The sequence below is a fragment of the Hevea brasiliensis genome, chromosome 2 (assembly GCF_030052815.1).
Source record: "Hevea brasiliensis isolate MT/VB/25A 57/8 chromosome 2, ASM3005281v1, whole genome shotgun sequence".
NCBI lineage: Eukaryota > Viridiplantae > Streptophyta > Magnoliopsida > Malpighiales > Euphorbiaceae > Hevea > Hevea brasiliensis.
Window position 1 is genome coordinate 116,295,224 of NC_079494.1, and position 71,753 is coordinate 116,366,976.

Genomic DNA, 71,753 nt, shown 5'->3' on the forward strand with positions numbered 1-71,753 from the left:
GAAAGTTAAAGGGCTTAAAGATGGGCAATCAGAACCATGGATTTGTTTGGGGGATCTAAATGCTATTCTATCACAAGAGGAAGAGTGGGGAGGCAGTCAAGTTAGATGGTCTCAGGTGCGGGACTTTCACAACTTTATAGCTGAATGCGATTTGATCGATTTGGATTTCAAAGGACCAAAGTTCACCTGGTTTAATAAACGATTTGGGAATACTGCCATACAAGAACGGTTAGATAGAGTCCTGGTGAATGTTGAATGGAGGGAATTATTCCCAAAAGCTTGGGTTTACCATGAAGCACTTCTCACTTTTGATCACAGACCAATTCTACTAAATGTAGAGCCTGAATCTCCTAAGAAATGCTTCCTCTTCCGGTTCGAGTCCAAATGGCTCAGTCATCAGGATTACCATTCAGTGATTTCTGAAGCATGGCAGTCAAATCAACGAGGTTCTCCTATGTTTAAACTAATGGAGAAGTTAAAGGGATGCCGAGCCAAGCTAAATCACTGGAATAGGGACCATTTCCAAGGGAATAAAGCAAAAATCACTAGACTTCAACAACACCTAGAGTCCATCTATACTGATCCCATAAATGTTGAGAGAGGAGACGAGGAAAGGGAAACTTTATCTCGGCTTAAACAGTTATGGAAATGGGATCAGGATCATTGGAGACAAAGGTCTCGAATCTCTTGGCTTCAATCTGGAGATCGAAATACTAGGTTTTTTCATATGACAACAATTCAAATAAGGGGTAGAAACAACATTTTGAGGTTGAAAAATCAGCAGGGGAAGTGGCTGGAAATAGACAATGAGATCAGAACTGAAATTATTTCTTTCTTCAAGCATGTATATCAAAGCTCGCCTGCTACAAATTATGATTCAGTTATTCAATTTCTTCCAAGGCTTGTCTCTCAGCACATAAATGACCAACTTACAGCTTCTGTTAGTAATCATGAAATTTATTCTGCTATTTCTGAGTTAGGGGGAATGAAAGCCCTGGGTCCCGATGGTTTCTCTGGATTGTTTTATTAGGCCAGTTGGGATATTATAGGGGAAGATGTATTGTAACACCCTCCCGGTAGCCACTCCGTACATTCTACTGTTTCGGTGACCGGTGTCGGTCCGGACAGCTAAAACGTCCGGAAAAATATTTAAATCAAAGTGAGGGACCATAATTAACTCAAATATTAATAAGAAAAATTTAGCAAAAATTTTAAAAATAAAATACAACCAAGTTAAACGAGCTGGTGCCCTAGCGAGGGGTAACTCAGAGGGGAAGTTTTGCCTCGCAACGAGCCCTAGACCGGAAAAATTCATAAAATAATTTTGGACTTCAGAGAAGGGTCATTGAGGTTCCTATAGCATTAGAATGCCAAGAAAATATTTAGAAAAATTTTCAATCTCAGACAGATAATTTTGACCCGTTAAGCCAAACGGAGGGCATTTTGGTCATTTCTTCAGAGGTGATTTTTGGCCGACTTGTCAAGTTAAGTAAATAATTAATATGACATAAAATATGAATAAACATTACTAAAAATGAAATTGGAAATGAGTAGTGGATAAAAGAAAAGGAAAATGAAATAAAAAGCAATTTATGACATCTTGATGATGTCATTTAAAAGCCATAACCAATCACAATTAAGTAACCATTTGACTAATTAATAAAAGAGATAAATAAAGACCAAGGAAGACCAAAAACAAGCAGCCATCTTCTTCTTCAAAACGTGATCCTCTCCTCCATAACCCTCCATGGAAGTTTTCTTTAATTACTTCCATTTTCCCATGAATTTGCACTATAAAACCCTAAGTCCCTTCACTAAAAACTTGTCTCTACCTCTTGGGAAGTGTTTGGCAGCCTAGAAAGTGAAGGAAAGTGAAGTTTTAGCTTGGAGAAATCTGCCCTACAAGAGGTTAAAGTGAGGTTAGTGCCTACTTATATATATACTTCTTTGTGTCCATGTTAGAAAGCTTGAAATAAGCGAAATTGTAAATTAAATGAATAAAAGTTAAGTGTATGCATCCCTTGAATTTTCAGCAGCCCTAGGAAGGAATGAGTTTGATTGTATTAATGGACTTAGAGTGAATTGGAGATTATGTTTAAAGTGTATACATATATATATATACAAAGAATGAAAGAGTTAACTAAAGAAATTGTGAAAACCATGACTTTGAGCTAGGGTTTAGGAGTGAAAATTTGACTTTGCTTATGAAATTGTTAAAGAACATTATAATGGTCAATTAGTGACCATTTGAGGTAAGTTGACCATAATTAGGAGTGAATTATTGCATGGCAAAGTGGAATGGGCAGGCTGCCCAATGAGTGCAGTAGGGTGGCTGAGATTTCAGTCCACTTGGACTGCCATATCTTTGGCTGTGTAGGTTCAATTGGTGTTTGTCTAATTGGACATGAAACTAGGCTTATAATGGCACATTTTTTCTGAAGAAACCATGCCCAAAAGACCAAAGCAAGTGGACCAAAAGTTGGCCCCAATTCGGATACCTTGCAAACAGCTCCTGCAGAATGACCAAATGAACAGTGGCCATAACTCACTGGAGAGTGGTCAAATTGACCTGAAATTTTTACAGCAACAAGATAGGATATAGGCAAATAACTTTCATGAAGAAAACTACCCCAAATTATGCCATTAACCCATTCAAATTATTGAACAAATTTGAGTTATCAAACCTGCAACTCTGCAGATTTACATTTGAACAGTAATGTTTGGATGGCTATAACTCTCTCTAGAAAACTCGGATTTAGGCGATTATTGAACCAATGGAAACCTAAGGCATGGTAGAACATTTCATATGAAGAAAGTTAGATTAAATTATGAACTTAACTTGGTCAAATTACTGACCAAGTTGGACCAAAATCTGTCAAAACCCAAAATTTCAGCATGAACAGTACACGTGAACAGTAAACTTATTTTGGCCATAACTTGAGCTACAAAACTCCAAATGGAGTGATTCAAAAAAAGAAATTCAACTAGACAAAATAAGGAACAACTTTCATGTTTACCATTTCCTCAAATTCCCACTGTAACAGTGCTTAATGGAATAGTAAAGTTAAACTTCAAAAACCGAAAATTTTGTTTCCCTTGGTTTAAGCCTAGAAATGGTAATGGTAATCACTTCCAACAAGTTTTAAATGAAAAATGTGGTATGTTTGAAGTGCCAAAGTCAATGTACCTACTTTCTATGCAAAAGTCAACTTTCTTGTTGACCAATGAAATGAATAGTGACACCAAAAGTTAAAATTCAAAGATTGAAGAAAGAATTTTAAAGCATCAAATGCCCTAGTATACCTAACAAGATTGGTTTGGATGGTCGGCATGCCATTGTATTGTTTTAGCAAGATCAAGGAAGGTTTATGCTCAGATTCATGGCTTTATGCCCAGATTCATGGCTTTTATGCTCATTCATGGCTTTATGCCCGTATTCATGGCTTTTATGCATCAGATTTATGCCCGCTTCTCATAGCCCTATTTATGCTCTTTATATGCACTGGCTTTTCTTTTGATCCGATTAGATATATGGTTGACGCTTTAGCCATAATGACATACATGGTTGCGAGTCATATGGGTTCAGCATAATCTAAGCTCACCACATTCCAATTAAATAAAGATAGGTTACTTATGGAAGAAAATTCAAAATAAAAATTGCAAAAGACAAAAAAAAAATGAAAGACATAATCGATTATTAAAGAAAAAAATATATCAGCTTATGATTCATAAAAAAAATAAAATAATAAATGAGAATGAGAAAAAATATTATGAAACATGCAATGAAGAAAACAATAATTTATTTGCATATTATATTTTCACAGAACATACAGCAATGTATTATTTTTATTTTAGATTTTTCTTATTTTATTGTACCATTTTTTTCACTTGCTTTATGTTTTGAGCTTTTATAGTAACCGTGCTGCCTCAAAGCTTGGTATTGGCTGCACAGCACCCACTTAGGGCGCGCTGGCCAAGATAATTTTTATACCCCAGTAGACCAAATATATCTGGTAAGGTACTGGTATTTATCAGTATGTATTTATATTTAAATTAGGTAATAAAATTTGTAATTATATACTTATTTTATTTTATTATAAATAACTTTGTAATTTATATATTTTGTATTATTTTATGATATATATTTCTTAAATTAAATGTAATGATTTTGTATTTATGTTTTGATTTGATGTAATTGAGGAATATAAAAAATATGTGAAGATGATGAAATGAGAAAAAATGAAAATTATGATTGATAAATGAATGAATGAGGTATGAATGAGAAATTTTGATTAATATGATTGATATGATAAAATGATTGATATATGAAGAATTTGAGATGAATATTTTTTTATTTGTATGAAATTGAGTTTTTGAAGATCCTTTCAATTACATTATTTTGCTTTTTTTTTTTATCAAATTTTCAAGTCAATTTTTCAATAAATTTGAACCATAAATAAATTATAATTTCATTCAATTTGATTATATTTCAATGAATTAATTCAAAATAATGTATAAAATTCATAATTGATAAAAATGAATTATATTTCACAAGCATTTTATAAACTATGATTGCCATAATCATATTGTTTTTTCAGACAATTATTTTTATTCGGTGGCATGATTTGCCTAAATTTGGCCTGGTGGTCCGTGGGTAATGTGAAATAATGCTACGCTTTTTATCTAAAACAATATGTTTCTAAATCGAATAATGAAATCAACAAATATTAAATTTCAAAAAATTTCATCAAACCTACCAAATAATTATCAACGTTATTTTCCTACTCTTGCAAGTCTCCAATCCATTATCGCAGTCAAAATTTCAAATAGAAATCTCCTAGACAAATAACAAACTTCTTATGAAGTTTTTTTATAAGATGATTGGAGAATAAGATGAATAAGATACATTATAATATTTGCATAGATCATTTTTAAGTATCGATCACAAATGGATTAACTTAGAACTCCATATGGTTTTTAAACTAGGATTCCAGCTCAAATGTGCAATGGCAATCCATGGCTTTCCTCACAATGGTACCTTATAAATTTTAATAATCTCAGGCCATCCAGGTATCTTTATCATCTAGAGGCACAATCCACTCCTATTATATTTCTCTCTTTATTTTCTCTCCCAAACAAGTTCTACCTATAGAGGAATTATTAACTATCCGCATAAGTCGTATAAGTATTTCTCATTGTGAAGACTATACCATATTTTTATTTTATTCAATGAGGGGAATTGCAAAGAATTTTCACCCATCAAGAAGTATCTCCTCAAGAAATTTAATAATATTCAAAAAGATATCTAATTCTTTGGCATAATGAAATTAAATCGTGCAAACAGAGAAGATCTCTCTAAACCGGTGTAAAATGTCAAAAAAGATATCTTACACAAACTGAATCACAAATTCAGATTTATATCCAAAAGAAGAACCCGCTTTTAAATAAGAGCAATTAAAGACGACATGAAAATTCAAAAAATATAATACTTAAAAAAGACTGCTTCTTGTAAATATAGGTGTCAGTGGTACAAGCAGTTGCTCATCAAATGACAAAAGCAAGAAAAAGTAATGTCAATATTTAAATATCCTAAAATCTAAAAATTGAGAGAACAAGGCAATTGCAAGCTTATTTGTAAGGTAAAGGATAGGTCAATATTTTAAAGGCCTAAAAGTTTTAAGTGCGATAAACAAGCAGCAATTAAATCCTTGGGTTTTGAAAAATTTATGAGAAGAAAATCTTTAGGTCTCTCTTGAGGCCTCTTGGAATCTGTAAGTCCTTTTGGGAATGGGGAGGCTCAGAAGTTTTCTCGAATTTAATATCTTAAAGCAGCTAAAGTCTCCAAATTTCATAGGAAAACCAGCATTTGGAAGGATTCCTAAACTATTCCTATTTTCCCATCTTTCATCTTATATAGGATAAAAGTTCTGGTGGACTGGAACTTTTTAAAGTGGAATCGAGGGTTCCTCCAGAAGGTTTTCACATATGGAAGACCACCATGATCAACTCATTATTCACGGGAAGGATGCAAGAAAGCTTCCTAACTTCAATGACCACATCAACCGATTAAGAATCCCGGCTGTATGATTCGACGGGAGGTATATCTTGTCATCTCAGGTAGAGGGTGCTTGTAAAAGCAGAAGTGGTTGACACAAAACATCCTTTCTATTAAAGGGACAACCTGGAGGGGTGGAAGATTAAGCAGTATAAGCATTTGAGCATCTAGTCTACTCACGACGAGTGGAGGGAAGTGTATGTAGAAACTCAGGATAATAATCAAATGGATGGGCAGAGGGAGAAGTACTCCAACTATATGATACCATTTCACCATAACAGGATTTTCAACCTAAGTTCACTTTTTTATAATCAAGTCCATGTGCCAAATCAGCTCAGAGTCAACCTAAAAGGAGCATAGATAAGCACCCTACTGGTCCATGTGATCAATCAGTTTATGATTTCTCTCCTAAGTCCTTCAGGCCTTAAATCAATTTGGGCAAAGCAAATCTAGCTGGCGAGAGGTGTTATGCTTGTAACTATACCTTATTGGAATTCTATTTGCTCTAAGAGAGAGTATCTAATGTTGCAGAATTATATATGGTATCAATCAAGGTTCGATTCCTTAGTGCAGAGTGGTCAATCATACCAATCCTCACTTGGCATTATACTAAGGAGAGAAACACCAAAGATCAATTATGATATCCTCTAAATCCTCATCTGCCCTCTAGACTCCAGTATTTCATTGTAGAAGTGAATTGAGGAAAAGTATTTGAGAGGATTGTTTCCTGAAGATTCCCAAGTCCTTCTTCAAGATTTGAGCTAGTCCAACAGTCGCAATGTATTATTCTTAAAAAGAAAGAATTGTTGCGCATTTTTGATTCCGAAAGTTTCAAGCTCTAAAGCTTATTAGCAAGCTATTGCAATGGATTGTTTGAAGCTATTTAAATATAAGAAAAGAGCAATTTTTCTGGTGAAGTTTTTAGCGTCAGTATATACAAAACTTCAAACTCGAATGTCAAAGGTTTAATTTCTTTTAATCGCTGTAGCTTGGCTTAAAAAGGGCGAAAGCTTATCGTATTATTATTTAAATATTCAGTTCTCCTATTATTAAAAATAAATAAAAATGCAAACTGTTAAAAGATAGGCAAATGAAATTGTTATCTAAGCTTTAGTCAACCCATATAATCTGCTGCAGCAGAAAATTCAAGGATAAATTTCCTATAATATTAATTCAAAATCTAGCAACATGCCCCACAAAATACAACAAACAGACTGCTTTATCTTGATCTAACAAAAAAAAATGCAGTAAGGACCACAAAAGATGCTACCATAAAAGCGAAAAAGTAACCCAAAATGCATCTGCTATTAAATATAAGAAAAATCAAAAGATAAATAAATTTAATATATATGATAAAAATCGATTATACCATTGATATTTCATCTTATATTGATGATATATTCTTGATTATACTGATAATCTTATGATGATGATGATGATGATGATGATGATGATGATGATAGCCACCATATGCTCTAATCTAATTGACAATCATTTTCATTAGATATGTGTGATTAAATTTAATTGGTAATTTATTTAATTTATTGATTATTGTATCCTGAGCTCAGAGGGGAAAAAAGATTTATAAAAAAAAAAAAAATTTAAAAGATTTCAGAACGACGTGATTTTATTTTAGAATCACCGAAAAGGTTTCCAAAAAATAAAATTGTAAATCATATCAGAGGGTAACAACCAATGAAACCGTCTTCCAGAAAATGATTCATTTCTTTTAATGCCAAATTTTCATCTTCTTTCTCAAAACAAAAAAATTTTCCTGAAATCTACAAATACTTCCTCGAAGAGGTGCATTTTTTCCACTTTTTCCTTTTCTTTCACTGCAAAATTTTTTGAATAAGCAATCAAAATCTTTTTCTTAAAGGTCAAAACTTTTTACTAAGAAAATCTAAAGCAAAACAAAGACAAAGAAGAAAAGAGAAAAAAAAGAAATTTGAAGCAAAGTGTAAGCGAACTTCCTATCGATCCCAAAGACACTGACTCCGATTGGTGGGATGTTTCGAGAAAAAAAAAATTTTCCCGTTCATCTCTTCTTGAATCTTCCTAAATCTCTCTCACCTGGATTCTTTCTCTTCTGTTCTTCATTTTACTATTTTGGTTCAATAGAAAATCCTTCTTTAAAAGCATGACAATAAAAATTTAATTTTCATTTCTCATTTCTCTCTAAGATTTTGGGACAGTTTCTGGCGGTTCTTGAATTTTAAGATCTTCATTTCTTCTGTCTTTTCTTCTGTGTTCGCAATTGTCCATATAGATGTTGAATTTGATGACTGTTTATTTGTGATGACTATTAATAGTCTTCTTGTTCTAATTTTCTATGCAATTATGATTTTTTGATTATTATGAAGGATTTTTTTACTGTTGTTTTTTTTTTGCATTAGAAATAATCATATGTTATTAAAATTTTATTGAATTTTTTTGGGTTTAAATTGGTTTTTTGTTATGCTTTTATTTTTCGTTTGTTTTTGATTCATTGATTGGCTAAATGGAGAAAGAATTTAATTAGATTATTTTCATTTAAAGAAGAATGTTTTTATGAGATTATTGTTTCTTTTTTATATGAATTTAATATTCTCCATAATATAAAAGAAGACCTTATTGAATTCTTCAGTAGAAGAGAGAAAATTTTCTTAATTTTGTGTCCTAGGGTGGAAGGTCTTTCTCAAGGCCACCAGTTGGGCTATTTGAGTTTCTCTCTGTCTATTTGGTTAAATCATTTTGACCATCTGGGGCAGTCTCAAGTGAGCTGGGAAGCACCAAAGATTCACAGTTACATTTTGAGCCTAGTAACTGTAGATCTTGATTGAAGGCCACCATCTGGGGGCCAAAACAAGCCTTCAAGACTCTTTTAAGACTTTGATTTGGCTGTTGCTTTAGGACATTAGAATTCATGGCCAAGACAAGTCTTAGTTAGATTGATGTGGTGAGAATTGCTGCTGAACATGTCAGATGCAGGATTCCTATGAAGCAAAGGTTGATTTCTTAATATCGTTTAGATTAGTGGCATGATATGTTCTTTATGGAGTATTAATAATTAATTTGAAGGATTTTTTGATTAATTGGGGCATTGGCTTAAGTGAGATTGGACAATTAGAGGAATTTTCTTAAGGAAACCTGATGATTGGATACTCTTTGAAGATGGATTATTGCATGGAACAATCAGATGATGTTACCATAGAATATAATTTCTTAATATCGTTAAAGGTGTCCCTGGCTTGCAGTATGGTGTCAGCTAATGGGAGGTTGGCAGTGATTTAAACTCTGTGATGGAGAGAACGTTAGGATGAGATAATACATCATCCTGGTATGCTGCTCTGTGAGATATGGAGAACAATATAATCCTGCTGCTGATCAATGTTGCTTGTAATGAACCCTGATGGAAAAGGAATGGGAGAAGAATCAGTGTGGCAAGTTGATCCAAGAAAGAACCTTGAGAGAGAATCTAGCAAAATACTTGCAGCATTGATAAAGCAGCAATCTATTATACTTGACATTGTAAATCAGATCTTTATGATCTCACAACTGTAAAATTTCATGAGGCAGCAGAGAGAGAATTTCAATAAAATAATTTGCCCAAGTCCAATTGTTTGAGTTGATCTTCCAATTAATATAATATGACTTCTTTAATGTGTCATACTGTAAAATGAAGTGCTGCATGAATGACAATTGAGATTCATTTGAAGGAGCACTTAATGCATTGGCTTTTATATTCCTTGTTCTGTGGATTATTTTGTTGTTGAATATTATAAGATGTAGAATACAAAGACTCATCAGAGACACATGAAGGACCATTTCCATCACAAATTGGATCCGGTTATTTTTATTAAGAAAATTACATGGCTTGAGATTCGGAGATTTATTCATGGCATTGAATCAAGAGAAAATGTATATTGCACTCTCAAGATCATACCATGAAGGACTATTTCCTCCTGTAGAACTTTATTCATGGCTCGTGCTCAGGAGGATTCTCATTTTTGAAGCAAAGAAAACAAGATGCTTGAAGCGAATCATTCTATTGGTCTTTGTCTGCTGTGGGGTTGATCTCATGTTTGTACCATTTATCTCTAGACCTATACTTTTCTCAGATTATTAGCCATTAAACAAAGCTCTGGAAACTGAAAAGAAATATTTCATCATGTTTTCTTTTTCTTGTAGGGAATTTTTCATTTTTCTAAAAAATTTAGGGCTCTTTTAATAATAACAAAAAAATCAATTTGTTGAGATTTTATTTCAAAACAACCAATAAAATTTGAGCTGAAGCGAAAAAGCTAATAATCATTTACTTCTTTTGCTGATCTAACCTTTAAGGATCTAACAACAAAAAAAAGAAAAAAAAATAAATCCTCTAAGCAAACAAGAAAGTAACATTTAAGTCTACGGAAGATTTCTAAAATTTATGCACAAAGCAACTAAATGTCTTAACTACACCAATTTTATGCCGATAGAATGTAATTTCTGTCAATCCCCCTTGGTTGGAGGTTGCATACATGCACAGAAATGCCCTTTCTTTCTCTTCTGGCTAGTTCTTGTCCCACCATACAGATAATCACGCAGAAGAACTCTTGTTTTTCGTTCTATGATTTTGGTTTTTCCTCTGCTTTTATTTGCATCATCAAGTTTCAGCAAAAGAAATTGCAGTTTTTGCACCTCCAACTGCAACCGTCCAATTTTTTCAGACCCTCTTCTGGCCTGTTCTGAAATTCTTCTCTTTCTGACACTTCCATTCTCATCCAATGCTAACACAGATTTCTCATCAACCGAAAATGATTCATCTTCAATGCTCTTCATTAATTTGCGATTCACATCAAACAATTTAATAATGGCCTCCTCAGACTCTTCCAACTGCTCCTTCACGTTATCATATTCAATACCTTTTCCCTTGTTCTTCTCTGTGATCTCCACCTTCCTCTTCAAGTCTTGCACAGTTATTTGAAGATTAGTTAACTTTTGTGCATCAGAATCAAGTCTTTCTAGAATTTTCCTCTCATTCACTTCTTGGCGAGACCCTGATAATCTCTTTGAGATCTCTAACTTGTCCACACTAACATCCTTCTCAACCATTGATTCCACAGAAGGATGATCCTTGTTGCGCTTCTTCTCAGTCAGAGTAGCAGTAGCCTTCCGGGCCTTTCCAACAGTCAGGTCAATGCTGGCATCCTGGTCGGTAGTAGTTTCCCATATTTCAAGCATCTGATCATCAGCCTCTACAGTCTCCCTTCTGCTGATCCCATATGATGAACACTCAGATATCTGATCAAGCATTATGTCTTTCGTCATCACTCCATTCCCCTCTTCAGCGTTTTCATGTGTTCGCTTCTGAAGCCTGAGATTATTATCAGGATCAGATCCCAGTTCCTTGTCATCTGGATTTTGATTCCCATGCTTGCCTGCTTCAACAGCTTCTCCATGTAAGCTGCTTTCGGATTTCATCTCTTCAATCTGTCTAATTGCATCAGCAAGTTTGGAATTAGCATTAGAGTTTTCCAGAATAACAAGTCTCTCCCTTTCCTTTACTGCTTCTTCTATAGCTATAATCCTCATTTGCAAATCCTGCAAGTCCAAAAGTCCACCTGGACCCATGGCAGTTTGGTCATCACTAATCTGTTGACAGCTTTCAGTATGCACCACAAATGTGGCATCCTGCAATAAGTGAAATATAAGCCATGAATTTTAGATGATACCAAAACCAGATGCAACAAGCAGTCATGGAAGAAATGGCAATTGAAAACTTGACTATAGCTGCTGAAAAAATACAGTTGAAAAGTATAGCAAAATTGGACATGTACACTGTAGGTTAGGAAAACGCACAGCAATACAGGTTAGTAAAACTTGCAGAATATTTGATACTGCAAATTCCACAAAACTTTAATAGTACAATAAGGAAGTTTGGAGGTTGCATCAGTTAAGGATTCAGACCTACTAAATTTTCTATAGTGAATTCAGAATCTGATAAAAGTAAATTACCTTTGCTTCCTTATTGTGAATTCCATGGAGCGTTGCGTGTGAGAGAGTATGATTCTCCAGAGACGCTACACAATCCCTCAAAGAAGTGAAAGCTGGTACATGTGAAGTCATCTGAGACTTTAGTTCTTCATTTTCAAGTTCCAAGGTGCTAACTCTTTCTTTCATCTGGTCAATCTCCCTATCATTCAAACGATTTCTTCCTTCAAGGCTCTCAGATGCTTCAATGAGCTCATGAACCTTTCCTTCAAACAGTGCTTGTTGGACAGCAGATATCTGCAGTTCGCCAAAAAGTGCCGAACCCTGAGATTCCCACCATTCAATCTCTATTCTTCCTTTTTGCAGTTCACAATTCAAACTTTCCTCCCTGATCTTAGTTTCTAAAAGTTCTGTATTCAACTTCCCCAGTTCAGTCTCCAATTCTTGATTTGCTTCCTGAATGCATTCTACCGCCTTACATTGTTGATCAGAATCTCCAGAAAGTTTGATGATCTGCTTTTCTTGATCTGCTCGTATCAACTCAACCTCATCATACTTGCACTTCAGGTCCTCCACCATTTTATGCAGCTCTCTTTTCTCATCCTGTATTACACTAAGCTCCAACAACTTCCCCTCCATCATCTTCACCTTCTCATTAAGGCCATTATTGACATCATGAAGTGTATCCAGATTTTCACTAAGCTCCTTTATATCCAAAAATTTTTCAACAATAATATCCCTGAAAATCAGAGAAATTGTACTTAGAGACACTGTCTCAGCAAAAATGGCACAGTTCTCTTCTTCTAAATTACATTTCTCTTCTCCCAAGTCTGAGATTGATTTCATTAGCAATCTTTGCTCATCAACCACCTTGCATTTCTCTTTCCGTAAATTCTGGTAATCCCCTTGCAAATCTAAGAGCTGTCCATGCAGAGTCTTTAGCTCAACCGTCAAATTTTCCTCCTTGCAGTCTCTCTCCATTATCTTCGATCTCAATTCTTCATTTACCTCTGCAAAATTTTGGTTCTCACCATGTAATAGCAAGAACTGCTCCGACCTGCTTGCCAACTCCTGATCAAGAGTGTTTTTAGCTGTCACAAGATTTGCCACCTCTTGTCGCAGTTGCCCAAGCAGAGTAACAAGAACAGTATTCTCAATGACCAATTGTTGATTTTGATCTTGCATCTCAAAGAGAAAATTTTGTGTTTCTTGTAGCTTGTCAAGTGCATGGTTCAGAAGCATTTGATCTTGCTCAGCCTTGTCTTCACACCCCTGTTTTGCTTCAAGTTCAAGAGCTTTCAGCACCCTATAAAGCCCCACTCTTAGCACTTCAATTTGATCATATAAAGATTTCACTTCCACTTGTTGTTCAAGATTTTCATGCTCCAGTTCAGAAATCAGTTTCTCTGACAGTTTAGATGCCTCCAGGAGTTTTTGACACTCAAGGAAAAGGGACAAATTATTTTCTTCCAGATCCTGCGCACATTTCTGCAAAATGAAAATCTCTGTCTGAGCGTAAAAGGCTTTGTCCAGTTCTTCTTTGTGTTCTTTCTTTATGCAATGGCCTTCTTCTTGTAGCAAATGAATCTGTGTTGCCATACCAGCTAATCGAGACTCACTCAACTGGGCATGACTAGCATATTCTTGCTTTTGAGCATTTAACTGAACATGCAATTCTTCTACTTCATGAAGTGCGGATTCTCTCTCTTTCGCCGAAGTCAAGTATTTCTGTTGTAACTCTCTATAATTTTTCTCCAAATCTTCCAGTCTTTCCTGAGTGATTCCCAACTGAGAAATTAAATTTTCTTTCACAGTGGCTAAATCAGACTTCTCATTGTCAAGCAACATGCATAATTCTTCCAAGCTCTTTGATTTTACCCTCAACCCTTCAACTTCAGCATTCGCATCAAAAAGGGAATTCTCCAGAATGTTGTTCTTCTCTGTGAGTTTCTCCAAATTATCAGTTGCAATCTGTAACCGAGAGACTAATGCGGCCTTCTCAGAAACAAGAGTGGATTTCTCTTCTAAGAGAGTTTGACAGGATTCTTCTAATGCCCATACCCTCTCTCTCACCCCTTCTAGCTCAACGTTCAAATCTGATAATGAATTCTCCAAAAGAGCATTTTTCTCTATAAGTTTCTCCATGATCTCCAACTTTTCTAAAAGAGCTACATTTTGGCTTCTCTCTTTCTCACAAACTTCTTTGATCTTTATGTTTTCATCCTGCAAACCCTTCACAGATGACCCGAGGCACTCTGGACTGAAGCCAACTGATTCCACCTGGTCCATGATACCCTGGTGTTTCTTGTTAACATCATTTAGTTCCTCCTTCAGACAGTAAATTTCTTGCTGAAGAGCATTTCTTTGGTCCAGTCGAAGTTCTACGTCAGCTTCAAGTTTCCCTATTGTGTCCCTTAAGCTCGAAATCTCACCTTGCAAATTTTGTATTGTCAAAGCTGAAGATAAGTTGACTTCAGTCAGGCCTTTGTTCTCTACCTTGGCCTGTTCAACTTCATTTTGTAAACTATGATTATGAGCTTCTAGGTCCTGCAAAATCTGAGCCCTAGTCTGAAGCTCTGCAGCCATAGATCTCAGTTCTTCCTGAGATTGAGAGTGCAAATGCTGCAAAGTTTGAAAAGCAGTTTCAGCCTCCATGAATCGCAAGCGCTCTTCTTGTATGCAAGTCCAAAGTCTTCCCAACTCCTTCTGCTTCTCTGTAAGTTCTTCACTTTGAGAAGCCATTATCTGTGCCTGAGACTCCAACTCAGTGTGCATAGTCTGATTTGATCTTTCCAACAGAAGACACTTTTCTTCAGCACCCTTCAACTTCACAATCCCATCATCTATGTCAGAGTTGAGCCTTTTGGCCTCCTCCTGGGCAAAAGTAAGTTTCTGCTCCAAACTTGAAATTGTATCCAAACACTGCTGGTACTGAACAGCAGCAGCTTCCTTCTCTTCAGTTAGCTTGGCTAGCACTTCCTTCAAGGTTTCAACTTCCCTTTCAGCTTTATCAGCATGTTCATTATACCTCCTGGAATCTTCCTCAGCATGCAATAATTTTCCCTCCAGATCAGATATCTTCTCTAGACACTGTTTGAACTGAAGAAAAGTGTCTTCTTTTTCAGCTTTTAATTTAGCCAGTTCCCGCATAAGTGATTGAACCTCAATTTCAGCTTTAGTAGCACGCTCATTGAGTTCTCCAGCATCCTTTTGGGCATGGGAGATATTGTTCTCCAAATTAGTTATTTTGTCCAAGCACTGCTGGTATTGAAGAAAACTAGCTTCCCTTTCAGCGTCTAGTTTAGTGAGGGCTTCCTTCAAAGTCTGCACTTCGGCTTCAGCTTTGCTGGCTCGTTCATTAAGCCCCTTGGAATCCTCTTTTGCACAAGAGACTTCTGACTCCAGCTTAGACAATCTATCCAAACTCTGTTGGTACTGAAGTAGGCCAGCTTCCTTTTCTGCTTCTAGTTTAGCAATTGCGTTCTTCAAGGTTACAATTTCCAGCTCAGCTTTACCCACTCGCTCAGACTCCGATGGAACTAGAGCCTTGATATCACTTTTGCCAATGTTTTGCATGACTTGATCTTTCTCTTCAGCATCATGAAAATTGAGGCCTTTTCTTGCCCTTCCTTCTCCAGTCCCAAACAAATCATTGAGCTGTTTCAAACCCTTTCTCCCAGGAACAGAATCAGATTCTTCGGTAAAAGCTATATGCCTCTTGATAGCATGGGAATGTGATGGAGAGATTCCCAAAGCATCCTTTTGCAACTCATCGGGATCAAAAAGTGCACGTATTGGCGGCATGTCAGGTGTACGGGGCTCACCATCAGCAGAAACTACAGATGAATCATCAGTCAACACGACAGGGACTTGGTTGGGAAATGCTTCTGCCATTGTTCGATGTGCCTGGCGAAGCACTCCGGTAGCATTATCATATCTTTCAGCCAAGGCACGATATGCTCTGTAAAACTCTTCAACCAATTTCATAAGCTCTGGACGTTTCTTATAATACATCTCTGCCCTCCTTGCAAAAGAATCCGCATCTTCTTCAATAAGTTTAATCATTTGTTTGACTTTGACATCCATATCTGTTCAAACAGAAAATAATTGTATTACAGGGAGAGAATGAGAAAGCATCAATGCTACAATTAAATGAAGCAGAGAAAGAACTAGAATAATAATAATAATAATAATAATAATAATAATAATAATAATAATAATAATAATAATAATAATAAATGAAGAAAACTGTTAAATATTGTCAATTTAGCATCTTGGAGAAATCCAAAGTCACCAAGTGCTAGCCTGTGAATTTGAAAAATTATTAGTTACCAACATGTCTCTTGGTTTGATCTCCTCTTAAAAAGTAAACACAACATTTATTAACAGCAAACTATTCATAAATTAGAAGGCCAACTGAACAGTTAAGGATGTAGTTTAGAAAATGAATAAGGGTTATCAGGCTGAGTTAGGTTATAAACTGCAGAAATCCCTAACTCATAACTGTTACCAAATAGTAATGCAGAGTTGATGCAGAATGGAACACAAACCCTCCCTGTAGACTAGGACAGGAAATAAAGAACTTATTAACTGAACTTCCCTCTTAGGATTCATTAATAAAAGTGAGAAGAAAAAATGGTGCACCATCTCATGGATTATTCTTCTCTAAAAGTTAGGTTTTGTTACCAAAATAGGGACACTTGCCCAAATACAAGAAGAATAAAGGAAAAAAGGACAGGCATCCCAAGCCACATAGGAATAAACTTCAACATTGTATGCACGCTAAATGAAAAATTAATAGATGAGACAGAGGGCATAACCTATAAACTAAAAAGGAGAAAGGAAAACAGAAACAGAAGCTGACAAAGAAAAAAAAATTGGATACCATGAAAATCACATCAGCAATAAGTTTATCTTTCAATTCCTAATATTTTAGTACCAAATGTGTGGTCAAACTCGTCCATATATCAGAGCAAGTAAACATGAAGCCAAGAGAGAGAGAGAATTAATTACACATTTAAGCTCATGGAATGCAATATATTTCAAAAAAGGTAGCTTCTAGTAAAATCTTGAAAACTGATAACATATTTCCACTTTTAAAGTTTTAAAGCTACAGTTTCACACTATTTTTAACTGTTTTAGCCAGTTTCATCCAACCTTTTAGATTTCTTTAATTTTGTTTCTTTTCATGGCCAGTTGCAAAGCAGGTGTTAGTAGATGCTTTAAATCTCACTTCCAAACGCAACAAATAGCATGAAGCAACAATCTTCATCAATTTACGCATTCTAAACTATCACTCTCTATCTCCAAACAGTAAGAGAACTTTTTTTTTTCTTTTTTTTGGATGAAGATAATTTATTCGCATAAATAACAGAGGCAAAATGTTCGTGCTGTTGATTATGAAGCTTTCCGAAATAGCTAGAACACTCTCTTAATCCAGTAAATGTCACTAACCACAACCCTTTTCTGCACCAAATAAAGAATGAATCAATAAAGAAATTGCAGAATATCAATGTCCAAACCAATTAGGATGTGAGATAGTTATTCCTTTCCTTTAGGAAGATTGAGCATGAAAGGTGGATACTCATATACTACATTTCTTCCTTCTACAGATAACCTAACCATTCTCATGCTGCAACACACATAAGGACGTAGACATCACACACGTAACCCATTAATTTGATTAAGCAAATGACCAATTTCTATCATTACCATCATAATTCAACTCATTGTTTCAGCATCATTAAAATAAAATAATAGTGAGACAGAAATTGCCAGTTCATAACCACAGCAGAGATTTCACATTGCCTTCAAACTGCCTCAAGTTAAGAGGACTCAAAAGTCTTATAGCTATGGAATATTTATAGTCAACAGCTATAATGCAACACTATAGCCTCACAAATTATGACTCCATATTCATCCAGTCAACATGTGGGAAGTCATAAAGAGGATAGAAATACAAAATTGGTACCTGAAAGATTCTCTTGAAGCCATCTTGAATTTTTGGGGCTTATGTGGCTGTTCCACCACCAGGAATACATACGTTTAGAATCTGCGAGCGACACAGTTGCCATGACTCAATCCAAGAACACTACCACTTCCTAATTCTGATCACAGGAAACTAATATCCTCGAAATAATCAAGGATGATCCAACTATGAACCGGATGTATTCGATCAAAAGCCAATCAATTAAAAAACAGATGGCTAGTATAAAGCTTTTTATGCCTCGATCCCCGTACCTGGTCAACAACATCAAGAAACAAAACATGAGATAAATCAGTTTCCCGATGAACCAGAACTAGTAATTGGAGGAGATTATATTAGATTAAATCAAACTGTATACAGAATTTGACAATAAGTAATTTAAAAAAAAATTACCTGATGAATAGAATTCAAGTATAAAAGAGAAACCACTATCTTCAAAATTTGTAAAAGAAACCTAATCAAAGGAACACCACCACAAAATCACAACGGCCAGAAGAAAGAGTTAGCAAGTGAGAAATTTGACAAAATCCCAAAAAAAAAAAGCTTCAATATTCAGTACTTGATCAGTGAATTATAAACAACTGTACGATCCTACACTCCAGATGGCAAAGAACAGCCACTAGTCAAAGTAGCAAAAGCAGTAAAAGAAAAGGAAGAAAAAAAGAAAAGAACTGATCAAACGCCAAAGAGTTAGAAAAAAACACAAACACACAGGGAAAGAGAGAGAGAGCGACACGATCATTGACGGAATAGCAAGTTAGCAACTGACCGTAGGTTCTTTCTACTCTGATTAGATGCATGTTTTGGTGATCCTCAGAAGTCTAGCCCATGTTTGAGCTGTGTACGTCAACGTCTCTCTGAAACACGTCTGTTCTCTCTCTCTTTGCTGTTGGCTTGCGTTTTATGCTTGTGTTTGGTACTATCAGAGAGGGATCGAGCGGGACAAAACACAAAGTAAATTGTGATTTGCAAGTGTAATGATAGCATACAGTAGTCTTTGTCCAGTGGCTTTGCATTAATGGTACGGATAAAAACGAAATGACAAAAATAGCCTTACCTTGTAGGTTAAGAATTCAAAAATGTTTTTCTTTGGATTTCTAGATAGAGTGGGGTTTGAGGAAGATTGTGTCGCCGTGTTTATCCTTTTCCGATCAACTCTCCAACTGCGACGGCCCGAGATAACCCTTTGTGATCTGTTTATTTCTGATATTAGGCTTTTTTTTTTTAAAAAAAAAAAATCCGAGTTGGCGTTGTACTGTACACTGCGCGCATAATCACATCATTTTCGGCTCAATTTAAAATTGTAATCGATTATTTTTTAATTTTATCAATTTTTAGTATGAAAAATTATTATTTAATATTTTATTTCAATAAAATTAATTGTTTAATTTTTATATTTTAAAAAATATATTATTTAATTATTATATTTTATTTTTATTGAATTATTTAAAAAGTATTTATTTTAATTTATAAATTAGTTAAATTAATTTATAAATTTGTTTATATTTTTTTATTAATTAAATTTATAAGAAAAAAATTTATGAGAGATCAGTTGTGAGAAATTAGATTATTATTTTAATATTTATAAGTTATTTTAATTAAATATTTTATTATATTATTTTCTTTAAATTTTTAAAACTTTATTATGCATCTTATTTAATAATAATAATAATAATAATAATAATAATAATAATATGTTTATAAGTCATTTTTTATCAAACATATTAATTATATATCAATTATTTATAAATATTTTAATTAAATACATAATTATTTAAAATTTTAAATATTTATAACTTTATATTAACTTATAAACACATATTTATAAGTTAAATGTCATAAATTAAGTCAAACAATTCCTTAATTTTTTCATTCAAATTTTCTTTTAGTCAATAATTTTAATATTAGTTAAATTTTTATTTAATTTATTTATTTTAATTAAATTAATTAATTTATATTTATATTTTAAAAAATACATTAATTAATTCTCTAATAATTTTCATTAAAATTTATATTTTTTGGGAGAACTCTTCATTATAATTTCATTATTTTGTCTATTTATATAAAAATTATATTGTGATTTTTTTAAAAAATAAAACACACATATATATAATTTAATGATAAAAATAAATTATTATTAAAATTATAATAATTTTAATAAAATTTTTATTTTAATATAACTCATGCATACATATAAATGTGAGATCTCAAAGGCTTAATTTACTGACAGATGAGCTTAAATTCTAATAAATAGTAGTAAATTTATCGTTTGCTTGTATCAACTCACATTAAATTTAAATATGTTACCTAACGTACATGTGGCGAAAATAAATAAGTAGGCTCCCGAAGGGAAATCAGATTTTTCCAGCTCTTTAATAAATAGCAACGGTAGAGAAGAGAAGGTGGGGTATTTTAGTAATTGAAAAAGAGAGAATATTGAATGGCTTGCTGCGTGGCTGGAGAGTGGTGGTGAGCCACGGTCTCGGGTTCAAAAAGTTGGCCGTCTCATGGATGGTGGGCAAGGATGGTTGTCATTAATCCCCTGTCTACAATTATGACCACGTGTATGTCTACATTCTTCACTCTCTAGGGTCAAGTAGTGCCTAATAAGAAAAATAAATATTTACTATAAAAAATTAACTACAGTACTTGTAATATATCACCTGATTGGTCATTTAATTACAAAAATAAATAAATAAATAAATAATCATAAAAAAAATAATGGCAAATCGAAAATTGGAAGACATGAAAAATGAAAAAGGTAGTTGGCGTTGAAAGGGCAAGAGGGTTTAATGATCACATTTGTTGGGTCTCTGAAAAAGAGGCGTCCCGCCGGATTAAGTGTTATAATTCATCCATATGCTTTAGTCATTGTTCGTTAGAGCAATTGTAATCTAATCTACTTTGATAAGGGTGAGCATTATTAATTTAATTTAAATTTTATAAATTAATTTAATTATTTTTAATTTAAAATTATTAGTATATTTAATTTATTTATTTTTTAATAAATAATTTAATAAAACTAAGTCGAATTGAATAATTTGTTTTTCGCAATCCAATTTATTTTATTCTACTGAAGGAGCAGCTTCATGATTGTTGAAGTAAATTATTTAAACATAATATAACGTACGCGAACATGTTTAAAATATTTAAAATTCTCTTAATTAATTTCCTTATACATTGAAAATTAAGAAAGAATCTCTTAATTGATGATGTGAATGATTTGTTTCCAAATGAATTCCTGATGGTGGAGCATATGTGTATATACAGGCAAAGACTATTGCTTTCAAAAGTCTAATTATGTGGACGCATAATCCTTTGGACTCTTCTATTGACAAGAAAACACTAATTGAAACTGACTTATTAGAAGGAAAAGAAAGCAAGAGAGGATAAGAATTAAGAAGCCTTGGAATTTTTTGCTTGTTTGGTGGAACCCTAATAAATAATAATAATAATAATATCTAGAGCCAATTTGATTAAGGTTGGTATTAGCTGTAGCCGTCTGAATAAGGCCACATGTTCTTGAGACTCTGTTAGATAACAAGAATGTAAAGGATTAGAGAGAGGGAGAGGCTAGCTGGTGGCGGGTAAGGTTACTTCTAGCTTCTAAAGCCTTTACATGGTCCATTATTTTTTGCCTTCTCTTTCCATCTCGGACGCTTCTAATTGGTCTCTGGTACGGACATTAGGTGAAGCAAAATCATGAATGTGACTTTATAAAAGGCTAACTGCTGAAGTAATAGCAAATTCAAGCAGAGGATAAATAAAAGTGGGGTTAGAGTGTTAAATGTGTGTTGCTCTTGAGATAAATAAACCTAAGTTCACAACTGATAAATGTGGAAGCAAATGATTGGTTAAGTTACTATAAATTATAATTCTATTATAATCTATTTTAAAAAATGGGAATTAATTAATCTCAATTATCATTACAGGGAGAACCACTGAACCAATAAAGTGAAAAGAGAAATCACTAATCAATGTGTGTCGTTGTGGTTGAGTCATGAGTGGAGTGAATTCAAGGAGTTTTTACCATTTCAGCAAAAGGACTTCCAATATCTCACCAAGTCATCACCATTTCGAATTTAAATTTTAGTAGGAGCTAAAAAGTTACAAGAACTGCAAAACAGTTAAAAAGGTCCCACCTTGAACCTCAGCCATTTGCCAACTATCTTTACTCCTCCCTGGAAAAATTGAAAAACAAGAAATCATGATGGGTCTGTGAATAAAACGTGGATGAGTTGATGGAGAAAAGGCAACGAGGCAGTGTTTTGTTCCTTGGAGCTTATTGATGACTCAAATCTAAATTTAACCAACTCCCATTATTTGGGATCTCTTCCAATATTTTCATAGACAAAGAGATAAAACACCCATTGGTGTTAATGGGCCCTCGAATCAGGTTAAATACAAAATTTTAATTTCAATTGAAATACTGCACATGCTATCTTATTTCACAGTTTCTAAAAAGCAGACAGACCCTATAATTGCCATGATTTTGTTACGCAAAAGTGCAAGCAGGTGTGGTGTGAAAGGCTCCCTTCCATCAGAGCTTCAGATGCCCATTACCATGTGCTGCTCTTAAAACACACCCTCTTAAATGCTGTGCCTTTTAGTAACCGTTTTGGCATTGTATTTTAGATGTGAAAAATATTTTTTAAATTTATTTTAAATATTTCTACCGCAAGTCAATTTTCAAGAGAGACTTAATTTAGGTGACGTATCTTCATAGTATTCAATTAAATAAATATTAATTTATATAATGATAAATGATTTGGGCCCAAAATATGTGATTGGGCTTCATAGGTCTTTTGCTTTGCCCAGTCTTGGTTATTTTCCAGAAAATCAAAAACTTGAAAAATGAAAATCAGTTACTTGGGTTGTAAGCCCATTGTAGCTGATCAACGTTATTCAAGAGGACACGTGTTGTGTGGCCCACTGCCAACAGATGAGATAACCCAAACGCAACGTCTTCCCAGGTAAGCATCACATCAACGATCTTATCCTTATACACTCATGATCCAGTTAAACAATTCTCTAACCAATCGTCTCTATCCACACTATACTGCCATTCTTTCTTTCTTCCAAAACTACCCCTCACTCATGATTCGAGATGACCAAAAAACCACCGCGTCCTCCTTTTTTTAAATTTGATTAATCCTCTTCGCTCAACTTCGAATCATTTGGCTCAGACCTGCATTAAACCGAAACCATGGCGTCGATGGCGTCAGTACTCCGTCGAAGGCTCAACGTCAATCCCTTCCTCGTCCAAGTAAGACTCCTCTCCGTTGAATCTCCTTCTCGTATAAATGAAACGACACAGCGCATAGAGAAAATATTGGTTGCGAACCGAGGTGAAATTGCTTGTAGGATCATGAGGACTGCGAAGCGGCTAGGTATTCGAACCGTAGCCGTTTACAGTGACGCTGACAGAAACTCTCTTCATGTTAAATCAGCTGACGAGGCTGTTCATATAGGTCCACCTCCGGCAAGGTTGAGTTATTTGAATGGTTCGTCAATTGTTGAGGCTGCCATTCGTACTGGTGCTCAGGTGAGTATTGATACGCTAAGGAGAATATCTATTACGTGAGAGTGAGGAATTGTTTTAAGTCAAAAGCAAGTACTCTTATGATCTTTTATTTTCTATTTCCCCTCTAAAGCAATGATTTTCTTATTGATTGAATCAGTTACATAACGTGATCGAATTAGCCAGTTACGTGATAATTGCAGTTGGAATCCCAGTGCACCAAAGACGTTATTTTTTATTATTGTTATTTTTATTTTTAATTTCTAGTGTCGATGATAATATATTTGAGCATTTTTTTTGGCTGTTATTTGCGTTTAAATATGACATATTAGGATAATTAACAGATGCTTTTCCTCCAGATTTATTTTCGTAGTTGTTCAAATGTTTCTCCTCCTTCCCATCACAGCTAGTGAAGTGGACTCGTCCTTAGTTGTTCGCTCTATAGTTTGGCGGTAACCCTTTGTTTGGATCCTTAACCTGATAGGGGAATGGAGAGAAATTAAAGAGGGGGAAATGAAGAAAACGAAAAGAAAGAAATTTATTTTTCTCTATGTTGTTTGAATAGATAAATTATTAGAATAGAGAGAAATGCACCCCTTAAAAGAATAGAGAGGAAATAATTATTATATCCTCATTTTCTTTCTTATATTTATATTGGAGAAAGATATTTAAGTATTTTAGCAATCATTTCTCTCCAATTCTCTCCATTTTCCACTAATTTGAAGAGAAATATTTTGTATTAAAATTACTCTTCCTTTCTTTTCAATTCTCTCCAATTCTCTCTTCTATTTGTTGTCCAAACAAGGAAATTTGAAAAAATCAAATTTCTTTTCTTTTCTCTTCTCTCCATTTCCCTCAATCAAATTTCTTTTCTTTAATTGCTGACGGTGAACTCAACTGAGTAAGAATTGCTACTTGTGCTTTTTTTCTTGGCTCTGCTCTTCTATTTGTTAATAGCATCACAACACTTTAAGTTCTTTTGTGGTACTTGTTATACATCTAATGCTTGATTGACATTTGGGTGTAAGTTTTTAGAGGTAATGAATGGGTTTTTAAAGTAATGGGTATATAGTTGATTTATTTGGGAGTTTTTTTTTTTTTTTTTTTCATTTCAAGGAAGGGTAAGTTATTTTAGGTTTTTGGAGGTTACCTTCACCTCTCAACCCACCAAATTAGTGAGTTGGGGAGGTTTTGGAAAGCTTCAAAATTTTCACTATCCATATTGTCCTCGATGCATTTTAAAAATCCTAGATTTGTCCTTATTTAAATATTAAAATATATCTCTCTAAAAAATAAAGGTATTTATATAATCTTAAAATTTCACTTCACCTTCTCATACTTAAGGTCAATTGGTCAGATTGATTTTGAATTGAACAAAAAAAACCAAAGAACTGAATCACTTATTTTATAGACCAAATCGAATTGAAATAATAAGTAAACCAAATTGAACCAAACTGAAATATTTTGGTTCGCTTAGTCGATTGGGCCAATTTTGGGTCTGAGTTTATTCCAGTGGCAACAAAAGCCCCAAAGGTAGCCAATATTTGACTGTGAGTTACTACTTGGGGACCCAATTACAGTTAGAAGCAAAAGAGAATAATCTTGTTCTCGTGAGCCCTAAAAACCAGAAATATCATTGGTCTTGCAATTTGCCTTTGGTAGAGAAAACAACATACGTATTTCAATTTCTCAACATTCATTCTTTCAATTATATAAAAAAGGGGGGAAAAAAAAGAACTCTCATATTGCACAAAGGTAATATTATTAAGCAATAACAGATTAAGGGTAGTGTCACAAAGGAAGTTAAGCAACTAAAGAAGGATATCAAGTTCTCAACATGCTAGACAACTAATTTACCTTTGAATTGTCTAAAGTCACAACCTCAAAGTGATTTCATTGAGAAGGCATTGTCACAATGTGATCATTGAGAAGGCATTGTCACAATGTGATCATTGAGAAGGCATTGTTAGGTGAGCAAAAATCAGTTTTAATCAAATCGAACTGAACCAAACAATTTTTAATTGGTTTTTTGGTTAGTTTTGTTTGGTTAGTTTTTTTAAAAGTTTGGTTTCCTTAACAAAGTGAAAAGTAAGTTCTATAGGAATAGGTTAAACCAGTTATGTTGTATGGAAGTGAATATTAGGCATTTAAAGTACAATATACCCACAAAATGAATGTGGTAGAAATGTGAATGTTAAGATGGATGTCTAGTAACAAGATAATAAATAAGATTAGGGATGACAACATTTGTCAGAAAATGCATGTAGCACATATTGGAGATAAAATAAGAGAGTTTCAATTAAGATGGTGTGATCATTGTCTAATGTAGAGAATCAAATGCCATAATACGGAAGTGTGATAAGTTAGTATGGAAAGAAGGGAAAACGGAAAGGGGAGACCTAAGATGAGATGGAGGGAAGCAGTATCAAATGATTTATAAGTTTTAGATATTAATGTGGATTTAGTGTCCAATAGAGGTAAATGGTGAAAAAGGATCCATATGGCTGGCTTCTATTAGTTTGGGATAAAGGTTTAATTATTGTTGTATGACTTTTTGATTTGGTTGGGTTATTTTCATCAAAAAACCAAAAAACCCAACTGATCAATTTTCTAATTTATGGCCTTTTATGTAATGTAATGTAATGTTTAATTTATGGAATTTATAGTAGGTACAAAGAAAAAAAAAATTAGGCCCAACAAAATAGGCTTAAGCTGATAAACTGAAAAGGTTTGGTTCAACACACACTCGGATTTGGTTATTATTATTTATCACTTTGCTTTTTCATTATTTCGGTTTAATTTGGAACTAAACCGATTGATTACATGACCCTAGTCAGTGTCATATCCAATTGAAGAACTGAATAACATCAAATTGAGGAGAGACACTGAGATAGAGAGTAGTGGAGATCATCAATGCCACTGGGTACGTAATTGTGAGTGTGAGGTTGAAGAGAGGCTGGGTTTGGGTTGGGAGTCAGGGTTGTGAGGTGTTGAGTCTTTGGAAAACAAAGAGGTAGAGAGAAGGGAACAATTGAACAATAGCACAGAAGAGTGAAAGACAAGTTGGGTCTATGGCTCAGACATAGTGGAGACTAGAAGGAGAGGGTAGGCGGCGATGTAGAAGAAAGGAGGAAAGGGAATGAAATAGGATGTGTGAATTAGGTTTAGGTTTAAAAGAAGGCTAAAATGATTATAGGCATGAGCAGAAATGGTTAGGGCCTTATTTATCTCTTGGCTAGACAAAGTAGCCTTTTAATCATGATAAAAATAAGTTTGGGATCCTTAAAATTTCCCATTATTAGCTACTTAATCCATAGATTTTTTACATTAAAAATTCCTTAATTTTTCATTTTGTATACTAAGTAGTCCCTCCATTCAAATTTTCATTTTTTCACCATTATTCCATTAAGAAAAGACCAGATTACCTCCTCCCCTCTCTCATCCTTGCCTTTGTTCTTCGACTAAGTCCTCTAACTCTTTGTGCTTTCCCCTTTTTTCTCTGTTTTGCCTATATCTGCCTTTAAGCATCAAGCCTTTAAGGCTACTAACATTGACTTAACCTCAAGATGTCTCACCGGCAAATATCCATGGCAACTGCATAGCTCCTTCGATAGTGACTAAATTCAATGCACTCAAGCATTCTTACTCTCTCAACCTTGTTACCCTTCACACCCAACCTTGTTACCCTTCACACCCAACCTTAGCCATGCTTGACACATGAAATTCCTTGGCCCAGCAGCAAGCTTGTAAATTGGACCATACTCTTTCATTCATTTAAACAAAGGAAGAAACAAAGCACCACAATCTCAAACACATTCTGAAGCTTAGCAATGGCTATGGGAATGCCTGAATTGTTGTTTTGACCTAACGTGAGGGTCAGAGTGAGGGAAGTGAGCCTGTTTGGGTTGACCCAAGAACTGTATTTAGCAGTATTTGAATTGGGATGCGGTGTTTTATTGTCTAGAGAGTTGATTCCAATTGATTATGGCCTTTTCTTGTTAAAAACATGGGAGGATACTTTAAGTTTATCCATTGGCCTCAAGCTTCAATTGCATTCTTAGATGATGAGCTTGATTATTTAGAACAACTTAATTTTAGAAGATATTGTGATATGCTATGAAAGCTCCCTATGATTAGAAGGGTCTGTGGGTCTTGGTTCTCTATCCAATTTTTCTCCAGGAAATAGTTGTTGTTGGTCTCTGTCTTGCTGAACTTGGTGAGATGATGAGCAAGGAATTTCATGCTGGGGAGGAGTAGGGAGCTTGAGGGAAAAGTAATGGTAATAGATTGTGTATTTTGGGGGATGAGGAAGGAATTTCATGTATTTTTGAGGCAAGGAGGTTGATTACAGAGAGCGAGGTGTTGTCTCCTCGAGGTAATTTGGGAGATGAGGATTTGATATAAACTGTGAAGAAACAAATTGACTTCACTTCTAAGACAACGACAAAAGATTATATGGCTAGAACACCTTTCTAATTTGGAGCTACTGCAGGAATGGCAGCGAATGGTTGTTTCCCTCTTTCAAAACAAGAGGATGAGGGTTAGTATTATAAACTTCTCTCCTCTATGATCAATTTAAAAATGATTGACTAACAGTGAATAGCTTCGAATTTGGATAGGAGGACTATTTAATAGACAAAATTAAGTTAGTGACTCTTTAATGTCATTGTCAAAATTTGGAGACTTAAGTGGCGAATAATGGCAAACCCTAGAGACCTCAGGTTAATTGACCCCAAATATGTTATCTTACTTTTTATTTCCTTATCTTACTTTAAGAAACTATCTTACTTTAAAACATGTTACCTTCTATTATCTTATTGCTTGTAACACTTTCCTGCTTGTAAGTACAAATAGATGATGCATGGTTGATTGCTTATTATTTTTGTCGCATTCAAGGGTATGCTTTTCAGCATGGATATCTTATTTTGAATATTAGGCTATCCACCCAGGATATGGTTTCTTATCAGAGAGTGCAGACTTTGCCAAACTTTGTGAAGATATGGGTCTTACATTTATTGGCCCTCCAGCCTCAGCGATTCGGGACATGGGAGATAAAAGGTACAATCTACTTTATTAACTGACTTCATCCTTTTCCCCCTTTTGATAGGTTTGTATGTTTTGGCTTTTAGTAAATTGATTTCATCCTAGAGTTGTTTTTTTTTTTTTTTTTTTTCCCGTGTGTGTGTGTGCACGTGCATCTTTGTGCAAGTCAGATTTTTCTATAGTTGTTTAGAAAAATGTTTTTTTGTTGATGTTTGTTATGCATCTCTGGCAGTGCATCCAAGAGGATAATGGGTGCCGCAGGGGTGCCACTTGTCCCGGGATATCATGGTAGTGAGCAAGATATTGAACTCATGAAGTCAGAAGCAGATAAAATTGGATACCCTATCTTGATAAAGCCAACCCATGGAGGTGGGGGAAAGGTACGCTATTTTCTTACAACGTTTTAAATTTTTGTTATACTATTTTCTTACAACGTTTTAAATTTTTGTTATACAATCAGGAAAAGGTATTGATGATACATGTATCCTGAGACATCAATATGTTAGGGTATATGGCAATAAATACATTTTATGATTGGATTATGCATCTATAGTGAAACACATTGTGATGAAATATTACTAAAATCAATACTTTTGAGACCTTTATACATATATATATATATATATATATATATATATATATATATATATATATTCATTCCGAATAAAATTCTCACCCTGTGCAGATTTTTTAGGGTATGAGGATTGTGCAAAGTCCAAATCAATTCATTGAATCTTTCTTGGGAGCACAACGTGAGGCTGCTGCTTCTTTTGGTGTAAATACAATTTTGCTAGAGAAATACATCACACAGCCAAGACATATAGAAGTCCAGGTAGGCTTATTTCACTCTCTAGATCTGTTACCATTGCTTTTCCAATCAATTGATATGGTATTGCTTTATTGGATGGTATTATATATTTACAAAATTGACTTATGGTCTTCCTCATTAAGATTCCTGAACATTCACAGTTCAACTTCAAATATTTATGTGTTGAATGTCCATTTGAAGAAGTTGATTGTCTGTTTGGTTTATGTATTAATATTTAGATTCTATTTTGGACTTCATAGATATTTGGAGACAAATATGGAAATGTACTACATTTATATGAAAGGGATTGCAGCATACAGAGAAGACATCAGAAGATAATTGAAGAAGCTCCAGCTGTAATGTTTGCTTACCTAGTTTCAGTTCAGGTTTTTCACTGTATGTCTACAAAAGTTGTAACTGGAGCTCCCATTGATGCAGCCAAATGTTACGAATGACTTCCGCTCCCACTTGGGTCAGGCTGCAGTATCTGCAGCCAAGGTAATGCTCGTCTAATTCAATTTTCTGAATGAAAAATTATATTGTAGCCAATTTACGAATTCAATGGAAAACAGGGCCAAAGAAGGGTAGCCTTTTGTTTAAATTTTATTTTGCATGAAGCTACAATAGTGCGCAAGTAAAACTGGGTTGTTCCCTTTCAGTGAGAAGTGATTGAGGTTAAACTGGGTTGTTCCCTTTCAGTGAGAAGTAATTGAGGTTAAGTGTAAATGACATGATTTAGTCAGCTGATTTAATTAGCCGCTAGCATGGTTATTGTTACATATAGGTAACTTTTAAAAGTCAAACTTTATTGTTGAACGCTCTGGCTTGTGTATTTTACTTTGATGAACCACTTCTTTTCATCTGTCAGCCTTTTGAAATAAGAAATATAGAGCCTTAATGATGGGTTCTAAATTTAATTTGAATAAATTTTCAGGGAACCAGAATTTATTGGTATTCTAGCCATCCTATATTACTCTTTCAGCATAATGGGAATAACCTACTACCTAATTGGCCTCACTAAGACAATAAATGTCTAAAATTCTGTTCTTCTGGTCAGATTCGTGAAATGTTTTAATCAAAACTTCTAATCCGTATGGCAACCTACTAAAATTGATATACCGTACTCTGGCAGCAGATGCTTATCTTTACAAAGCTTGCTTACAATATATGGGATCCTGAGCTTGTAAGGTCTGGTAATCTAGAAGAGAACAAAGTTTTTAGATTGCCTTATATTTGAAGATGGAAATCAGGAGATTAAAGTGGAATCCACAGGAATTTTTAAATTAGCATTGTTGCAATAAGATAATTTGTGTTATTAACTTATTATTACTCTGCTCTTGTTTGTAACATAACTGTTCCATTAATTTGAGAATTGTTGGCCCACAAGCATGCCGTCATTTTTTTTATTTGGTTCTTCATATTTTGGAAGTTTCTTTGTAATTTTTGTTCAAGCATCCTTAATTTCAACTCTTTTCAATATGACACTAATGTTTAATCTCACGTATACCAAAACAGGCTGTTGGTTACCACAATGCTGGGACTGTGGAGTTTATAGTTGACAAGGGCTCTGGCCAATTTTATTTTATGGAGATGAACACGCGCCTTCAGGTGCTTAAGCTTATGCCTTTGATGCTGTTATCTTGAATCCCATAAGTTCAACAAAATCCTAATTGTCCATTCATATTCTTTTGTAGGTTGAGCATCCTGTGACAGAGATGATCGTCGGTCAAGATCTTGTAGAATGGCAAATTCGTGTTGCAAATGGAGAGCCACTTCCTCTCAGTCAGTCACAGGTGCCATTGTTGGGTAGGCTTGCTTCTGAAGTACGAGGATTTTTATTCAAGATCTTAAAATGATTTTATTTTTATTTCGTAATTGAAAACTCTGTTTGGTTAGTAAACAAACAGTACAAGAAATTGTAACAAAGTATATGGGTCAAAAGGGACCTGGACTGGCTGGGAGGCTAAAGAAGCAAAATAAAAATGAGAATGTATTTCTGGTTGAAAAACATTATTGGTTTGCTTTGTCAAGTGGAAAACTTCTTTTTATTCTTCAATTAAGCTTGAATTTGAATATCAATACAATAACAATATCTTTATCTTGTAGAGGGTTAGCATCTTATGTTTTTCTTTTGACAGGTCATGCATTTGAAACTCGAATATATGCTGAAAATGTTCCTAAAGGATTTCTTCCTGCTACTGGATTTCTTCATCATTATCGCCCCGTTGCAGTCTCGTCAGCAGGTGCAATTGCAATGCAAAAACCAACAAAACAACAACAGCTAAGCCTTAATCCCAACTAATGAATATTCATCATGTGACCGTTGGATGATTTATAAGTTACATCTTGAAAAATTGTCTGGCCAAGGCTTTCACTAATGAAAATGTTGTCCAGCCATTTTCATTTTAAAAGAAATTGTGAGATAAGATACTGAAGTTGCCCATAAGTCATGGTCATGATTAAGTCTACCAACACTTTTGAGTGAATTCTTCCTTCTTGTTTCTCATTGTTTAGTTGTGGTATCTTTCACTTTATCACTTAATGTTCAATCTTTCTTAATAAGCAGTTCGGGTTGAGACTGGAGTTGAAGAGGGGGACACTGTTAGCATGCACTATGATCCTATGATCGCAAAGCTTGTAGTCTGGGGAGAAAACCGTGCTGCAGCATTAATCAAACTGAAGGATTGCTTATCAAAATTTCAGGTATGCACCAACTATAATCATGTGTTGGTTGCAGTTATGCTTGTTGTGACCTTGGCTCCTTCTTTGAGAAGAATCGTTCACTTGATATTTTCACTGCTAAGTTGAGCTTGGTAGAAATACTATGCATAAATCTATAATAAATTTATTTGTATATGTATGGTAGAAGCTTCTAGGCTCAGTCCTTCAAGTAGATGGGGGATGTGAGGAGGATGTTAGTCATAGGATTAAAGCCGGATGGTTGAAGTGGAGACGTGCAACGGGAGTTTTATGTGATCGTAAGATTCCCAATAAATTAAAAGGAAAATTTTACCGTACAGCCATATGACCGGCTATGTTATATGGTAGTGAGTGTTGGGCACTGAAAGAGTTCTATGCATCTAAGATAAGAGTTGCAGAGATGAGAATGTTAAGGTGGATGAGTGGCCATACTAGACTAGATAAAGTCCATAATGAAAGTATTAGAGAAAAGATAGGAGTGGCGCCAATTGAAGATAAGTTGAGAGAAGGGAGATTGAGATGGTTTGGTCATGTGAAGCGTAGACATACGGAGGCTCCAGTTAGACAAGTAGAGCACATTAGGTTAGAGGATAGAAAGAAAAAAAAGGGGTAGACCTAAATTGACTTGGAGTAGAGTAGTACAACATGACTTAGAAGTATTATACATTTCTGAGGATTTAACCCAAAATCGTTCAGAGTGGAAAAAGCGAATCCATATAGCCGACCCCAAATTTTTTGGATAAAGGCTTAGTTGAGTTGAGTTGAGTTGAGTTGTATGTATGGTAGAAGCTTGTGACAGTTTGTTTGGAAGGTAATTTGTGGATCAAATGGTCTGGATGGTTTGATATGTTTGTATGCTAGGCTTAGGAGACTCACTTAAAACAAAGTTATCCAATCCTGGCCCCCAAAATAGTTGGATTCTAGGAGAGAACATTTGAAGATAGTGCTATCCTTCAGCATCTTTTCATAATGAGGCTACTCTTGATAATTGAACTTCCAGACTTTAGGATAGCCCAAGCAGTGCTCATTACTATGGAGTCATTTTAGATGGAAAACACGATTTTTATCTGGTGAATATAATGATATTGTATATGTGTCTTGTAGTCTCATATCACTCTGCTACTTCCCTTTAAGATTTAAATTACTTCAAATCTTCTTCTTCAGCCGACTTCTTGTTGAGCTAGATTTTGTCTTCAGAATCTACTAACATCAGTAATGTGATTCTTCAAAGATTTATTGGCTGGCAGGTCGCAGGAGTGCCAACTAATATCAATTTTCTCCAAAAACTTGCTAACCATAGATCTTTTGAAGATGGCAATGTGGAAACCCACTTTATTGAGAACCATAAAGATGATCTCTTTATTGATCCTAATAATTCATTGTTAGCCAAGGAGGCATATAGTAGTGGCAGATTCAGCGCAACTTTGGTAGCTGCATGTCTTTGTGAAAAGGAATGCTCTGTTTTGAAGGGAAGTCCTCCTGGTAGGTTAAAGCTCCTTATTGTTTTGCAATGCACATTTTTTTTTTTCCTTCATGATATCAATGCCTGTAATATGTCCAGGGGGCAGCAGCTTACACCCCATATGGTATTCTCATCCTCCTTTCAGAGTCCATCATCTTGCTAGGCGTACTATGGTATTTGAGTGGGACAATGAATATGATGGCAGTGGCTCAAATGATTTGACAGTGACACTTTCCATCACTTACAAGCCAGATGGGAAGTATCTGATTGAGGTATTTATCTTTTTATAGTTGTAAGTGGAAGGTTTGAATAGTCAGTTCTAGTACATGAAGTAACAATCCTTCAACATTCTTTTTTTATGTGCATAGCTTGGAGAAATTGGTTCCCCAGGCTTAGAAGTCAAGGCAATGCACATTCATGACCATGATTTCAGGGTTGAGGCTGATGGTTTAAGCATGAATGTTAGTTTGGCCACTTATTCAAAGGTAATTGTATTTCTGCACATTCATCTTTAAAAGCATAAGTATATTAAATTTTCTCATTGTTGAATGCTGTTTTTTTCTTTGTTAAAGTTTTTATCTAACATTTTAGGATAGACATTCTTCTATCCTGTTGTCATTGCCACTGAGATTAGACAGACAGCATTTAGTAAATAATGATATTATGGTTAGGACCTGCTCATCTGTTGCAGTAGTATCATTAGTTGGTATAATGGGGTAAAATAGTCTTCTCAACTTTTCTGAATGAACCTTTGGTGTTCCGAACCTACACCTTTTCATTGCCCACCATGATGTGGGGTTTTTTGGACAATTTTATTCTGGAAAACATTTTATTTGCTAAGCTTGTGGGATCATTATCATGTTATCATTGCTGTTGTTGCTGCTGCTTGGTGGTGTTTTTGTTTTTTTGGTTAATAAAAGCTATCATAACACTTTGTTAAGTTAACATTGCCAAATCAGTAATGAAACAGCATCTCTGTGCGTGGGTGTTAGTTTTGTATTTTGCATTTTGCATGTGGCATGCATCCATTCTGTGGTATTGACATAAGACCTTCCACTGTGGGGTGGCAGGATGAGACAAAGCACATTCATATATGGCATGCGTCACACCATCATCATTTTAGACAAAAATTGGGACTTGATTTATGTGATGATGATGAAACCCAATACAAGACCCGTTTTGAGACTGCATCTCACCCTCCAGGAACTGTGGTGGCTCCCATGGCTGGTTTAGTGGTTAAGGTTGTTGTGAAGGATGGATCAAAAGTGGAGGAAGGGCAACCTATATTGGTGTTAGAAGCAATGAAGATGGAGGTCTGTTCTGATTGCCTGACATTCTGGACAATTTATTTTCTCTGCTAATTGCTAAAGTTATTTTCCTGTAATTGAATAGCACGTTGTAAAGGCGCCATTTGCGGGCTATGTTCATGGGCTTCAAGTGACAGCTGGCCAGCAAGTTTCTGATAGCAGTCTTCTCTTCATTATTAAGGTTAGTCTACTTTATTTGTGTGCATTGAAATAAGCTGAGCTTCGGGTTCAGTGAAGTGCCACCAGTATGAATATTAACAATAACTTCAACCATTACTGGACCAGTTTCATTGCACAATTTATAGAATTTGTCTGCTCATATTACATGATAATTTTTCCTTTCAACAATAATTTAATTGTCCATTTCCATTTTTGGGGTAATTTGGATAATAAATAATAGACTTGCATATTGGCAATTTTGAATTTATGGAAATCAGGTGAATACAGCCTCCTGGAGTTAGAATGTATGTTGAATCTGAAAATAGGAAATAGAGCAAAATATTATGTATCATTTTCATATTATAAATTAGTGGACTATTTAACTGTTGAGAAAGTCAATTCGCCATGTCCTTAAGAAGTGTTGTTCGCTCCTAATACATTTTTGTAAAGGCCAACAAAATGAAGAAAAGGTTGTGAAAAATTTAAGGCTTTAGGCTTATAATTTGCCATGATAATTTGTTTGTTTGCATTCTTCAGGGTCATAATAGTACAACATTGGTGTTCTCACAGTTATTTTTGCTTGGCATTATGAGAACAGGCATAAAGTTTTCTGTTGTCTAGAACTGAACCTTTTTTTTTTGTAATTATTTTTTTTCCTGTTAAAAATACTGATATTGTGTGCAAATTCCTAATTAGGCAAACTTGGATTCTAAATGCTTGAGTAGTAGATTCTCATTGCTAGTACATGGACACACCAACACATGACTTAAAAAATTACAGTTGATAGCGGTGGTGTTGAGTGTTGACATCATCAAGGCAGATATTACCAAAAATTGACTAACCTTGCAGAGTTGGTCTACTCGACCGCTTGATATGTACCTGAGTGTGAAAATTATTCTTGGATAGAGTAGGTCGTCAAGTTTTATTTATTCAACTTTGCTTTAGTTTAATCTGTTGGTGATGTTCTAATGTCCATTTTTTTGACGGACAATAAGTAATATCCAATTATGTGCATGCTTTATAGAACATGTCTTGAAGCATGTTATTTCCTTGGCCAGGATGAATAGGGTTTGAATATGAAGTTCTGTTTTCATGGCTGCTTGAATGGCTTAAGAAAATGAAGGAAATTCCTGGGATGGAATGGAAGTTTCATGGTGAGAAAATTCATCACAAATTCATTTTCATGGTTCACACTGAATGAGACGTGTAACAGCAGAAAGCTCTTGTAAACTGTTATTTCATCTGGCAATAATACTTATATTATTTCTTTGAATCGCTTCTTTGCTTGGTGGATTACACGCACGCTTCTATCCGAGGAATATGCTAATAGTGCAACTAATAGGTAAAGGGGGAGCAGTACTATGCCTAATTGTTAGAGACTAACAAACCAATAGTTTAAATGAAAATTTTCTTTGAACGTAAGGAAGCAATCCTTGTCTGGCACAAAGAATAAGAGAGTACAAAAAAAAAAAACTTTGTAGTTTAATACTTGAGGATATTTGGTTCAATTTGTCGTAAAATGTTACCTTGTGGTTGTATCTGTGGTCCCACAAATAAATTAAAAAAATATCCAAATTATAAGTAAAAAAAAAAAAGAATTTGAAAATCTAACTCTTCGATCAATCCCAATCACATTCCCAGCAAATCTCTTTTTATCAACTCCATCAAATACCCATGTCCCTTTTTGTTTATTTGCTTTTGTCAAGACAGTTGGGTTCAGCCTTTGAATGCAGAAATCTCAGAATGAAATAATTTTCAAGTGCGATTTAATGCAAAACCCAACTGACCAGTTTGGGTCCAATTTATTACGGATCGATTCATTCAATTCTGATCAAATTTAGTTTGAACTGATTCGATTCCAAGTCGTCCTGCAGCCACCTCTTAGTGGAGTCCATGGACTGGCAGGTCGATTCATCAATATTAGTGGTTCTGCTTTTGCCAATTGGTGTGGGTTTGCAAGATATAATGATTGGCGTGGCTGGGTTCACGTATTCAGTTCTATTTGTGGTTTCTTGATCAAGTTACTGACTTGTTCAATTGTATTTATCGCTTTTCTATTCAAGTAATATTTGACAATTTTGTTCTCTATAATGGTCAAACAAGGCATTATTACTGCCCAACAATATTACACTAATACCTACATCATATAAGATCCTTGTAAATGTCGATATTTGATGTCTTTTATTGTCTGATTAATCTTATGGAGCTGTCTAGTATTGTACTGTCCTTGAACTGGCTAAATGATTAGGGTAATTGACTTGAAGTGCTTGAATTTCTAAAGTTACGCATGAACAGTCAAGGAAAACCATGAGAACTCAAGCTATTGATGTGGCAGAGAGATGCTTTATTTCTTATCTTCTCAATTTTGTTTTACGTTCGTTGTGCCGTGTGCGAGCTTCTTCTCATGGCATATTCATAGACAGCCACAGCAGGTGGCCACATTGTAAGAATTTCATTTCAGGGATATGCTAAAATTTTCCAATGGGGTATATGTGGAGATAGCAGCCGTGCAATTGCAGGCCCAATATTCTGAGAGGAAATCGCTTGCCTGGTGGCTAGAAAGAAAGGAATGCTGATGTGATAGAAAATTACTCTTTTATTCGTAATTGCCTAAAGGTGTCATCTTGATTAACCTTTATCATAACTTTTCCACTCCTGAGATTAGATTCTGATTTGTGATGTCAATCTGATTAAGCCTGTACCGTTAAAGGGTCCAAAATACATGGAGCCTGAATTCCACAAAATTATTCATTTCTTCAATGAAATTAAACGTCATTCATTTGGAATTTTTTCTGGTTCTGATCCCACGGTGGAAGAAACTAGGAATTGGGCTTTGCTACAATTTCTTGCAAAGGAATATGCAATTGGATGCTTAGGAAGCATCAAGGAAGCTGCTATGATTTATTACAGTTGTATGGGATAGAACGAATATTCCATATTTAGGAATTTAGCAGTAGCCTTTTATCTTTTGCCCTTTCTGTGGCTTAGAAGTCGTTATATATTATCGAAACAAAAAGTCGTTAACGCAAGTCAAATTCGAAATTATCAAAGCAGGAAATTAAAAGTTATCGACTTTTATCCTCTTCCTCTAAATTGACATGCGTGGTATAAATATTTCTGAGTATTCAAGGTAGACCTGGTCTGGGGTCGGTTCAGGCCCTGAAACAGTTCAAGGGTCTGAGCTAGAATCCTACAGGCTACAATCAAACAAAAATCAGTGGTTTAAACAATTTATTTTAGCCTGGTTCAAATTAGATTTTTTTTTTAATACAAATAGAGGCCAGTTTTAGAGGTAAAAATAAAAAATTAGAATTGAAATTAAATCAAATTGAAATCAGTTGAGAATCGAACCAACTAGTCCGATTTTGATTCATTTCTTGGCCGGACTCGGAATCGCCTGTTTTGGACCCGTGGCCAAGCCTACTCCATGACAAGTTTACCACTACGATCCTGTTAAAATTATATATTTTTTTAGTTTAATCCAAGTAAAATTTTCAGTTTTGAATTTTATACCTATTAAATCTGGGAAAAGATTAGTAACTTAATTAATAATTAAATTATTGAAGATATATATTAATTAATAAATTAATAATCTAACAATTCAATGCATATCTGATATGTTAAAGCATTTTTCTCATTTTAAAGGAAGATTACTAAATTTCTAAAAATATTTAAAAAACCGGTAAGTCGGTTAAAAATGGACAGGTAAGAAACAGATTATAAAAGATTGGAAACTGGTTTGATTTTGAAACAGTCACCACTCACCACAGCTATTTTAGGCCACAATTTTTTTCTCTCTCTCCGGAAAATCTATCCTCCTTTTTTCCTTCTTTCTTCTTCTGTATTTCCTTTTCTCCTCCAATCTGATTGGTTCTCATCTTCTACTCTTCTTTTTTCCTCCACAAAACCCTGTTTTTGTTATTCTCCTCTCTGCTCCTCTTTACTTTTTTTTTGAAATTATTTTTCTGGGGTTTTGTTTGATTGTTCTAATATTTTTTTTTTCTAAAAAAATTGTAGCTTTTTTTAATTCATTTTCCTAAATTTTGTTATCTTCAATTTTCTGTTTTCCAAATTTTATTTTATTTTATTCCAAATATAACTTTTTGAAGTTCGTAATTGTGAGCTTGTTTTGATAAAAATAATCACATCTCTTTTTAGCTTTTTTTATTGAATTCATTGTGTGTTTGCTTTCCTGTATTTTATTTATAGTTTTTAATTAGAACTTTGATAGGTAAATCAGGTTTTCTTTTTGCCTACTTTGTTTTATAGGTTCAAGAAGCAGATTGTTTATCAGTAAATTTTCTGTTAACTCTAAATTCTTCTTCTTCAGTTAGTTATCAGAGTTCATATAGAGTAAAGAAATTTAAAAATGGAATCATGCAATCGCAAGGAAGTCGAACAAGGTTTAAAAACCGAGGAATTCAATACCCATGAAGTAGATGTTACTTCAAACGCCGGAGAGAAGAGCTTGAGTTCAAAGGTGAAGGATGTGGGTAGTATTAGCAATAGAGAAACGTATTTTAGAGCAGATAAAATTGATTTCAAGAGCTGGGATATCCAACTAGATAAGCACCTCAGTCGCGCTTGGTCGAGGGACAGGGAAGTGCAGACGAGAAGGGAGGAGTGGGAGATTGATTTGAGTAAACTGGAAATAAGGCATGTTATTGCTCAGGGAACTTATGGGACTGTGTATAAAGGCAATTATGATGGTCAAGATGTTGCTGGTAATGCTTTTATTCTATTGCTTCTTTTCTCTTTATGTTGAATTCATTTCTTGTTTACATGGATTTTCCAAGTTTCATTTATTGCACTCTTGAAGCTTGATGCAATGCTTATCTTATTAGCTTTCTTGCTTTCATCTTTAAATAGTAATTAAAAATGAAGTAAAGAAAACTACACTGTAAAGTCAAATGAAATGGTTCTAAGAGATTATAAATTAATGATGAATAGCTGAGTCCAAGATCTGATAAGTTCTTTTGACACTTTAATTGTGGGACAGAGAGAGTTATGAGGAATGGCTTTTTACATCATACATCTTGTGTGCACCTCTCACTTTGAGACATGTGCCTTAAGGGTTTTAGAATTAGTTGGTGCATCCTTAAGTGATTTTTTTTTTTTTTTTTTAGTTTAAATTATTTTAACATGTATAGATGGTGTACATCGTCTTGTTTCAATTATGGCTTAGAAGACATACTGTTTTTGGTGGATTCAATTCAATCTCTACTTCTTTATGTGGAGTTTTGGATAATCATTTATTGCTTAGGAGATTATTAACATCATAGTTTTGATTCAATTTAGTTATTTTTAAATCCTCCAAGTGTGTGTAATAGTAGCGTGGATTGTTATTCTACTGTAATCCCCTCAAACATCAAATTTTAGGTGATACATATAATCAATTATTACTTTCTTTGCAATATCCTAATTGCTTATTTTTATTGTTAAAAATAACAGTGAAGGTATTGAATTGGGGGGAGGATGGCATTGCCACTGATGCTGAAATTGCTGCTGTTCGGTCATCATTTCGGCAAGAGGTTGGTGTTTGGCATAAACTTGACCATGCAAATGTTACAAAGGTGAAGGATCTTTAGTTATTCTATCGCTTTGATATTTTGCTAGCAGTTCAAATTTTGATGGTTTAACCAGTTAGTTGAGCCATTCCTCAGACTCAATTTGTGGATTTTAACTATAATTGTATATTACAGTTTATTGGAGCTTCAATGGGAACTTCAAATCTTAAAATTCCTCCCAAAAATCCTATGAATGGAAGTTATGATTCTCATCCTTCCACAGAGTGCTGCGTTGTTCTCGAGTACCTTCCGGGTGGGACGTTAAAGAAATTTTTAATCAGAAATAGGAGAAAGAAACTTGCCTTTAAGGTTGTGATTCAACTTGCTTTGGACCTTTCGAGAGGGTAGGTACAGATTTTAAATGAATTAGCCTGTGATTCAATCTTAATTAATAGTTTTTGTTTTGTTTGATTCACTTGTGCAGTTTGAGCTATCTACATTCTAAAAAGATTGTACATCGGGATGTTAAGACAGAAAATATGTTGTTAGATGCTCATAGAACTTTGAAGATAGCTGATTTTGGTGTTGCTCGAGTTGAAGCTCAGAACCCAAGGGACATGACTGGGGAAACTGGTACTCTTGGATACATGGCCCCAGAGGTATCCACCTGTTCTGTTTCTTTCATTCTTTGGCTATAAGTTCCCAGTTTCATCTGAAAGGTGGAAAAGAGACTAACAATATAACTTGTCTAGGTTCTTGATGGTAAGCCTTACAATCGGAAATGTGATGTTTACAGCTTTGGTATATGCTTATGGGAAATTTATTGCTGTGACATGCCTTATCCCGATCTTAGCTTTGCTGAAGTTTCATCTCAAGTTGTTCGACAGGTTTGTCTTTCCATATATTTTTATCTCCACAGTTACAGGCTTAAATATTACCACTTGGTTTACATGCTATGTCTATCTGTTTCCGGTTCCGACATGATACCCTGTTGATGAAAATCATAATGAAACTGGTTGTGAATTTTGACAGAATTTGCGTCCAGAAATCCCTCGATGTTGCCCAAATTCACTTGCAAGTATCATGAGAAAATGTTGGGATGCAAATCCAGACAAACGTCCAGAGATGGACGAGGTAGTGAGGCTACTAGAAGCAACAGACACGAGCAAAGGAGGTGGCATGATTCCTGAAGATCAATCCACTGGCTGTTTCTGTTTTACTTCAGTTCGTGGACCATGACTTCTTTTGACCTTCCATTCCTGATATACACTTATGGAGTACTGAAGCAGTTCATTGCCAGCTGCAGCTGGTCTTTGAATAGCTAACTAAAGACTCCATCTTTCCGTAGCTCAGGATCACAGAATTGGGATGGCTGAAGTATTCTGGTCCTAGTCAAGTTCTTGAAAGTTTAAGATTTGGTTGTTGCAATTATTATTGCTGCACAGAATTCTGGAATTGGAAGATTGAAATTCCATAATTATTATTGTAAAACATTCCTCAAGATGATTTCAAACTTTCGATTCAGATAATTTATCTTGACAATCAATTAGCCTGAAAATTTGGAGCTTATATTGGTGGAAAGCAAATTAAATTGCTTTTAAGTATCAGAAATGAAATGTATGCATGGCATATCTACTGTCTAAAGAAGCCCTTGGACTTTGGAAACAAAATGATCTAGGATTCTTTTTGGATAACGCTTGGAGTTGAAGGTTAAATTTGATAATTCAGGTGACAATTACAAAAATTTGCACTTATTTGGCTGAGTTCGAACTTGAGACTTCCCAAGTTAAATAAATTTTTTTAATCACCTGTATTAACCCATTGAACGTAACATTGATATTTAATATATATTATGGATTTTGTCCAAGTTTTTTATTGGACCTTGTTGGATAAATTCAAGTCAATTGGATTGTCCTGTTATCAATGTAGCTTCGACTTTATCCCACCAAAGTTGGATAGGGTCTCTTTGGAGGAAGTATTAGGCATATTTTTATGGGATTAGGATTAGCATAATCAATTAGACAGGAGGCATGACTCACTATCCTGAGGCTGAATATTGTAGAAGCTCTTAGGGATCCAGGATCTTGCATAAGCAATTTTGGTGGTGAGATTGGATGGCCACTAGTATTGCATGGGAGAATTATTCTTGATGATGTCGGACATTTGGGTGTAGTCTAAGAACAAGTAACATGGTTGCACCAGTGGTTCTTCCTGTGCTGCACTTGAAGAGGACATGCTTGTGGAAATTTGCAATTCCAATTTTCAAAAGAGTGGAATCTCTAATCACCCATCACTCAGATGAGCAATTTCTAAATATAAAAAAAATATATTTTCAAAAAAAAAAATTAATTTATAAAATTAATTTATATTTATTAAATTCACTAATAAAGTAGATTAAATTATTATAACAAGCAAAATTTTGTAGATTAAATTGTTACCACTTTCAATTCATTAATGTGAATGTTAATATAATGATTATTTTATTAATAAAAAATAATCTCAAAAATTAATATGTTTGGTTAAGAAGAAAGGAATTAAATTGTGATTTTGTCATACCTTGAAGGCAAAGTTGTAAATTACCCTAATGAAGAGGGTAGTTGGGGACTTGGGTGTAAATCGCAATTGCAAACCAGTATTTGCGTCATCTAGCGGTAGCTGTTCCAGTGCGAGCCGCGTCTCACAGGCTGACTGCCAAAGTGCTACACAAATCAGAAAAGAAACAAAAAACAAAAATCACCGGTTCTCCGTCGGAACAACTCGCAGATGGGACATTCCGGAGCCCAGAATTCGCCGTTGTTGACAGATTTCCTCCGCCAGTCCGGCGGCGTCGCCATCATTGACGGTGGTCTAGCCACGGAGCTCGAACAGCATGGCGCTGACCTCAACGATCCCCTTTGGAGTGCCAAGTGTCTTCTTACTTCTCCACACCTTATCCGTACGGTACTTCCTCTCTCTCTATCTCTCTATCTGTACGTGTATTTGTGCATCTAAGATTCTATTCTGTCTTAATTGATTAGCTTTGAAGCTTTCTGCTTTATTTTTTTTTTCTCGTTGCTTTGAAATGTGGAACAAACGGCGTCTTTACACTTTGGATCTTGTCTTATTCGTCTTTGTTAAAATTTTCCTGTTTAGAAAGGATAAGATTTATGATTTTACGACACTCATTAATTATTGTCGGCAGAGAGAGACAGAGAGAGAGATAGAGAGAGAGAGAGAGAGTCGTATTTGCTATTTGGATTCTAAGTGCTAATGTGCTATGACTGGATCTGGAATCTTACTCTTATCTAACAGAGATGGGCAGTGATATGTGATCGTGCAGATATGGACCTCCATGTCATGCATTATTGTGGTCCTGCTTGTTCTTCTTTTTTTGTTCTTTTATGTTGACTGGATGAGGTTGTGTTGTGTATCTGGATGAAATTTAAAGATTTGTTTGTATTACGATGTCTTAGACTTTTAATAATATTTATATAATAACATTTATATATTGATATTATTTTGTGTCGATTAGAGTTTTGCAATGGCTTAAAGAGTATTTATGTGGTAACTATGTGGATTTCAGTCATTGGTTTCTTTTCAAGACACATTTTTTTATTTTGATTAATGGTTTGGAATGGGTATATATGGCATCCAACCGTAGTTCCTTACTGTCTTTTTTTTGGTTTTTTTTTTCTATTGTTTTGGAGTGGGGATGATTCCAAAGTCTATCTTAAGCCCTAACCTTGATGTTGGTTTTATACTTAGTAATTAAAACTATGGCCAGTAAGCATACAAGGTGTCTGGTTTGGCGATTAAAAAGTAGATTGTTTTAATGATTTAAGCCATATAACTTTATCAGAGTACAGAAAAATGTTCACCTGAATATTTGATAATTCAAAGCATATGCAATTCTTAGTAATGTTAAAAAGAAACATCATGCAAATTTGAGATTGAAGGATAAACTTGGGCAAATTTGCAACTCTTCTTATTGTGATTATTGTTTGGAAAAGCTTATCCATGATTTTTTTTTTCTTCCATGGTGGGAAAAATGAGGGGGGAAGTGAGTAGGGGAACATATGGATGAAACAAATGAGCAAGATACATCGAGCTTGCACATGCAAACAAACATAGGGAATATGATTCCTTGTGTTATAGGATTATTTTGGTGAATTTTGGATTGATGCCTTAAAATTTAAACCTAATATTGCAAATTCTGTAGCAAATCATTAATTTGACATCATTGCAAAATTTTCCCTGAATCTAGCGGGTATCATATCCATTTAGTACCCCTTTTCCCCATAAATCTGCCATGCTGATACCATTAAACATATTTAGAGGACTTCAATTTTGTTATTGTGTTGATCCAATACAAGTGATATTCTGTAAATTCAAATACAATTGACAGTATATATTCTCATATTATCAGCCATTTTGGGAATTGCAACCATAATTTGTTATATGGTGACCACCTTCAATTTAATTATGTAAAACTATTTGGATTATTATCTTTTCATTGTTGGCGGGACACATCTTGTCTTTTAATATGTTGTTGGAGAAGGTTGTTTTTAATATGTTAGCTGGACTTTTTGTGGTTTTCTTTGAGTTTCATTGAATATCATTAACATGATTGGAAGCTACTACTTCTCAATTTCTTTTCTTTTTTAATATACATAAAAAAAATCTTTTACACACCTTTTATTCTTAGCTGAGCTTGATAACTGGGCAGGTGCACCTTGACTATCTTGAAGCAGGTGCTGATATTATTATCACGGCATCTTATCAGGTATTAACAATGATCTCTCTCTCTCTCTCTCTCTCTCTCGCTTTCTGAAATTGACATTTAGTTTACTTGAATTTGGGTAGGCCACCATTCAGGGTTTTGAAGCAAAAGGCTTCTCTAGTGAAGAAAGTGAAGCCTTGCTTAAAAGAAGTGTGGAAATTGCCTGTGAGGCAAGGGATATTTATTATGAGAGATGTCAAGCTGGAGCTTCTGATGGTAATAATGACAATAGGGTTCTGAAACAGCGCCCCATTTTAGTTGCAGCTTCTGTTGGCAGCTATGGAGCATATTTGGCTGATGGATCCGAGTACAGGTGAGTAGACCTGTTATTGAAAACATTGCATGATCTATATTGATGTTGATATTTATTCAAGCATTGTGTTTTCTTTATCATCAGAGCCCTTCATGGTATATAATGACATGATTGTATTTTGGCCTTGAAGAATATGTGTTATGATTGGAATCCCTAAAAAACCTTATGTGTGTATGGCATATAATGTCAAGGATATTTTATTTTCTGTTTACCTTCACTGTATTTTATTACTGAGCTTATATATTATGACACAGGCAAACAACCCAAATTATCTTGGTTTTGTCAGACTGGTTAAATATCTCATTTTAGTAGTGAAAGTTTTTAGTTAATCTATTTGTATCTTTATTGTTGTTTCACCTTCTTAGTGGGAATTATGGTGATGAAGTTACCTTGGAAACCTTGAAAGATTTTCATCGCAGAAGGGTTCAGGTATTGGCAGAATCAGGTGCTGACCTCATAGCATTTGAAACAGTTCCAAATAAGGTAGAAGCTCAGGTATTGACTTGCTCCTTTTGATAGCATAGCATTCTTAAATTTTGCTTCTTGGAAATTAAAAGGACATTTACACCAGGTTTGGAAAAAAAAAAGGGACAAATAAAGGAAGGCAAGAGGAAATATGGGGATTGGGTTTTGTTTTGGGGGGGGGGGGGGGGGGGGGTGGTGGGGTGTGGGGAGAAGAGGGAGTGAAAATAACATTCATTTCTTCATTTTTGGCGAATCAGAGAAGTAAAGTCCATAGTATCATTTTGGAATATGGAGCAGCAATGTGCGTGCAGAGAGATTCATTAGGAGTTAATTGTTTTGGTTTATTGGTATGATCTTGTGCATAGAGGGTAAGAAGGTTTGTTCCAAATGCTGCACATGAGGCGATTTCTGTTCCTCTTTTTTTCCCTGATTTGGAGAGAATGGTTTTTTTTTTTTTTTTTTTTTTTTTTCACTCTGCAATTTCCATTTCTCACTTTTTCTCCTCACAGTTCCAAGATTAAATTACCTTTCAGGCCTCCACTTTCACTCCTATCCCTTTACTCCTGTTCTCTTCCACCCTTCCCCAACTAAGGGTCAAAATATGCCTGAATAGTGAGTTATATCATTTTTGGTCACTAAATAAGCTTGTTTATAGCCTGAAAATTTTTCAATTAGGTGATCCAGTGTAGTTCACACAATTGGGATTATAAAAGATGGAGTTAGCTGAATAAGGATTTAAAAAAAAAAAAAACCAGTGTAGTTCACACAATTGGGATTATAAAAGATGGAGTTAGCTGAATAAGGATTTAAAAAATAGAAAAGTGGTTCATGGTAAGATAATTGGCGTTATGTTCCTTTCGTTGCAAATTTTCTGATTGACTACTGGTACTTTCATGAAGGTTTATGCTGAGCTCTTAGAGGAAGAAAACATAAAGATTCCTGCATGGTTCTCCTTTAACTCAAAGGATGGTATCAATGTAGTTAGTGGTGATTCTTTGGTTGAATGTGCCTCAATCGCTGAATCATGTGGGAAAGTAGTTGCTGTGGGAATCAACTGCACACCTCCTAGGTTTATCCATGGACTGATATTATCTGTCAAGAAGGTGTGGTATTCAAGCTTTTGTTTTTCCTTGGATGATATTTTATATCTTCTAAAGTTTAGTACGGAAGATTTGAGTTTGATATTTGCAGTACAAACTTGTTTCAAGAAGTAGGAAATTTATGCATTTATTGAATCCATCAAACTGTCTTTATGTTAATGCAATCATTTGATTCTTTGCTGTAAATATAAATAATTTTGAGATGGTAATAAGCTGAATTATAACTTTTACAATCCTATTCTATATATTTTAAAAAATAATTGCAGTAAATACTATGTTTTTTATGCCCACTAGGGGTGACAATTTTCTTGGTCAGTTGATTACCACTAGTCTATTTCTGACAATGTTCTTTTAACATATGTTTATAACAAAAAAGATATTTTTGTTGCCATAAATGGCTTAAGTTATTCAGTTATAGTCCAAAATCCAAAGAACTTCAGATTTAGAACAGTTATACACAATGATAAACACTGCTAATGTCTACATCTTGATTTAGAATATCATCTTGAGATGCCTTTTTTAAGGAATCATGATACACTAGATAATTTGGGGTTTCTTTTTTTTGTAGTGACAATAATTATACTCCCTCTGACACTGATTGAATATTATGTCTGGTTTCTATGTTATGCCATAACAGTTTTTGCCATTTTGGATATGGAAATTATTAGGTTTGTGTTTTTGGAATATTCATAAACATTGGGCGATAAATTCCTCCCTAATTTGTTTTACAATTTTAGTATGTATATGGCACTCTGCTTATTAAAGAACTTATTTTCACGAATAATTTCTGCAGGTGACCTCCAAACCAATACTTATATATCCAAACAGTGGGGAGAGCTATGATGCTGATCTAAAAGAGTGGGTGGTGAGTTCATTTTATTTTTTGGTTTGTGAAATACATGGAAATCACCTTCAACTTGTTTTTTTTTTTTTTTTTAAAGAAAAAATTACATGTTTACATTTGAAGCCACAGATTAATCCTTATAGTTTTAAGAAAAAACAAAATATCACCACATAGAAATATCAAGCTGTTCGAAGAAATAATGGTAAGCAATTCTAGCATTTTTAAGATTGTAAAAGAATATTCTTTTTGAATCTTTAAAAAACGGGGAAAGGGAAAACACTTTATTTTCCAAGGAATTTGAGGATTTGCTTCTATTTTCCTTCTTTTTCATATCATATATAGTCTCACAGTTGGTCGCTTTACTAGCAGTGTACTTCTTCCATTTGCAGCAAAATACTGGTGTATCAGATGAAGATTTTGTGTCATGTATAAACAAATGGTGTGAGGTTGGGGCTTCCCTTGTTGGTGGCTGCTGTAGAACAACTCCAAACACTATCAAAGCTATATACAGGACTCTCTCCGATAGATCTCCTGCTCTGCCATTGTAGCGACCTCAGTGATTTCACATGGAAGGAGCAGAACAGTTACAAATCTGATTAGGCTGTTTAATGGGCTTGCATGGTCTTGATATTTTTGCCATCGTTTGTGATATGGAGAGAGGGATCTGGCAGCCTACACTCAAGAAAAGGGTTGAAATTTTTGTTCTAGCAGAAGAGATGTCTTACATGAGCTACTTAGAGGGAATATCACTAGGTGTGAGAATCACGAATATGCTGGCAATATTAGGAGTAAGGATTGACAGCGTTTGTTTCTGTTTATGGCCTTTTGTACTGGAAGGTTGTATTGCTAATTAAACAAAGTTCCTCGTAATAATTGCTGAAAAAACTATGTAACTGGAATGCTCGGTTGGTCTATTATTCTTCCATGATCGTGCCAACAGGTCCTCATTTTTGAAGTTATTGATCGCATCTCACTGCACATTACCGGTGAAAGCGGAACTGGGAAGTAAATTGCCGTATGACCTCCACGTGACTTAAAAATTATTGGAATCTCATTAACACGCAATGAGAACAAGACAGTGCTGTTGAAAAGTTTTGGCCAGCGGCCCAGGGAAATTTCATTTGACATTTGTCCTAGAGTTGCAAAATCCATTTTGGACTCATTGAGAGAGTAATGCTCCTAAACTCATTACTCATCATAGAGGGAAACACGATACCGCCAATCGTTGGTTGAGCCCATATGCCTGTAATGAGGCATGACCAACCTATGCTGTGCCAAGGAAAGTATTGCTTCACCACTTTGCGGTTCTTGGCAGACAGAAAAAGAAGAAGAAAACAAAACTGGAATTCAAGCAACGCATTAGAAATAATTTCTAACAAGGTATAGCTTTGGCCGCATAATAACAAAGTCTTCACATCCTTTGCACAACAAGAAGCATTGCTACAAAGCATTAGTTATCATGTATCAAAACTAGAGTAGATGCCACTTTCCCTTAACAACCTCTTCTCTTCTTCAACATAATTCTTCCCCCGACTAGCCTGACCAAGATCTCTTTTCCTCTTCTCCTTCTGGGAGAAGGATAAATTTTTCTTCTCTTTGGTAGTTTGCACATTCATCAGTTGCTCACCATCCATTATTGCAGCTCTGGTTTTTTGTCGTTCTTCATAAGATTCTTCAACCTCCTTGACCTCTCGATGTTCTTTGCCAGTAGACCAAGACCAGTCTTGTGGTGTGTCATCTTTTGGTGGGGGCATACTCAGGACAGACAGTCCACCTTTATAGCCATGTTGCCTCAAAGCATCAAAATCCACAGCACCACTCTTACGCCTTCCAGACTTGCCTACTTATAACATATGCAGATCAAAAGAAACTTAAAATCAGAATTTTGCATCAATAATAAGAAATGGAGTGGGGGATTTTACCAGAATGCATATAGGAATGACCACAAGATGAGTGGCAGAAATACAAATATTAATATAGATATCTGATATTACAATAATGAATAAGATTAAAAATGATCATATCCACCAAAGGATGCATGTAGCACACATTGGAAATAAACTGAGAGAAGATCAAAGAAAATGGTTTGATTATGTCCAACATGGAACATCAAACACTGCAGTACAGAAGTGTCATTGTCATAAGTTAGTGGGAAAGAGTGAGAAGGCAAATGGTAGACTTAAAAATGTCATAGAGGAAAACAATATCAAAAGACTTAAAATTTTTGAATATTGATATGGATTTCAAATAAAGCTACATGATAAAAAAAAAAAAAAAATCTATATAACTGACAACAATTAGTTTGAGATTAAGGCTTAGTTTTGTTTGTTGTTGATATTTGCAAAGCTAAGTCCAACATTTCAATGTCATAGCTGCAACCATGTTGATCCAGGAATGAACATGGTCAAATAAAAGTGAAAGTAAAACTCAAAATTTGACATCTTTTCTCAACTTTGTCTCGCCAATTCATTCATAAATGCCCATTTGGTATTTGCTATAAATCTTTTAAAACAGTACCAAATTACAAATTAATTAAAACTAGACTCATCCATCCACCTTAACACTTGCAATCATAAAGCATGTCACTAATCTCATCCATTATTTCTCTTACATCAGTAGTAACGACACTAAATATACATATTAGAAATGAAATTTCAAATAGGTGCTCTAACAGAATACCTTTAGATTTCTTTTCCTTGGATTTTTGGCCTTTGTTAGCTTTCTTTCCATCCGTTCCTTTCTTCTTATCACCATCACTATCTGAATGGGATGACGAAGATTCATCAGACGATGAATCATCATCTTGATCGCTCCATGGCATTGGCCTCTTCATGGCACAGTATAAATGTATAGCCCTGAAGCTAAAAAATAACTCAATTAGCAATTTGGATCAGAAACCCTTTAAATCAGTATGACAAGAAGAATACAACCTGGACATGTCCGGTCATTCATCTCACAATCAATCAATAGCAAACAATTCAAGTATTCAAGCACACAGAGAGAGAGAGAGAGAGAGAGAGAGAGAGAGCTCTTCAGTACCTGGAAACTGCTGCACCGGATCGACAGAGGAGGGCTTTAGGGTTTCTGCTTTGCGAGGCAATGCCTCCAGGCGCGAGAGAGTGCACAGCAGGTTAGCTATTTTCCTGCTTTGTGCCTAAACGACGTCGATGTCTTATTTTCTATCTATATTTGCAGCCGGAGTAAAAGTTGGCTCTTGAAGTATTAAAGGAAAATTATTATTTTATTGTTATATTTTAACCAATTTAGATTAAAATAATTTATATATAAAATTTTTTTTATAAAAAATATTTAAAAAAAAATATTTTTCATTAAAATATTTTTGATATTAATATATGTATTAATATTTTTATATTTAAATAAAATTATCAAAGTCTTTTTAAAAGAAAAAATAATTTTTCTTGAAAAGATTCAATTTTTTAAAAAGAAAAAGTTATTCTTTTTTAAATAATTTAATTTCTTTTAATTAAAAAATATTTTTTATTAATTTATTTTTTTAATGCCAAAAATGTTAAAAAATATTGTGAAACAAACGGAAGCTTTAGTTTTATATTTTAAAAAATATATTTAATTTTTATATTTTTTATTAAATTATTTAATCTTTTTATTAAATTTTTAGTTAGTAAATAGATTTTAATATCAATTAAATTATTATTTAATTTTTTTATTTTAATAAAATTAATTAATTAATTATATATTTCAAAAAATATTATTATTTTATTTTTTATTTTAATAAAATTAATTAGTTAGTCTTATATTTTCACAAACATATTTCCAAATGAAAAATAAAAATTTTATTGTGTGGAGATTAAATATGAATTTATATTTTTTAAAATTGTTTAAATATAATTTCATTCAATTTATTGGACATAATTTTTGTGTTTTCTGTATAAGGAATCATTTTTCTTAAATTATTTTATTAATTACTTTGAGATTTAAAAAAATTAATACTCGATCAAGTATTGTTTCTCAATAAATAAAACATAAAAATATGCCCAAATAATTAAATTAAAATACTTAACAATTTAAAGAAATTCTAATGTCAGATTTGCTTTCTACACAACAAAATCTCTAATTTTCATTTAAGAATATATTTTTAAAATATAAAAATTAACTAATTAATTTTACTAAAATAAATAGATTAAATAATAATAATTAACTAATTAATTTTACTAAAATAAAAAGATTAAATAATAGTTTGACTGATACTGAAATTCATTTACTAATGAAAAATTAATAGAGAAATTAAATAATTTAATGAATTAAAAGTAAATGGACTAAATAATATATTTCTTAAAATAAAAAATTAAATAATTAATTTCATTAAAATACTTTACTAAATAGTAATATTCCATCAATTAAATTCAAAACCCTAAATTTAAGCTAATTAAAATCAAAATTTTAACAAAATAGATAATTTAAGCCCAAATAAGGGCAAGTGCGTTACATCCTCTCATAAAAATAGCCTTAATGTACCACTCTCCACTAGATGGAATGAAAATATAACTGCAAAAAAATCATTTTATTTGAAGCTAAATTTAATTAATATTTTAATATATATAAATTTATCATAAATTAAATTCAAATTTATTTTAAACTATCCAAATTTATTTTAAATTTGATTATTGTTGCCCAAATAATACTTAAATTTATTTAACTTTATATATTTTAATTAATAATTTATATAAGAAATATTTTTGTTATAGTATTTTATGTTTTAAAAATTAATAGTCCTATAAAATATTTAAATTTTATTTATTTAAAATATAATATATAAAATTTGTAAATATTATTATAAAAATATATTTTAATTTAATTAATTATTTATATAATTGTGTTGGGTTGACATATAATCATTACATAAAATACAAACTTGACATGAATATTATTTTTTAAATTCAAGTCCATTCTAAATCTAATTATATTCTATTCAAACTTATTCTAATTCAATCCAATCGAATGCTAAAATATACTCTACTTTAACAACTTCACCCAAAGGTATCTCTCTCCATGGTCCTTGCATGTTTTAATTTTGTGATAATTAATCTTTCAATTAGTTATTTTTGTGTGTAACTTCTACTACTCTTTATGATTATTGTTAAATAGAGAGTGATTTATCAGCTTTTAAATGAATGAGATTGTGTAATTACAATAATTTATTTTTGAAATTGAAGGAATGTATTTAAAATTATTTGGCAAGAAATTTTGTTAGTAGTTAGGCACATGGGCTAAGCTGGAGCTAGGAAGTTATGGATTCTGTTGTAACTGTTTTAGCCTTCAGATTGAACATTTCATTGTATATATAAATTGACAAAGCCATAGGAAAAAATACAACTGGCATTTTTCTTTCATTTATTAATTCTAATATGTTATCTGCATTTTAGCATGATATTAGAGTAGGTCTTCCTGTGTAAATAACTCTTCTCTTCTATAATCCTTTTTTTTTTTTCTGAGAATCTTCATCTAACTAATCAAGAAATACAGATCTGCTTGATTACCTATCTTGAAGCCAATATTTTTTGTAATCATGGAATCCAAAATTTCAAGTGAAGCATCGTTGGAGAAATCAATGGAGAATGTGCTGGACTTGCAAAATTCAGATAATCCAAGTTTAATCTTGATAAGTGCTCCTCTAAATGGTACAAATTATTTGACTTGGAGTAGAGCTATGAAGATCGCTTTGTGTGCAAAAGATAAGATAGGGTTTGTTACTGGTGAAATTGAAAACTAAGCAAGAATTCTTCTGTGTTTGAAAAATGGAGACGTGTAGATTGTATGGTAATTTATTGGATACTGAATGCTATTTCAAAAGAATTAGTTGAAGCATTCTTATACACAACTACATCTAAAGATTTGTGGAATGAATTGGAGCAACGCTTTGGGGAGAGCAATGGACCTTTGTTATACAACATTAAACGTGAGATCAGTTTATTCACTCAAGGAAACATGCCCCTAATGGTGTATTTCACCAAGTTGAAGAAGATATGGGATGAGGTACAATGCTTGAAGCCATTTCCTATGAATGCTTTTGATGCACCGCAAGTGCAGTTGCTGCAAGTGCACTTGCAGCAACTGCACTTGCGGTGCATCAAAAGCATTAGTAGACTTTGATGAAGATGAAAATTTGATTCAATTTTTGATGGGACTAGGAGACCATTATGATCATGTCCACAATCAGATTTTACTCATGGATCCACTACCAAGTGCTAGCAAAGCGTATTCCATGGCTTTGCGTGTAGAGAAGAAAAAAAATGTACAGGCTACTGTCAATGCAAGTGAAAACGTGGCAATGATGGCTAAAAACAATTATGCGAAGAAGGATGCAGGAGGAAACAAATCTCAATCTTCAAAGAAAGGGTAGAAGAAGGAGGATCGTTATTGCACATACTGTAACAAGTCAGGGTATTTAAGGGATGCTTGCTTCAAGTTACACGGCTATCCAGAATGGTTCCAAGAGTTCAAGTAAAAGAAATTTCATAGGCCACAAGCAAATGTGGTGTTGCAAGATACTTCAGTGGATGAGGCTGAGTCTAGTACATTGAAGAAAACTGATGAGTGGAATAAAGAAATCTCCAATGCAGTGAAGCAAGAAGTAATGAAATACCTCAAGGGTAAAATGACCATGGACGATAATAGTCACAACTTTTCCGGTCTTGTTGGATTTACAGGTATGGCAGATGTGAATTGTTTTCTTGGTGATGTTTCTAGTTGGATAGGTGAATGGATTATAGACACTAGTGCATCCACACACATGATATCTAACCCCACTTATTTTGATTCATACCAACCCTTTACCCCTAATACACATGTATACTTACCAGAAGGATCCAAACAAATAGTGGACAAAGTAGGTACTGTTATCTTACACCCTAAAGTAAAATTAATGAAAGTACTATACTTACCCAAGTTTCGGTACAATTTACTATCTGTCAGTCAACTCACAATTACTTCTCACATAATTGTAACTCTCTTCCCTAATGAATGCCTTTTACAGGACCAATGGACTAGGGAGTTGATTGCTATTAGGAAGATGACGGGGGGCCTATATCGACTAGATAAATCATCATTTCTTGAGCCAAAGAATCCCATCCTACCTGCTGCACTAGTTAATTATGTTGCTAAGAGTTGTAAAGCTACAAACAATATATGTACTACCATAAATAAAAGTTCCCTCATTTGCAATAACTTGTGGCACTACAGGCTAGGACAAGCATATGCTTCTACAATCACACATATTCCATAAATTTCATCTAACACACCACTTGTTGACTGTGATGTATGCCATTTATCAAAGCAACAGCGGTTGCCCTGTCACACCTTACCCCTCTGTAAGACATAACATGATCCCGTTGAATACCTAATGAACTACCGAACTTCACCTACTGATAACTCATTAAGTACCCTACAAGTGATTTTAAAACAATTTTCTTATTTTTGATAAGTGGTGAGCATTTTCTAATTGGTAATTAAAACATTTAATTAAATTTAAAACTAGTTAATATTTTTAGTCCGTTTTATTTTTTCACAAATTTTATAAAAATTTTGGCAGAGTTCCATTTGTATTTTGAGAAAACAGTTCTTGAAATACCTGAAAAAAAAGCACTTCCAATAATTTTTCAACCACTGCTTCAAATTCATACTCAATCTCAACAATTTCTCAAATCTCAAAATTCAACAGTCAACATTTCTCAATTTATAAAATTTAGTCATCAGTAAAATAATATCTATCAATCTCATTCAAATTAAAATAAAACATTTCCATTCATTAAAGACAACTATATATATATACATCATACCAAAATCTACAGTATAAAAAAAATTCAAACTAAATTTTATTACAACTTTATACAAACTTTGTACAAATTGCTCAAGACCGATTTACATGTCCATACATTTATGTGCAATACATACATCAAAATAAATATTTACAGGCATGGTATAAATTATACCCGATAACTTCAAGCTGATAAATCCTCAATCCTCGGTAGCTCAGTCTGCTGCTCCTCTAGTCTCCATATCTGCGACAGCAATAAAAGCTATCGCTGAGTACTAGGACTCAGTGGTGCACAACATACTAAAATAATTTTATGCAGAACTTAAATCACATTTATTTGAAAATTTGACTGAACATGCAAATTAAATACAAATCATGCATTATGAGATTTTAATTCCAATCAATTTCATTTTGAAGTATTAAATCACATTTCATAAAACCCACAGTTAGATCATGCCATTCGAAACAAATAGAATCTCAATAGCCAGAGGCTAAAGAGAAATTACATCACAAGGCTAGCTAGCTCAAATATATGGATATCCATTCACATCCTCTTCTACTGGCACACCTCAACACTTCTCTAGAGAAGGAATTAAAATTTGAAACTAATTACCCCCACTAGTCGTGCTAGTGAGGTGTTCAAATATATGGTCATGACACTATGGTTTCAAAACTTATCTTAACAATTTGCTAAACATTGTCATTTCAAATATATACAATAACTTTCACAATTTAAATCAAAACATCAAAAATAGGGTCACAATACTTTCAACAATTCAAAGCAAAAGTAAAATGCATATTTTATTCACTTAATCAATAAATTTTAAAGCATAGTGATGTTGTGCACAAACCTCAAGCGAGTCGCCTCTTGGCCTTGACTCGGTTCCTCGGGTTCTTTCCCGGTATTCTTTTCAACTGAAACACACAATTTTACAGTGTTTTAGTACCATAACTTAGCATAAATCTAAAAAAAAAAATTTAACTTCACTTTTACCTAGGTCTAACGTGCTAAACTCGACGTTCTTGAAATTTTGTGTTTCGGATTACTATTCACTATACTATTCAAGTCAAATTATTGACTTTCTAAAACTTAATAGGTATGAGAATTCCAACTTCACCCACATACCACATTTTGGTCACTAAACTTGTTGGTTTTGGTCATTTTCTCAAAACTTAGGTCTTTTAGGCAAAATTGCCAAATTTTTAGTTTTGGTGCCTTAGGTTGTACAGTTCCATTGGTCACTTTACTGTTAGAATTTGGCAAAACTTTCTTCATAGAAAATGTTCCCTATTGTATTAAGTTTATTCTCCTTTTTGAATCACTCCAATTGGAGTTTTGTAGCTCAAGTTATAGCCATTTGAACTATAGCTGCCGGATTGGACACAACCCAGAATTTTGGGCAATTTTTGGTACTGACAGTTTTGGGTCACCAAATTGGGGTGGCCAAATGACTTGGTTAATGGCATAATTTGGGTTGGTGTTCTTCATGAAAGTTTTAGGTCTATATCTTATCTAATCACTGGTAAAATTTCAAGTCATTTTGACCTGCCTAGCTCAAGTTATGGCCAAATAAATAAACACTATTCATTTGATCAGTTTGTATAGAGGCAGACTGTGATTTTTCAAATTTGGTCAATTTGTTCACTAGGTTTTGGTCACTTTTTGAGCATGCTTCCTAAATGAAAATTGTGTCATTTAGTGTCTATTTTCATTCTCAATTGGTCCCATACCAATTGGACTTGTAAAATTTCATTTTTGGTCCCTCAAAAGAAATTTGGTCATGCTGCTGGCATCCGAATTTGGCCTTAACTCTCACCATTCCAACACACTTCATCTGGTCACAAATGACCATTTTTCACTTTACATTAGGTCAAAGACATCATTTACCACTTCCTCACATTTTTTGTCTCTAAACCCTAATGTTCAAAATCCTAATTCATAAACTCATGCATTTAATCCTAACCATTCAACTAATTAAAGTTCCTATACCCATTCAAACAATTCAAATCATGCAAATCACCCTCCCTTTCATGCTGGCCGAATTTCAACTTAGTCCCTCAATAATTTGTTTCATTTCATTTTAAGTTTATTTCTATGTTCTTGATGCTATACACACACTAATTAAACTAAAAATTTGAAGTTTGCATTACTAACCTTGCTTGGAGGGTTTTTAGGCTTCCCTTTCTTCAAGTCTTTCTTCTTCTTTTTACTCTCTAATGCTTCCTCAACATGTAAAGAGAATTTTTAATGTTGGGACTTTGTGAATTTATGGAAGAGAGTAGAGAAATTTAAGCTTTCTTTCCCTTAACAATGGTGAAACATGGTGAAGGAATGGAGAGAGAGATGGAGCGGCAACAAGGTGAGGAAGAAGACTTTTGATCTTTTTTTTTTCTTTTCCTTTTTGTTTTTATGTCTTTAGGAAGACCAAAAATCTAATTAATTAAATATATTAATTATTATTTTTATGGTATCACGCATGATGTCATGCATGATGTTATCACCTTTTAACTTTTTCATTTTTTTTTTCTATTTATTTTTCTATTAGCTCTTTAATTTAATTCTCGATTCCGAAATTTTCTTTTCTCCGATTTTAATTGACAGTTAGGTCAGGAGTCGGCTCTCGGGGTCAATTGACCAAATTGCCCCTTGCCGGTTCATTCTGGTTTGCAATTAATTCAATATTTCTTTCGGCTCCCTGACCTAATTATTTGACTGGCTTAACAGTTCTTTTTCATGATTTTCTCTTTTCCACTATGTTTATAATAATCCTAAGGACCGCAGCGTCACATTTTACGGTTCGAAATTTGAGTTTAAAATGACTTCGCAGTCCTTCCCGAGAAGGTCACCCATCGCTGTGACTCTCGACTCGTTTAATTTCTTATATTCTGTTTTTCTTATTTATACATAACTAATTAACAATTACTAATTATTTGTGTTTATGGCTTATTTAGTTGTCATAAGTGTGGTTCTAATCCCCTTAATTGTTCGGACTGACACCGGTCACTAGAACAGTGAAATACACCAGGCTATACAAATAGGGGTGTTACAATTCTCTCCCCCCTTAAATAAATTTCGTCTCAAAATTTTAGCTAGTATTAATCTCTGAACAGCTGTGGGTGCTGTCTCCTCATGTCCTCCTCTCGTTCTCAAGTAGCCTCCTGGCCCGAATGATGGTTCCACAGCACTTTTACCAACGGTATTTGCTTGTTCCGTAGCTGCTTCACCTCATAAGCCAGAATCTCTATGGGTTCTTCTTCATATGTGAGGTCTGGATTCACCTCAATTTCTTCTACAGGTAGTACATAAGATGGGTCTGATCGATACCTCCTCAACATAGACACATGGAAGACATTATGTATCTTCTCCAACTCTGGAGGTAGTGCCAAACGATATGCTAAAGGACTCACTCTTTCCAGAACCTCATATGGCCCAATGAAACGAGGACTCAGTTTCCCCTTTTTGCCGAGTCTCATAATTCTCTTCCATGTAGAAACTTTGAGGAAAACTTTCTCACCCACTGCATACTCAATATCTCTTCTCTTCAAATCAATGTAGGACTTCTGACGGTCTGATGCAGTCTTAAGTCGATCTCGGATCACCCTGATTTTCTCTTCAGTTTGTTGAACAATTTCGGGTCCAATCATCTTTCTTTCACCCACGTCATCCCAACACAACGGGGTTCTATATTTTCTGCCATACAAAGCTTCATATGGAGGCATCCCAATACTGGATTGGTAGCTGTTATTGTAAGTAAACTCAATCAAAGGCAAGTGTGTATCCCAACTGCCCTCAAACTCAATTACACAAGCCCGTAGCATGTCCTCCAAGATCTGAATTACCCTCTCAGATTGGCCATCTGTCTATGGGTGGAATGCAGTACTAAAGTTCAATCTAGTTCCTAGGGCTCTCTGAAGACTACCCCAGAATCTAGAAATGAACCTAGGATCTCTGTCTGATATGATGGATGCTGGCACTCCATGCAGTCTCACAATCTCATTAATGTATAACTTGGCCAATCTTTCTAAACTGTAGTCCATCTGAACTGGCAGAAAATGAGCAGACTTGGTCAGTCTGTCAACAATGACCTAAACTGCATCGTGACTCTTCTGTGTCCTCGGAAGTCCCATCACAAAATCCATCATTATTCTCTCCCATTTCCATTCTGGTACTGGTAGTGGATGTAACAACCCAGCGGGTACTTGATGCTCTGCCTTTACTTGCTGACAAGTTAGGCATTTGGAAACAAATTCTGCCACATCTCTTTTCATACCCATCCACCAGTAATGCTCCTTTAGCCCTCTATACATTTTTATACCACCAGGGTGCATGGCAAAAGGAGACTCATGTGCTTCCTTAAAAATGATCTGCCTCAAATCAACATCATTAGGAACACACATTCTGCCCTAGTGTAGCAGTAAACTATCATTTCTGATTGAGAATTCTGGTTTCTTGCCCTACCGGACTTCTTCTAATAATTTCTGATACTTCTGGTCATTCTGAGCAGCCATTCTGATATGATCAATCAACATTGGCTGTACATGCCATGCAATTGTTGTCTGCCCATCATCATTCATCTCTAAGCTGGCATGCAATGATCTTAACTCATGTACCAAAGACAAAGGAGTAACCCATAGACTTGCCATAGTCTTGCGACTTAAGGCATCAGCCACAACATTAGCTTTTCCTGGCTGATAGTCTATCAGACAATCATAGTCTTTTATCAACTCTAACCATCTCCTCTGTCTCAAATTCAACTCCTTCTGAGTGCCCAAATACTTCAAACTCTTATGATCTGTGTAGATGTAACATTTCTCCCCATACAAATAGTGTCTCCAGATCTTAAGAGCGAACACAATGGCTGCAAGCTCCAAATCATGTGTTGGATAATTTCTCTCATGCGGTTTTAGCTGGCGTGATGCATAGGCAATAACATTTCGATCTTGCATCAATACACAGCCTAACCCATTGTGAGAAGCATCACTATAAACTGTATATTCTTTACCCGGAGTAAGTAAAGTTAGGACTGGAGCTTCAGTTAAACATTTCTTCAATTCATCAAAACTCTGTTGGCATTTACCCATCCACTGAAATTTTACATCTTTTCGGAGTAGCTTAGTCAAAGGAGATTCCAACATGGAAAATCCTTTTACAAATCTACGGTAGTATCCAGCTAAGCCCAGAAAACTGTGAATCTCTGTGACATTTCTGGGTGGCCTCCAATTAAGGACAGCTTCTATCTTACTTGGATCTACCTTGATGCCCACTTCTGATACTACATGCCCCAAGAAAGATATTTCCTTCAGCCAAAATTCACATTTCGACAATTTGGCATATAGCTGTTTCTCCCTCAAAGTCTGCAGTACAATCCGCAGGTGTCTATCATGCTCTTTTGCATTTCTCGAATAGACCAATATATCATCTATAAATACCAAAATAAACTGGTCGAGGCATGATCTGAAGATAGTGTTCATCATATCCATAAAAGCAGTCGGAGCATTAGTTAACCCGAATGGTATGACCAAGAATTCATAATGGCCATAGCGGGTTCTAAAGATAGTTTTAGGAATACTCTGCTCTTGTACTTTCAGCTGATAATAACCTGATCTCAGGTCAATTTTGGAGAACACAGCTGCACTCCTCAACTGATCAAAGAAGTCATCAATGCGGGGCAGTGGATATCTATTCTTTATTGTCACCTTATTCAACTGCCGGTAGTCAATACATAAGCGGAGAGTGCCATCCTTCTTCTTTACAAACAATACTGGGGCTCCCCAAGGTGACACACTAGGGCGGATAAAGCCCTTATCAAGCAGCTCTTGCAACTGCACTTTCAACTCTTTCAATTCTGCAGGTGCCATTCTATACGGTGTTATGGAGATTGGGTCCACACCAGTCATAACATCAATCTCAAACTGCACCTCTCTTTTTGGAGATAATCCTGGTAATTCATCAGGAAACACATCCGGAAAGTCACATACAGTAAGGATGTCCCTCAGTGTTGGGCTCCCCACTTGGGTGTCTATCACATGTGCCAAGTATGTTTCACACCCCTTTCTGATCATCCTTCTGGCTAGTGCAGCCGAAATGATGTTTGATGGCAGTAAATGCCTCTCCCCATGTATTACCACATCACCGTATAAAGAGAGACCAAAAGTGACTGTCTTCAGTTTACAGTCAATCATGGCGTGATGCCTAGCTAACCAATCCATGCCCAAGATGATATCATACTCTCTGAAGGGCATTTCAATCAAATCTGACAGGAAAATATGTCCTTGGATCACCAAAGGACAGTCTCTATAAATTCTGTTGACCCGGACCTCTTATCTTAACGGACTAGTTACTAGCACTTCAAAACCCATTTGCACACATGGAACAGCAAGTGAATAGACTATGCTAGCACTAACATTTGAATGGGTTGAACCCGGATCAAACAATACACATACTTCTTGATCAGAGATCAAGAATGTACCAGCTACAACATCAGAAGTCTCAGCCTCTTTTCGCTGTCTCATTGTGTAGACTCTGGCTGAAGCACTTCCTTGTGCTGATTGACCAATTGTGCCCTGACTGCCTGAAGCAGTGCCTCTACCTCTGCCTCTTCCTCTGCCAACAGACTGTGAACCTCTAGAAGCAGAACTCTGAATAGATCCCTCGGCAGTAGTAGGAGCTGGACCATATCTCGGAGACGGAGCACTAGTGCAGTCTCTTGCTAAATGACCCTTGCCTCTACAGTTAAAACAGGCTCCAGTGGCCTAATAGCATTCCCCCCCATGAATCTTGCCACAAGTCTCACAGGGGCCGGCAGAATGTAAACCCCTGCTCAACTACTGACCAGACCTAGGGGGTCTCTGTCCAGAAAATCTGCCCTACCAAATCTGCCACCTCGACCCCTGCTGGGTCCACTAAACTTCTTCTTCTTCCCAGAAGTCCCACCAGAACTCTATTCAACTGATTTTTCCCCCTTGTCTTTCTCTGATTTCTCAGCTTTCTCTGATTTTTCTTTTATTGGGGTTGCCTCTGATTCAATCCTTTCTAGCTCAAGTGCTTGAGACATAAGTTCTGAAAAATAGCTGTGTCGAAATCCCACAACTTGCATCCTTATGCTGGGCTTCAAACCCGTCTCAAATCTCTTGCACCTTACCTTGCTAGTAGAGAGGAGACTCCCAACATAGTGACTTAAGCGGGAGAACTCTCTCTCATACTCTGCTACTGTTCTATTCCCTTGTTTCAAACTCAAAAATTCTTGCAGTTTCTGATCAACATATGCATCTGGGATGTATTTCTGTCTGAATTCTCTAATGAAGTCATCCCAGGTCAGTACTGGTGGTTCAGCCAAGCTGTGGGGGATGGTCTTCCACCAATCATACGCATCCCCTTGCAGTAGCGACACAGAATACTCAAACTTTAGTTCATCTTGGCAGTGCAGCTTCTCAAATACTCTGTCCATTCTTTCAAGCCATTGCTCTGCCTCTAAAGGGTCCATTGTACTCTTAAATTCTGCAGCCCCATACTTCAGTAACTTGTCATACTATCTGGTTGGAGGCAGTGGTTATGCCACAGGTGATTGGGGTGGAGCTTGAACAGGCATACCACCAGCCATTTGTTGAAACATTGTCGCCATCTGCTATGCGAATCAGGCAGAAATTGCGAGATTTATGGTGGTGCTACGGATCCACTGACATTCGGTAAAGTTGGGGCTTCCCCTTGTGCTTCAGCTTCAACAGACTGCTCAACTGAGCGATCTCCTTCTTCCATTTCAATATGAAGTTAGGGTATCTCCTGAACAAGTAACACATGGAGATTTTCCTCCGTTAGTTCATATTTATGATGTAATGCACTGTATGTAACAAATATGGACATTGAGCAGTTGTACTTAACAAGGAAAAGACACAAATTCTTCAAGTTAAAACATACTTCAAAAATTTGCTCTGATACCACTAAAACAAATCACACCTTACCCCTCTGTAAGGCATAACATGATCCCGTAGAATACCTAATGAACTACCGAACTTCACCTATTGATAACTCATTAAGTACCCTACAAGGGATTTTAAAACAATTTTCTTATTTTTGATAAGTGGTGAGCATTTTCTAATTGGTAATTAAAACATTTAATTAAATTTAAAACTAGTTAATATTTTTAGTCCGTTTTATTTTTTCGCAAATTTTATAAAAATTTTGGCAGAGTTTCGTTTGTATTTTGAGAAAACAGTTCTTCAAATACCTGAAAAAAAGGCACTTTCAATAATTTTTCAACCACTACTTCAAATTCATACTCAATCTCAACAATTTCTCAAATCTCAAAATTCAACAGTCAACATTTCTCAATCTATAAAATTTAATCATCAGTAAAATAATATCTATCAATCTCATTCAAATTAAAATAAAACATTTCTATTCATTAAAGACAACTATATATATATACATCATACCAAAATCTACAGTATAAAAAAAATTCAAACTAAATTTTATTACAACTTTATACAAACTTTGTACAAACTGCTCAAGACTGATTTACATGTCTATACATTTATGTGCAATATATACATCAAAATAAATATTTATAGGCAGGGTATAAATTATATCCGATAACTTCAAGCTGATAAATCCTTAATCCTCAGTAGCTCAGTCTGCTGCTCCTCTAGTCTCTATATCTGCGACAGCAATAAAAGCTATCACTGAGTACTAGGACTCAGTGGTGCACAACATACTAAAATAATCTTTATGCAAAACTTAAATCACATTTATTCAAAAATTTGACTGAACATGCAAATTAAATACAAATCATGCATTATGAGATTTTAATCCCAATCAATTTCATTTTGAAGTATTAAATCACATTTCATAAAACCCACAGTTAGATCATGCCATTCGAAATAAATAGAATCTCAATAGCCAGAGGCTAAAGAAAAATCACATCACAAGGCTAGCTAGCTCAAATATATGGATATCCATTCACATCCTCTTCTACTGGCACACCTCAACACTTCTCCAGATAAAGAAATTAAAATTCGAAACTAATTACCCCCACTAATCGTGCTAGTGAGATGTTCAAATATATGGTCATGACACTGTAGTTTCAAAACTTATCTTAACAATTTGCTAAACATTGTCATTTAAAATATACACAATAACTTTCACAATTTAAATCAAAACATCGAAAATAGGGTCACAATACTTTCAACAATTCAAAGAAAAAGTAAAATGCATATTTCATTCACTTAATCAATAAATTTTAAAGCATAGTGATGTTGTGCACAAACCTCAAGCGAGTCGCCTCTTGGCCTTGACTCGGTTCCTCGGGTTCTTTCCCGGTATTCTTTTCAACTGAAACACACAATTTTACAGTGTTTCAGTACCATAACTTAGCATAAATCCAAAAATAAATTTAACTTCACTTTTACCTAGGTCTAACGTGCTAAACTCGATGTTCTTGAAATTTTGTGTTTCGGATTACTATTCACTACACTATTCAAGTCAAATTATTGACTTTCTAAGACTTAATAGGTATGGGAATTCCAACTTCATCCACATACCACATTTTGGTTACTAAACTTGTTGATTTTGGTCATTTTCTCAAAACTTAGGTCTTTTAGGCAAAATTTCTAAATTTTCAGTTTTGGTGCCTTAGGTTGTACTGCTCAATTGGTCACTTTACTGTTAGAATTTGCAAAACTTTCTTCATAGAAAATGTTCCCTATTATCTTAAGTTTATTCTTCTTTTTGAATCACTCCAATTGGAGTTTTGTAGCTTAAGTTATAGCCATTTGAACCATGGCTGCCGGATTGGACACAACCCAGAATTTTTGGCAATTTTTGGTACTGGCAGTTTTGGGTCACCAACTTGGGGTGGCCAAATGACTTGGTTAATGGCATAATTTGGGTTGGTATTCTTCATGAAAGTTTTAGGTCTATATCTCATCTAACCACTGGTAAAATTTCAGGTCATTTTGACCTGCCTAGCTCAAGTTATGGCCAAATGAATAAATACTATTCATTTGATCAGTTTGTACAGAGGCAGACTATGATTTTTCAAATTTGGTCAATTTGTTCACTAGGTTTTGGTCACTTTTTGGGCATGCTTCCTAAATGAAAATTGTTTCATTTAGTGTCTATTTTCATTCCCAATTGGTCCATACCAATTGGACTTGTAAAATTTTATTTTTGGTCCCTCAAAAGAAATTTGGTCATGTTGCCAGCAGCATGACCATACTCCATTCGAATTTAGCCTTAACTCTCACCATTCCAACACACTTCATCTGGTCACAAATGACCATTTTTCACTTTGCACTAGGTCAAAGACATCATTTACCACTTCCTCACATTTTTTTGTCTCTAAACCCTAATGTTCAAAACCCTAATTCACAAACTCATGCATTTAGCTACTTTCAAATTCTTTAATCCTAACCATTCAACTAATTAAAGTTCCTATACCCATTCAAACCATTCAAATCATGCAAATCACCTCCCCTTCATGCTGGCCGAATTTCAACTTAGTCCCTCAATAATTTGTTTCATTTCATTTTAAGTTTATTTCTATGTTCTTGATGCTATACACACACTAATTAAACTAAAAATTTGTAGTTTGCATTACTAACCTTGCTTGGAGGGTTTTTAGGCTTCACTTTCTTCAAGTCTTTCTTCTTCTCTTTACTCTCTAATGCTTCCTCAACATGTAAAGAGAATTTTTAATGTTGGGACTTTGTGAATTTATGGAAGAGAGTAGGGAAATTTAAGCTTTCTTTCCCTTAACAATAGTGGAACATGGTGAAGGAATGGAGAGAGAGATGGGGCGGCAACAAGGTGAGGAAGAAGACTTTTGATCTTTTTTTTTTCTTTTCCTTTTTGTTTTTATGTCTTTAGGAAGACAAAAAATCTAATTAATTAAATATATTAATTATTATTTTTATGGCATCATGCATGATGTCATGCATGATGTCATCACCTTTTTAACTTTTTCATTTTCTTTTTTTTTTTCTAGTTATTTTTCTATTAGCTCTTTAATTTAATTTTCGATTCCAAAATTTTCTTTTCTCCGATTTTAATTGACAGTTAGGTCAGGAGTCAGCTCTCGGGGTCAATTGATCAAATTGTCCCTCGCCGGTTCATCCCGGTTTGCAATTAATTCAATATTTCTTTCGGCTCCCTGACCTAATTATTTGACTGGCTTAATAGTTCTTTTTCGTGATTTTCTCTTTTTCACTGTGTTTATAATAATCCTAAGGACCGCAGCGTCACATTTTACGGTTCGAAATTTGAGTTTAAAATGACTTCGCAGTCCTTCCCGAGAAGGTCACCCATCGCTGTGACTCTCGGCTCGTTTAACTTCTTATATTATGTTTTTCTTATTTATACATAACTAATTAATAATTACTAATTATTTGTGTTTATGGCTTATTTAGTTGTCATAAGTGTGGTTCTAATCCCCTTAATTGTCCGGACTAACACCGGTCACCTGAACAGTGAAATATACCAGGCTATAAAATAGGGGTGTTACATGCCCTTCCCAATCAGTGACTCTCGTGTTGCATTTCCTTTCCAGCTAATTCATATTGACTTGTGGGGTCCCTATCAAGCATCGTCTATTACAAATGCCAAATACATGTTGACTTTAGTTGATGATCATAGTCGTGCAACCTGGACATACTTGATTCATGAAAAAACTCAAACATCACAAATTCTTTCCACATTCATCAATATTGTACAGAATCAATATCAAGTCATGGTAAAAATCATCCGAAGTGACAATGGCAGTGAGTTCATTAATTCAAGTTGTGCTAAATTATTCCAATCAAAAGGAATTATCCATCAACACTCATCTCCATACTCTCCTGAGCAAAACAGGATTGTGGAAAGGAAGCATAAACACCTGCTCCAAGTTGCACGTTCCTTGATGTTTCAATCTAGCCAACCTCAAAAGTTTTGGGGTGAATCCTTGCTGACAGCTACCTTCATAATCAATAGGTTTCCAACTAAAGTTCTACATTAGAAGACAACTTATGAGATACTAAATAATAGACCAGGCTATTCATGCCTCAAGACTTTCGGTTCACTATGTTATGCCACAAATGTATCTCCTCACAAATCAAAATTTGCTCCCAGAGCCTATAGGTGTATATTTTTAGGCTATCCACCTGGACAAAAGGCATTCAAATTATACAACCTTGACACAAACTCTTTATGCACTTCTCGAGATGTTCTTTTTAAAGAACACATCTTTCCTTTTGCTAGCTCTTCATCACCTCATTCCTCCCTCGATGATCCACAAATCCCAGTCATACCCCATATTATTTCAGAACCCCATCCAACACCTAATACATCCTCCTCAAACACAACTCCTAACAACACCATACCATCTCTCCCACCATCCATGCCAAATCCATCTTTATCATAAATAACTCTGATTCACATTTACCCTTTACCCCTATTGCCTCACCTATCCAACAGCATGCTACACAACCTTTACAGAAAAGTACACGAGTCAGATCTCAACCACTTTGGCTTTGAGATTTTGTTGCAACTGTTCACTCATGTAGCCCCCTTTATTCTCCTAATCAATCATGTGAAGATAGTTCATTGGTTCCTATTTCTCCACCAGGTAACTTTTTTCTATCTCAACCCATTTTTAGTTCTTCTTATCTTAAATTTTTTGCAAACGTGTCTATGATCCATGAACCAACTAATTATAGTCAAGCCAAAAGCAATCCATAATGGGTTGAGGCAATGAGGAAAGAATTACAGGCATTAGAAGACAATGGTATGTGGGAAATTGCTGATTTACCATATCATAAAAGGGCCATTGATTCCAAGTTGATTTATAAGTTGAAGTATAAGCCAGATGGCTCGGTAAAGCGTTACAAAGCTTGGCTTGTAACCAAGGGTTATAACCAATTGCCAGGACTCGATTATACAGCCAGCTTCTCTTCTGTAACAAAGACTGTGACAATCCGTATTTTGCTAGCACTAGCATCAGCTCACAATTAGGTAATATATCAATTAGACATTAATAACGCTTATTTGCATGGGGTCATTGATGAAGAGATATACATGAAACCTCCTAAAGGTTATCTAGTACCTAAGATTGGTCAGGAATGTAAATTGAAAAAGTCTCTTTATGGCCTCAAACAGGCCGAACGCCAATGGAATAAGGAACTTACATCGAAACTACTATCTTTCGGGTTTACCCAATCAATTCATGATGATTGTTTGTTCGTTAAAGGATCAGGTCATTAGTTTACTGCTTTACTCGTGTATGTAGATGATGTGTTGGTCACAGGCATTGATGAATCTGTATATTGGCTGTTAAAGCATTTCTACATGGCTCCTTCACCATTAAAGTCCTTGGCTATGCTAAGTATTTTTTGGGTGTAGAAATTGCAAGATCCCCTTCAGAATTATTTCTTAGCTAGCTCAAATATATCTTGGATATTCTTTCAGATGCAAATATGCTTGACTGTAAACCAAAGGAATTTCCGATGAGCAAAACTTTCAAACTTGATGATCACACTACTGATTTGTTTTTGGAACCTGAGGCATATAGACGAATTGTTGGACGTCTCCTTTACTTGAATCTCACACGTCTAGACATTTCTTATGTAATTCAGACCTTAAGTCAATTTTTGCAACAACCACGAAAAGCACACTGGGATGCCCTATAAGCTCTTCTTCAATATCTAAAAGGATCCCCTGCAAAAGGATTATTTTTCCTTCCAATGTCAATTTATAGCTACAATCATATTGTGACGCTGATTGGGCTACCTGCCCACTGACGGAAAAATCTTTAACAGGCTATTGTATTTTTCTTGGACTAGCTCTCATTTCATGGAAGTCGAAAAAACAATCCACCGTTAGCCGATCCTCTACTGAAGCTGAATATCGAAGCATGGCCACAATAGTTTGTCAACTACAGTGGATCTCCTATCTTCTATGGGACTTGCAAATCCAACCAAATCTACTGATTCCCCTCTTTTGTGACAATAAGGTAGCAGTTCACATCTGAGAAAATTCGGTATTTCATGAACGTACCAAACACTTAGACATTGACTGTCACATTGTTCGACAACAGGTGCTAGTGAAGTTCATTGCTACAACTCATGTTCCGATAAGAGAATAGCTTGTGAATATTTTCACTAAGCCTGTCACCACTATTTGTTTCCACCAGTTTTTGTCCAAGATGGGATTGGCTTCTCTGAATCCATCTCCATCTTGAGGGGGGGCTGAAGGAATGTATTTAAAATTATGTGGCGGGAGTTTTTGTTAGTAGTTAGGCACATGGGCTGAGCTGGAGCAAGGAAGATATGGATTCTGTTACAATTGTATTAGCCTTCAGATTGACCATTTCATTGTATATATAAATTGACAAAGCCAAAGGAAAAAATACAAATGGCATTTTTCTTCCATTTCTTAATTCTGTTCTGTTATCTGCATTTTAGCAAAAATTTATATATATTGTTATTTGAATTTTAACTTTATAATTTTTGGATGTGAATTTTTTGGATTATAACTAACAAAGGATCTCTCTGGCTGTTGAACAATTCGAAGGAATGTCCTCGAGTCTGCTTTCCTTTATACTTCCTTCTTCTTTTTGTGAACATTCTGTGAGTAACCACAATGGGTCAAATATGATTGATGGGTTGGAAGCACAATAGGCCAAATATAATTGATGGGTTAGAAGTAGCCTTTTTTTTTTTTTTTTCCTTTAAACTAAATAATTTTAAAAGAGTTAGATAATGAGATTCTTCCTTTAAACTAAACAATTTTAAAAGAGTTAGATAATGAGATTCAAATTGGAGACTTCTCCATATTTATATTTAAAGATGTAAATGCAATTGAAAAGGCTACAAAATTTTAGAAAAATAAAATGAAAAACCTCAAAAATTTCACAGTTCATGATAAACAAAATTTACGTAGATATTCTACTTTGTTTTGTTTTGTCATTCCACCTGATAATTGTTGCTATTGATATAAATTGTACGGAGATCGATTACGATGTCAAAGATGGCTCCCTCATTCTGATAAAGCAAGGCGCTGAAGCAGTAAATTTAGCTTATTTGGGAAATAACACATTCTTGCTTGCTTTCCATCTATGATTTGAACATCGAACTTTGAAGCTTGCAATTTCTTGTGTTGATAGTGATATTTCTTTGTCAGAGAGTTTTTAAGTGGAATTTGTTGGAAGGAGGTGCTTCTCAAAAAATTATAGGCATCCATCTTTAGATTCTAAACTTACACTCAAGCGCTTATAAAAGTCGGTGAGTTATTCTTCATAAGGCTTATCTTCTTTGCTTTTCTTTGCAAATTGATGAAGGAAGAGCTTTGTTGTATGATTGTTTCCACAATTGGAGAAGGAACCAAGATGTATGACAAAGGCAAGACCACTTGGGGTTTCTACTCCACTGCTGCATGTTGTGGATCCTTTACTGCACACCGTCACATTTGAGTATGTAGAGGGTCATTCTGTGAAAGATGTTTTTCTTGAATCTAGGTTACATGGTATTGTGGAAGAAGAACGTTTAGATGATATTGCAACACAGATTGGTGATGACTACATGATGGTGGCCTCATTTAGCGATGGAGCCAGAAATTTAGTTTAGGGGGATTTAATTAAAATATGTTATTTGTTAAATAAATTAAAATTGACAAGAAAATTTATCATAAAAGTTAATACGTTATTACAATTAATCTATAATAACAAAATTAAACACCTTAATTTTTTTTAACAAAATTGATTTGCTAAAAATTAAATAGAACTATTGTTAATTCAAAAATATAATAAATGTTTTATGTTATAAATTACTACAGCAGCCTAAAATTGAAAAGCTTATCTAATTTATCTCAAATCTATTTTTTCCAAAACAATAATGAAAAGCAAATTAAATTAAAAAATATAAAAAATTATTTTAACCATCTTAATTTTAGATATGTTTAATCACACCCACATATGTCTAGTGGATATATATATATATATATATATATA

The 71,753-nt window shown here is 34.6% G+C and overlaps 4 protein-coding genes across 11 annotated transcripts; 2 read left to right on the plus strand and 2 right to left on the minus strand.

Annotated features, from left to right (window-relative positions):
- Positions 1–10,416: 10,416 nt before the first annotated feature.
- Positions 10,417–18,940, minus strand: LOC110664929 (protein NETWORKED 1D). Of its 2 annotated transcripts, XM_021824836.2 has the most exons (5): positions 18,766–18,940; positions 18,390–18,450; positions 17,982–18,250; positions 12,035–16,098; positions 10,417–11,710 (listed from the first exon to the last, which is right to left on the minus strand). In XM_021824836.2, exons 3-5 carry the CDS (start codon positions 18,082–18,084, stop codon positions 10,529–10,531), a joined length of 5,349 nt encoding a protein of 1,782 aa, XP_021680528.2. In that variant the 5' UTR covers positions 18,085–18,250; positions 18,390–18,450; positions 18,766–18,940; the 3' UTR covers positions 10,417–10,528. The 2 variants fall into 2 exon arrangements, with proteins under 2 accessions (XP_021680528.2, XP_021680529.2); XM_021824837.2 differs by lacking the exon at positions 18,390–18,450.
- Positions 18,941–23,147: 4,207 nt separating this feature from the next.
- On the plus strand, positions 23,148–42,032 carry LOC110664931 (methylcrotonoyl-CoA carboxylase subunit alpha, mitochondrial). Of its 4 annotated transcripts, XM_058140613.1 has the most exons (21): positions 23,156–23,541; positions 28,454–28,575; positions 28,793–28,940; positions 29,255–29,392; positions 29,629–29,724; positions 29,807–29,866; positions 30,884–30,976; positions 31,063–31,174; positions 31,507–31,611; positions 31,935–32,071; positions 33,316–33,550; positions 33,630–33,802; positions 33,899–34,015; positions 34,601–34,843; positions 34,923–35,022; positions 39,400–39,720; positions 40,448–40,569; positions 40,699–40,907; positions 40,988–41,162; positions 41,256–41,390; positions 41,536–42,032. In XM_058140613.1, exons 1-21 carry the CDS (start codon positions 23,203–23,205, stop codon positions 41,740–41,742), a joined length of 3,387 nt encoding a protein of 1,128 aa, XP_057996596.1. In that variant the 5' UTR covers positions 23,156–23,202; the 3' UTR covers positions 41,743–42,032. The 4 variants fall into 4 exon arrangements, with proteins under 4 accessions (XP_057996586.1, XP_021680531.2, XP_021680532.2 ...); XM_058140603.1 differs by lacking the exons at positions 39,400–39,720; positions 40,448–40,569; positions 40,699–40,907; ... (1 more) ...; positions 41,256–41,390; positions 41,536–42,032 and adding an exon at positions 36,021–36,269 and having other exon boundaries at positions 23,148–23,541; positions 34,923–35,018; XM_021824839.2 differs by lacking the exons at positions 39,400–39,720; positions 40,448–40,569; positions 40,699–40,907; ... (1 more) ...; positions 41,256–41,390; positions 41,536–42,032 and adding an exon at positions 35,693–36,010 and having other exon boundaries at positions 23,148–23,541; positions 34,923–35,018.
- Positions 42,033–43,043: 1,011 nt separating this feature from the next.
- Positions 43,044–48,921, plus strand: LOC110664934 (homocysteine S-methyltransferase 2). The gene is made up of 7 exons (XM_021824845.2): positions 43,044–43,443; positions 45,209–45,265; positions 45,346–45,575; positions 45,941–46,070; positions 46,940–47,143; positions 47,934–48,005; positions 48,374–48,921. Exons 1-7 carry the CDS (start codon positions 43,267–43,269, stop codon positions 48,530–48,532), a joined length of 1,029 nt encoding a protein of 342 aa, XP_021680537.2. The 5' UTR covers positions 43,044–43,266; the 3' UTR covers positions 48,533–48,921.
- A 404-nt stretch (positions 48,922–49,325) lies between these two features.
- Positions 49,326–51,183, minus strand: LOC110664935 (uncharacterized). Of its 4 annotated transcripts, none has more exons than XM_021824849.2 (3): positions 51,024–51,183; positions 50,664–50,839; positions 49,326–49,824 (listed from the first exon to the last, which is right to left on the minus strand). In XM_021824849.2, the coding sequence occupies exons 2-3, from the start codon at positions 50,815–50,817 to the stop codon at positions 49,442–49,444; spliced, it is 537 nt and encodes a 178-aa protein (XP_021680541.1). In that variant the 5' UTR covers positions 50,818–50,839; positions 51,024–51,183; the 3' UTR covers positions 49,326–49,441. The 4 variants fall into 4 exon arrangements, with proteins under 4 accessions (XP_021680541.1, XP_021680539.1, XP_021680540.1 ...); XM_021824847.2 differs by having other exon boundaries at positions 49,326–49,827; XM_021824848.2 differs by having other exon boundaries at positions 49,326–49,827; positions 50,664–50,845.
- Positions 51,184–71,753: the final 20,570 nt, after the last annotated feature.

Excerpts from the sequence above, each read along its gene's own strand:
- LOC110664929 (XM_021824837.2), bottom strand. The coding sequence starts at position 18,084 with ATGGCAACTGTGTCGCTCGCAGATTCTAAACGTATGTATTCCTGGTGG. Across the intron at positions 16,099-17,981 it reads GCTTCAAGAGAATCTTTCAG|ATATGGATGTCAAAGTCAAA; the intron begins GTACCAATTTTG and ends CTGTTTGAACAG. Across the intron at positions 11,711-12,034 it reads TTCACAATAAGGAAGCAAAG|GATGCCACATTTGTGGTGCA; the intron begins GTAATTTACTTT and ends CACTTATTGCAG.
- LOC110664931 (XM_058140613.1), top strand. The coding sequence starts at position 23,203 with ATGGCGTCGATGGCGTCAGTACTCCGTCGAAGGCTCAACGTCAATCCC. Across the intron at positions 34,016-34,600 it reads GTTTGGCCACTTATTCAAAG|GATGAGACAAAGCACATTCA; the intron begins GTAATTGTATTT and ends GTGGGGTGGCAG. Across the intron at positions 35,023-39,399 it reads TCTCTTCATTATTAAGGTTA|GTTTAAAAACCGAGGAATTC; the intron begins GTCTACTTTATT and ends AAGTCGAACAAG.
- LOC110664934 (XM_021824845.2), top strand. The coding sequence starts at position 43,267 with ATGGGACATTCCGGAGCCCAGAATTCGCCGTTGTTGACAGATTTCCTC. Across the intron at positions 43,444-45,208 it reads CTCCACACCTTATCCGTACG|GTGCACCTTGACTATCTTGA; the intron begins GTACTTCCTCTC and ends ATAACTGGGCAG. Across the intron at positions 48,006-48,373 it reads CTGATCTAAAAGAGTGGGTG|CAAAATACTGGTGTATCAGA; the intron begins GTGAGTTCATTT and ends TTCCATTTGCAG.
- LOC110664935 (XM_021824847.2), bottom strand. The coding sequence starts at position 50,817 with ATGAAGAGGCCAATGCCATGGAGCGATCAAGATGATGATTCATCGTCT. Across the intron at positions 49,828-50,663 it reads CAAGGAAAAGAAATCTAAAG|TAGGCAAGTCTGGAAGGCGT; the intron begins GTATTCTGTTAG and ends ATATGTTATAAG.